This window comes from Delphinus delphis, chromosome 2 (assembly GCF_949987515.2).
Source record: "Delphinus delphis chromosome 2, mDelDel1.2, whole genome shotgun sequence".
In the NCBI taxonomy this organism is placed as follows: Eukaryota; Metazoa; Chordata; class Mammalia; order Artiodactyla; family Delphinidae; genus Delphinus; species Delphinus delphis.
The window spans coordinates 26,367,798-26,436,618 of record NC_082684.1 but is presented as its reverse complement, the minus strand read 5'-3'; the positions used below and the strand labels follow the sequence as shown (position 1 = coordinate 26,436,618).

At 48.5% G+C, this 68,821-nt stretch overlaps 1 protein-coding gene across 1 annotated transcript; it reads left to right on the top strand.

The window, feature by feature from the left end:
- The first annotated feature begins 12,179 nt into the window (after positions 1-12,179).
- Positions 12,180-41,454, top strand: LRRC74A (leucine rich repeat containing 74A). Its single transcript, XM_060001464.1, has 15 exons — positions 12,180-12,216; positions 13,930-14,058; positions 16,829-17,001; positions 19,289-19,396; positions 20,410-20,506; positions 25,040-25,089; positions 25,439-25,520; positions 29,297-29,382; positions 29,749-29,943; positions 33,808-33,903; positions 34,277-34,423; positions 38,728-38,835; positions 39,734-39,816; positions 40,799-40,946; positions 41,353-41,454. Exons 1-15 carry the CDS (start codon positions 12,180-12,182, stop codon positions 41,452-41,454), a joined length of 1,641 nt encoding a protein of 546 aa, XP_059857447.1.
- Positions 41,455-68,821: the final 27,367 nt, after the last annotated feature.

Genomic DNA, 68,821 nt, shown 5'->3' with positions numbered 1-68,821 from the left:
TGGTGGCATCTTTAGGATTCTCTATGTATAGTATCATGTCATCTGCAAACAGTGACAGTTTTACTTCTTCTTTTCCAATTTGTATTCCTTTTATTTCTTTTTCTTCTCTGATTGCTGTGGCTAGGACTTCCAAAACTGTGTTGAATAATAGTGGTGAGAGTGGACATCCTTGTCTTGTTCCTGATATTAGAGGAAATGCTTTCAGTTCTTCACCATTGAGGATGATGTTTGCTGTGGGTTTGTCGTATATGGCCCTTATTATGTTGAGATAGGTTCCTTCTGTGCCCACTTTCTGGAGAGTTTTTATCATAAATGGGTGTTGAATTTTGGCAAAAGTTTTTTCTGCATCTATTGAGATGATCATATGGTTTTTATTCTTCAATTTGTTAATATGGTGTATCATATTGATTTGTGTATATTGAAGAATACTTGCATCCCTGGCATAAATCCCACTTGATCATGGTGTGTGATCCTTTTAATGTGTTGTTGGATTCTGTCTGCTAGTATTTTGTTGAGGATTTTTGCATCTATATTCATTGGTGATACTGGTCTGCAATTTTCTTTTTTTTGTAGTATCTTTGTCTGGTTTGGGTATCAAGGTGATGGTTGCCTCATAGAATGAGTTTGGGAGCATTCCTTCATCTGCAATTTTTTGGAAGAGTTTGAGGAGGATGGGTGTTAGCTCTGCTCTAAATGTTTGATAGAATTTGCCTGTGAAGCCATCTGTCCTGGGTTTTTGTTTGTTGGAAGATTTTTTTTTTTTTTTAAAGAAGATGTTAGGGGTAGGAGTTTATTAATTAATTAATTTATTTTTGCTGTGTTGGGTCTTCGTTTCTGTGTGAGGGCTTTCTCTAGTTGTGGCAAGTGGGGGCCACTCTTCATCGCGGTGCGTGGGCCTCTCACTATCGCGGCCTCTCTTGTTGTGTAGCACAGGCTCCAGACGCGCAGGCTCAGTAGTTGTGGCTCACGGGCCTAGTTGTTCCACGGCATGTGGGATCCTCCTAGACCAGGGCTCAAACCTGTGTCCCCTGCATTAGCAGGCAGATTCTCAACCACTGTGCCACCAGGGAAGCCCTGTTGGAAGATTTTTAATCACAGTTTCAATTTCATTACTTGTGACTGGTCTGTTCATATTTTCTATTTCTTCCTGGTTCAGTCTTGGAAGGTTATACCTTTCTAAGAATTTGTCCATTTCTTCCATGTTGTCCATTTTATTGGCATAGAGTTGCTTGTAGTAGTCTCTTAGGATGTTATGCATTTCTGTGGTGTCTGTTGTAACTTTTCATTTCTAATTTTATTGATTTGAATCCTCTCCCTCTTTTTCTTGATGAGTCTGGCTAATGGTTTATCAATTTTGTTTATCTTCTCAAAGAACCAGCTTTTAGTTTTATTGATCTTTGCTATTGTTTTCTTTGTTTCTATTTCATTTATTTCTGCTCTGATCTTTATGATTTCTTTCCTTCTGCTAACTTTGGGTTTTGTTTGTTCTTCTTTGTCTAGTTTCTTTAGGTGTAAGTTTAGATTGTTTATTTGAGATTTTTCTTGTTTCTTGAGGTAGGCTTGTATAGCTATAAACTTCCCTCTTAGACCTGCTTTTGCTGCATCCCATAGGTTTTGGATCATCGTGTTTTCATTGTCATTTGTCTCTAGGTATGTTTTGATTTCCTCTTTGATTTATTCAGTGATCTCTTGGTTATTTAGTATCATATTGTTTAGCCACCATGTGTTTGTGTTTTTTCCTTTTTTTCCCCCTGTAATTGATTTCTAATCTCATAGTGTTGTGGTCAGAAAAGATGCTTGATATGATTTCAATTTTCTTAAATTTACTGAGGCTTGATTTATGACCCAAGATGTGATCTATCCTGGAGAATGTTCCATGCACACTTGAGAAGCAAGTGTAATCTGCTGGTTTTGGATGGAATGTCCTATAAGTATCAATTAAATCTATCTGGTCTATTGTGTCATTTAAAGCTTGTGCTTCCTTATTAATTTTCTGTTTGGATGATCTGTCCATTGGTGTAAATGTGGTGTTAAATTCCCCCACTATTATTGTGTTACTGTCGATTTCCTCTTTTATAGCTGTTAGCAGTTGCCTTATGTATTGAGGTGGTCCTGTGTTGGGTGCATATATATTTATAATTGTTATATCTTCTTCTTGGATTGATCCCTTGATCATTATGTAGTGTCCTTCTTTGTCTCTTGTAATAGTCTTTGTTTTAAAGTTTATTTTGTCTGATATGAGAATTGCTACTCCAGCTTTCTTTTGATTTCCATTTGCATGGAACATCTTTTTCCATCCCCTCACTTTCAGTCTGTATGCGTCCCTAGGTCTGAAGTGGGTCTCTTGTAGACAGCATATATATGGGTCTTGTTTTTGTATCCATTCAGCCAATCTATGTCTTTTGGTTGGAGCATTTAATCCATTGACATTTAAGGTAATTATCGATATGTATGTTCCTATTACCATTTTGTTAATTGTTCTGGGTTTGTTTTTGTAGGTCCTTTTCTTCTCTTGTGTTTCCCACTTAGAGAAGTTCCTTTAGCATTTGTTGTAGAGCTGGTTTGGTGGTGCTGAATTCTCTTAGCTTTTGCTTGTCTGTAAAGTTTTTGATTTCTCTATCGAATCTGAATGAGATCCTTGCCGGGTACAGTAATCTTGGTTGTATGTTCTTCCCTTTCATCACTTTAAGTATATCATGCCACTCTCTTCTGGCTTGTAGAGTTTCTGCTGAGAAATCAGCTGTTAACCTTATGGGAGTTTCCTTGTATGTTATTTGTCGTTTTTCCCTTGCTGCTTTCAATAATTTTTCTTTGTCTTTAATTTTTGCCAATTTGATTACTATGTGTCTCAGCGTGTTTCTCCTTGGGTTTATCCTGTATGGGACTCTCTGCGCTTCCTGGACTTGGGTGGCTATTTCCTTTCCCATGTTAGGGAAGTTTTCGACTATAATCTCTTCAAATATTTTCTTGGGTCCTTTCTCTCTCTCTTCTCCTTCTGGCACCCCTATAATGCAAATGTTATTGCATTTAATGTTGTCCCAGAGGTCTCTTAGGCTGTCTTCATTTCTTTTCATTCTTTTTTCTTTATTCTGTTCTGCAGCAGTGAATTCCACCATTCTGTCTTCCAGGTCACTTATATGTTCTTCTGCCTCAGTTATTCTGCTATTGATTCCTCCTAGTGTATTTTTCATTTCAGTTATTGTATTGTTCATCTCTGTTTGTTTGTTCTTTAATTATTCTAGGTCTTTGTTAAACATTTCTTGCATCTTCTCAATCTTTGCCTCCATTCTTTTTCTGAGGTCCTGGATCACCTTCACTATCATTATTCTGAATTCTTTTTCTGGAAGTTTGCCTATCTCCACTTCATTTAGTTGTTTTTCTGTTTTGTTTTTGTTTGTTTGTTTGTTTGGCTATATTAGGTCTTCGTTGCTGCGTGTGGGCTTTCTCTAGTTGTGGCGAGCAGGGGCTACTCTTCATTACAGTGTACGGGCTTCTCACTGTGGGGGCTTCTCTTGTTGCGGAGCATGGGCTCTAGGAGCATGGGTTTCAGTAGTTGTAGCATGCAGGTTCAGGAGTTGTGGCTCGTGAGCTCTAGAGCGCAGGCTCAGTAGTTGGGGCACATGGGCTTAGTTGCTCCGCGGCATGTGGGATCTTCCCGGACCAGGGCCCAGACCCATGTCCCCTGCATTGGCAGGTGGATTCTTAACCACTGTGCCACCAGGGAAGCCCATTTTTCTGGGGTTTTATCTTGTTCCTTCATCTGGTTCATAGCCCTCTGCCTTTTCATCTTGTCTATCTTTCTGTGAATGTGGTTTTTGTTCCACAGGCTGCAGGACTGTAGTTCTTCTTGCTTCTGCTGTCTGCCCTCTGCTGCCAATGTTTTTAAAATACAACTTCCTAGGCATTGTCCCAGGGTTCTGATTTAACAGGTCAGGGATGGGGCCCTTAAACACTCACCAAGTTATCCTGATATACAGTCCTCTACTAAAGGACCTACCCTCAGCTGGGCTGTTCAATGAACATGTGGGCAAAATGTGTCAGGCCAACTGATGCCATGTTCTTTCAGAGCCTTTTCCTGAGGCCAATTAAGCAAGGCTGGCTTCTTTTTGTTTCCTGATCCATTATCAGCTATGCTGGAAAGGATCACAAGCTTTGGAGTTAGACCACCTGGGTTCAGGTCCTGACGCTGCCACGTCCTAGCTTAGGAATTACCTAACCTCTTGGAGCTTCCTCACCTTGCCCAACACAGGGTAAGCTCTCAGTGTTTACTATGACATTTTTTTAATTTAGGCCCAAAACAACACTGGCTACTGCTAATGTAGGGTCATCTTCCACAATTCTGGGCAGAAATAAGGGCCTTCCAAACTGTAATGTGGCACTGCTAAGCAAGCCATAACAGCAGATCCAAGGAAACTTGTTCAGGAGAAGTGCAGCCTCATGAATCCCCAGTCAAAGGAAAATTACGAGTATAATCTGCACCATCTGCAGCCTCATCATGTCAGAAATATTCCGAGAAGAGGGACCACACGAGCCCCTCAATTCATCCCAACTGTGACCACAGCGCAGGCAATGATAAACATCTGCCTCCACCACTGAGCGTTTTCAAGGAGCCAGAACCTACCTAATGGGGCAGGTGGGAGGTTTTTCAATACTTTCAGGGGTTTAAAATGATCTTTTAGAGGGAAATTTCCTGTATATAGGATAAGCCCTCAACTATTCATATTTTGCTTATGCTAACAGGTATGTATGGAAGTTCAACATGGTGGCTGCTTTTATTAATTTATTGGTTGAACTGTGCAATATACAGGATGGCATAACGCTTCCTTCAGGATTGCAGAGGCTACTGACCAAAGCCTAGAGCAGTGCTGCCCAAGACAATTATCATGTCACCCACATATGTGCTTTAACATTTTCCAATAGCCTCATATAAAAGGTTGGAAAAAAAGCAGGTGAAATTAATTTTAATAACGTTTTATTTAATCACACTTAAAACAGTTAGCATTTTCACGTCATCAATATTTTAAAATGAGATATTTTGTGGGTTTTTTCCTTTTTTTTCTACTAAGTCGTTGAAGTCCAGTGTGTGTTTCATGTGGACAGCCCATCTCAATTCATACTAGACACATTTCAAGGGCTCAGTAGCTATAAGATGGTAGTGGCTACTGTACTGAATCCATGCAGGTGTAAAGGCCTCAAACAGCCTGTCAGATAGGATAGGCTGAAAAGAATTGCCTATGCTCAACTATTAGGATAATCTGAGACCCATTCACTCCTAGTAATTGGTTACTAGTAACCATACACTCCTAGTAACATTCTTCTGGGAAGAATGTGACAGATTGGTATGAGTTGATGCATTCATTCTTTCACTCTCTCCGATTCATGCATTCATGTATTCATTAGAGATTTATCAACCACTCATCAGTATTTACCCCAGCTTCACCCTGGTCTTATCCTGACCTCAGGTCCGCTCCTCCCCTTTCACTGAAGACTCTAGCCCTGGACTCCCAGTCTTCCCTACCTCAAGTCCTCGCATCATTATTGCGGATAAGCCATCCCAAATCCTAGAAGCTCATTGTCACCACCTCCTCATAACCTAATTCCCACTGTACTTCAGACACCCTTGATGTGTCATTACAGGGTACTGCTCCACCTCTAGAATCATAAAGTCACACCCCCACTCTAATGGATCCCCTCATGGCTTTCTGCCTCTCTCACTTTCACTCCTGCATCATCTGTTCTTTAACTCCATTGAACCCATGAGCCATTTTTTAAATCACTCTCTTCCTAATATCGACTCTCTTGCCCACTGTTCTTTGACGACACCTGCCTAGGTTAGTAAAAGCCATTCTCCTCCTTGGCTCTTACATCTGGGCTGCTGAGCACCAGTGAAACAATTACTAACCGCACAGATTGGAGCTATTAGTGTGCTGGTCTGCAACCCCACTTTAGCCCTCAACCTTCCCCAGCCATACTGTCTTCTTAGCTCTCTCTCCTATTTCCACAATGGCCATTCTTTTCAAACTTGCTGCTCTGTTGCCTCCCTTCCTGCTCTGAAGATCAACTTTAGAGAAAAAATAGAACCACCCAGTGCAAACTCTCTGCTCCCCGTTGCCACACCAACACGATGGCCAGCATCAGTAACCACCTTTTCCTCTTTTCCTCCCAACACAGTGGCTGACTGCTCCGCCAGGCTTGGGATCTCCCACTCTTTCCTCCTCAGGGACTGTGCCCCTTCTTCTCACCCCTCTCCTTTTCTTCCCTGACTTCTTCCCATCAACATTTAATCATGCTCAAATCACTCCTATACTATGAGAGTCAGGCGACGTCTCCCTCCAGCCATTCCTCCGTCTCCCCACATCTTCAGAGCCAAGCTTCCTGAAAGACTTGTCTGCTCCTCTGTCTCCTTCCTCACCCCTCATTCATCTTCATTCCACTGAGGTACAGCTTCCACCCTCATCACTCCACTGACTCCCCACCAAAGTTCCCAATGCCTTCCTTGTGGATAAATTCAATAGACACTCTCCAAGGTTTATTATTTCTTGAATATTCTGTAAATTTGCATAACTCTCCCTTCTTAGAAGATTCTCTTCCCTCAAGTTCTGTGACATTCTCGTTTTCCTTCCAACTCTGTGGACATTTTGTCCTAGTACCTTTTATTTCTGTTCCATCCTTTCAATGATGGTATTTCTAGGATTTCATCCTTGGCCTCTCTCCTCTTCTTTAAAGTGCCTCTTTGTGAAACTTTCACCACTCCAATGGCTTCAAATAGCACCCATATACAGATAACTCACACATCTACATTTTTAACCCTTTTCTTGGGCCATAGACTCATAAATCCTTCTGCCTATAGATTTCTCCAGCAGATGTCTCAGAAGCACATCAAAGACCCAACACACAAAGTTGCACTCATTTCCTTCCCCCACTATCCACTAAAAATCCACTATCCCAGCTTCTCAGTCCTCTTCTTTGTGAGTGGCACAATCATCTATCAAGTTATCCTGGCTTCCTGCTTTTTCCCCATCTTTTACTTTCATATCTGATCTATCCCCAAGCCCAGGTGGTTTGGCCTTCTTTATATTTAGTCAGTCCACTTCCTCCCCGCAGCCACTTCTAACTGGTGTTGATCGTCCTCCTACCGTCCATCCACTTTCCACACCGCGGCCGGAACAATCTTTCTACCATGCAAATCACGTCGGGTCATACTGCTGGTTAAAAACCTCTTTGCAAACCCTCACTATCTTCAAAATTCAGTCAAACTCCATAGCATAGCATTGAAGGCCCTTCATTATTGCCCTCTGCTCACCTCCCATCTCATCTGTTAGCTCTTCCTTCCTATCACAACTCTCCCTGGAGGCGAGAATCACACTGGAGGCGAGAATCACACTGCTAAACTGCCTGAGACTCCAACATGCTGTCGGGACTTTTATATGCTTTCTTCTCAGCCTCAAATACCTCTCCTTCCCCACCAGGTCTACCCCATCCCTCTGCCTTCACCCAATTACTGTCTAACAGGCTTTCAAGTCTCAGCCTAGACATTCCTTCCTCAAGGAAGCTTTCCCAGATCTCCTACACCCACCCACCCACAGACACACCACTGCCCACACCCCCGGTCTGGGCCAGAAGCCTCCTCCTATTTGCTTCTGAAACATCCTCGCTTACTTTGGGCTCAACACTGTCACTGTCTGTTTACTCATCAGTATCTCAGGAAGTTGTATACTTCATGAGGTTCACCACTCTAATGCCGTCACCCAGCCCAGTGCCCGGGCATTCAACACATTCATTCATTCATTAGTAATTAATTAATGAAAAATCCTTCTTTCTGAAGAGCTTTGGTTTCATAAGGAAACCAAGCATAATAACATCCAGACTTGCAAAGGCGGACACACAATGGGAACTTCTCTGTATTTTCCAAAGATTTTTTTGCTTTACAGAATAATTCTGAAAGTGCTTTTCTTTCAAAGTCCCCCGCATATTTGAAATCTGCCTTGATTTACAGTTATCATTTAAAGAAAAACAGCCCTTGCATAAAACTGGATATTATTACACCTAATAATGAGGCATCTGTTTCCTTCTGTGGCTGTGCTCCCTCACCCTGCCTCCTCACATGGCTCCTGCCAGCCTTCTTTCTTTGATTCTTTTCTCTCCATTCCTTCCCTTGGAGTACTAGGGCCTTGCGTAATTATCCCATGCTAATGGCTGTCAAATACAACAGCAAATTTTCTCCCAAAGGACCAGATAGAAAATGTTTTTGGCTTTGCAGGCCATGGGTCTCTGGAGCGACTGCTTGACTTTGCCATTGTAGCACGAAAGCAGCCACAGAAATACCTAAATGAGTGATCCTGGCTGTGTTTCAACAAAACTTTATTACAGAAACAAGCAATGGACCCGACTTGGTCCTCAGGCTGTAGTTTGCCAACTGCCGAAATACATAACCTGAGCACAGACCCTTTTGAACCATGAACAACAGTTGCCCTGAGTGGGGAGCAACCTTGTCATGTTCAAGGAATAGCAAGGGGGTCAATGTAGAAAAGCTGCAGACAGACCGACTTCACTTATATCGCAGATCTACCACTTTCTCACTGTTTGACCTTGGGCCAGTAACTTAACCTCTCTGTGCTCAGTTTTCTCCTCTATAAAATGGGAATAAAAATAGCGTCTCATAATAGTTGTTAGACAATTTAAATGTGTTAATACATGTAATGACCATCGAACAACGCCTGCACTTATAAGCGCTCTATAAAAGGTTATAGGATAGTAAAGGGTCCCTCTGCCATGATCCCCACTAAAAGATAGATTGTAACAAGAATATTGGCAATAAAGAAGAACACGGTCATTCTCATAGTATTTGGGACACCTTGCTCTGGGTGACATTCTCTTGGACTCATTTCCAGTCAAAATCACAGCTCCCTCCTCCCCTGAGACTGTCTCTTTTGCCCTGCTCTGTGGATAGCCTGTAGTCAGTCCACCTCCCACCTCTAAATGCCTTAGGCCCACCTCCCAGCACCACGGGGGCTTATCTCACAAACTAGTGGTTTAAAGTACGTTTTGATTAGGTGGTCCATCGCATGCTGGTTATGTGGTTTTGGAAATACTAGTCCTGCAAAAAGATGCCTATTTTTGACAGTGGTGAAAAGATAATACATGGAGAAAGGACAGTCTTTTCAACAAATGGTGCTGGGTCGTGTGAACATCCACGTGCATACATAGGTATATTGTATACTTCACACCTTATCCAAAAATTAACTCCAAATGGATCATAGAAAAAGTTCTGGAAATGGATAGTGGTGATGGTTGTGCAACATTGTGAATATAATTAATGCCATTGGATTGCACACTTAAAAGGGTTAAAATGATAAATTTTATGTTAGCATATTTTATTATGACAAAAAAGATAATGCATCATAGACCTAAATATAAAAGCTAAAATGGTAAAACTTCTAGCATAAAACAGGAGAAAAGCTACATGACCTTGGGTTAGGCAGAGAGTTTAGATATGACACAAAAACATGATCCAGAAAAGAAAAAAATTGATAAAATTTGACTTCATCAAAATTAAAAGTTGTACTCTGTGAAAGACATTGTTAAGAGTAAGAAGCTAAGCCATAGACTGAGAGAACATATTTGCAAATCACATTTCTAACAAAGGACTTATATCCAGAACACGTTAAGAACTCTCAAAACTCAGCAGGAAAATAAACAATCCAATTTTTAAATGGGCAGAAGATCTGAACAAACAACAAAGAAGATATAGGAATGGCCAATAAACATATGAAAGGATGCTCAACATCATTAGTCATTAGGGAAATTCAAATTAAAACCACCACGAAATACCACTACACACTTATTAGACTGGCAAAACCAAAACAAAACTGTCAATATCAAGGATTAGTGAGAATGTGAAGCACTGATGCTCTCATATATTCCTAGTGGGAATTCAGAATGGTACAGCTGCTTTGAATAACAACTTGGCACATTCCCAGAAATGCCTCTTCCCCACACCTTACTTGTCCAGAGCCCACGAATAACAGGGACTCCTAGATGTCTATTTTATTCTTTGGGTTACAGTACGATACCACTGTTTATTTTGCTGTTCAAGTTCCAACCCTGGCTGTGGGAGCTCATTCAGGTTGGCTCCTGGGCCTTTTCAACATGCCCCCTCTTTTTTATTTTTGTTCTTGATCCCTTCCTTCTTTTCTGGCACCACAGGAATTAACCACCTTTCCAAGGAAAATGGAAACCTAGACCTGGGCACTGGCATGCTCATCACCACTGGGTTGTCACTGCTTCTGGTCCCTTTCAGTGGATAAAGCTAGGAAATATATGTATGTATAACAACCCATGCATAGCCCATATATAACCCATAACTCATATATATTTATTTCTATACCCATCTATCTGTGTATATATATTAAGCAAAACCCAAACCCATGCATCTACACGGAAAGCTCTGACTCCAATCCAGCGTCACTCTTTGTGAGCCCATGAATGCTCCCCAGCATGACTCTTATCAATTTCCGGTACTGCCCTTAGACCCAGGCAAGCAGTGTCGCTGCCCAGTGGCTATTTGTGGTGCCTTCCTCCAAATTTTCTAATTTGCCCTTGGTACCTGAGACCACAGAGCACCAGGCAGAGCACCCCAAACTTAGACCAGGATCTACATACTCTCCAGTCACCATTTTTCTCCTTTAAGTACACTTTCTTATCCTCTGCACCAGCATGGGGTTGACCAGATATCCCAAGGGTCTCCAGGACTTGGGCCTACCGAGTCATCCTAGGAGTCGATCACTCTCTCTGGCTTGTTCAGTATTTCTTTCACAGAACCACATGAGATTGGACCACTAGAATGATGCTGTCATGCTGATTTAGGATGACTCAAATTGTTTATTTGAACAGGAGCTCTGCCAAAAGTATTTATTTGCCCAGGACCCTCACAACCTAGGAGTGGCCCTGTCAATTTCTATCTTGTTTTATACATGTGTTGAAAGGTCCAAGTCTTAACCATATCTGCATTCCCCTCCCCACGATGGTGCCTATCTTAGTGCCTTGAAGGTAATAGATGTTCCATAAATATTTTTCAGAATGAATGCCTGCAGGAATGAGTAATATCTCAGATTTACATATTTCTTTTGATCCAAGGTTCTAACTATGTTTTTCCTACACAAATTCCCAGATCTTCATCATTCTTCTGAGTGGCAAAGAGGGATTTTCATGTCCCCAAGCCCTCCAGTCACTGACCTGCCCGTTGATGTGCTGATAGTTTATCAAGAAGGAACAAACACGCCTCCAGGTTCTCTTGACAGTAAACTGCAAGTGAACTTCAACTCCAAGACACATGAAAACAGCCAAGGGTGGGAATGATGGTTGAGTGGCTTCAAGTTAGGCAGCCTGGTAGTTTGAACAATGCTTTGGCTGTAACAAATTGTAGTGATAGGACATATGTTTGTCGTGCTTTGCTTTTGATCTTCTGCTCCAGGGTTGAGGATACTCTCCCAAGGGGTAAAGAAAAAAGCAAGATGAACTGGGAAGAAGAAAACTGACCTCACCCATCACTGAAATATTTCGTACCTGAAGCACCTTGAGAGAAGAACATGGTGGCAGCTCAAAGCAGTCACCTGATTAAGGGGCTTGGGTTTGGTCCTGACTCAGAGGGAAATACAACTCCACCTAGAGGCCCCCGCACAGCACCTGCACACTCACAGCCAAGCCTGGGCTTGGCCCCAGCAGATATAAGAGAAAAGATGACTACCAGAGCCACCAGGAGGCTGGGAGGCTTGCTGTTGCCAGGTCCACCCACATGGATCACAATGACCGCATGAGGTCATGGAATGTTGAAGATGAAATTAAAGTGGGTCCTAAGTCATAAAGTTGCAGGTGGGTGGGCATCCTTTCAACAGGGCTCCCAGGAATAGAGCTGTACCCCTCTCCTTGATGATCCCGGGAAGTAGCTACCTCTCCCAGACAGAGTTGGGGTCAAATCCAGACATGTCCCACCAAAACCCACTCTCCCCAGGGCTTGCTGGGATGGAAGGTTAACTATAGCCTCCAGCCCCCAGGATCTGTCTAGGTGAGGGCAGGGTACGCAAAGTTTGAGACAGAGGTGAACCGACAGGTAGCTTCTTAGGGAAGCAGCAGAAAGGTGGCAAGAAGCTGGCAGCAGCCCCTGAGAGGGCCCCGGCACCATGGACAATGGCGACCCTCTTGAGCCTGAGCCAAAAGGTGACAATGCATCCCATTTCTCACCACTCAGGCCCTTCTGGCTGCCTCAGTGTAATGCCTGGTGACCACATAGACCTGGAAGCGCCCTTCCCTCCTCTCCTGGGACCCTCTAGAATTGGGGTGATGTGTGACATTGACGACTTCGGGGCTTGCCAAACAGGGAGTGAGAGAGTTGGTTGCAACGCTGTGCTGGAACTGGCTCACACCAGCTCTGGCTGACTTTAACTTTCATTCTGTGAGCTGGCCCATGTCATGTTGGTAGTTGGAAATCAGCCATGTTAGGAATATTTACACCACCTGAATTGGCTAACTTTACAAAGCAGGATTTTTTTTTTTTTTTCTGGAGAGCCAGTTAAACAGTTACCAACATTCCACTGGTTGGATGGAATTCTAAAATTGTTTATCTAATGAGGAAATTAAGAAATCATCCCTTTTTGAGGGCTACGTCTGATGGCTAAGCTGCTGTATGTCTTCTAAATGTCAGACCACTGCTACTTCCACCCCTTGTCACACAGACCTTGTCTTATAGGCTGGGAGATAAATGTTGGCGCTTGGGTCTATGGACAAGGGCTGAGAAGGACACAAACCTGCATGGAATCATTAGGAGCTCCACTATCTTAGAAACTGGGTGGTCAAAACTTGCGACCCATGCCGTGAACGCTCAGCCCACCCGAAGAGAGAAGGTCGGTTGAGTTTTGACAGGCCATCCAGGGGTGCAGCCTGGCTTCCTGAAACCACTGCATCCTGCTGACGTGGGAGGACTAGCCCTGGACTTTGTGTGGCTTTCAGGAGCCCAGGGCTGTTTCCAGATCAGTGGCCCAATGGCAGAAAAATCACATCTAGCAAGTGCAGGGGACTAGTGTGAGGGAAGCCCAGGACACTTGTATTTAATCATAGCAATTAGTTTCAATCCCAGGGAGATTTGCAAAGCCCTTCCTTCTGCGTGGTCATAAATTTGGACTGGAAGGAAGAGAAGCTAGGTCAGGTCCTTAGGAATCAAGTTATCCCTCTCACTCTCTGGAACTGCTTCTGTTCCGCTTTATTTTACACTTGACCCAAGTCACCTGCCCTTCCCCTTGCCCTCCCAGCATCCTCTGTGCCTGCCAATGAGGAATTCTAGGCATTAGCACACGTCCTTCCCCTGAAAGAGTAAAGCAGACCCTGAACACCACCCGAGCTAATAAGAAGGAAAAGAAGGAGCAAGCAGGGCTTCCCTGGTGGCGCAGTGGTTGAGAGTCCGCCTGCCGATGCAGGGGACACGGGTTCGTGCCCCGGTCCGGGAAGATCCCACATGCCGCGGAGCGGCTGGGCCCGTGAGCCATGGCCGCCGAGCCTGCGCGTCCGGAGCCTGTGCTCCGCAACGGGAGAGGCTGCAACAGTGAGCGGCCCGCATCCAAGGCTGGCCCAACACAGGGGGTGGGACAGGAGCGAGGCCTCCAGAGAACACGAAGGGCGTTTAGCACAGACGATTCAGCCAGGAGGCAGCTCTGTGTCAGGGAAACAGGGCTCATAGAGGGAGACCCCCTGGCAGGGCTGAAGGAAGGCTGTAGCCCCTTGGCAACTTGAGCCACACGAGGCTGAGGGACAAAGGCTGCAGCCAGGACTCGGGTTGCAGATGAGAGAAACAGAGGCCCAGGGCAGCCAGTGGTGGGCTCCACCTGAAAGGCCAGCGGGTTTCGTTTCCAGAATCAAGGAGATGAGTTTTTCTTCCAGATGAGAGTGACACCGTGTTGGCACGGCAGAGCAGTGACGAAACACTCTACTGTGAGGCAGAAGCCCCCATGGCTGTCGAAAAAGAGAAACCAGCCCGGGAGAGCTCAGAAACAGACCTTGAGATCGAAGGTGAGCGAGCGGGGGCCTTTGGCGGGTGAGGGGTGGCTTGCCTCCTTCCTCAGAAGCTGGAGAAATCGGTTTCCCAGTTGGCCAAGGCTCTGCCCGGTGGGATGTGCTGCAGAGGGAACGGGGCAGAAACACCTGTGCTCAGTTTTATGCCACGACCTCCCCGAGGCTGGCCCGGGGGCAGCAGTCTCTGCTGCCCCATGCTCGTGGCTGGACTCATGAGCAGAGGGGTCCCATCAGCTTGCTGAAAGCTGGAGCAATAAGTGAACAGGGGCTTCTGGTTTTCTGAACGTTTCCACATGGCATCTTACGTCACCTTTGCAATAGTCCCGGGAGGTAGGCATTATTACCTGCCCTTTACAGACGGGGGAAACTGAGGTTTAGAAGGATTGTGTGAGTTGCCCAAGGCCACCGAGAGTTTGCCGATGTCTGCCGACCCCATGTTCCCCCCACCTTGTCGATCTACCTTCCCTATTCCATATTCCAGGGGCCCCTGGAGGATTTACGGCCCATCTTGCATCCTGGCGACGTTCCTCTACTCACATTAGAGCTCTTGTTTCCCCAGCTTGAGAGCCCCGTGTTTTCCTTCCCTGTGTTTGTTCCCTCCAACAAATCCAAGCGAGTCTGGGTATGGGGAGGGGTGCAAGCTGAGTTGGAGCAAAGACTCTGTTATTGCAAACAACACCTCCACCCTCTTCTCCTTTCCAGTTTCCCCAAGGAAGGAAGTGCCAAAAAGGGCACTTGGGAAGCAGGGCCAGAACAGTACTGGCTCCACCGATGGGCCGGCCCCCAACTTCCCGGACTGAGGCCAGCCGGCCCAGTGGCCCTTTCCCTCCTGTGTCCCGGCGCTAGGTGGTAGGCTGTGATCAGTGGCAGCAGAGATGCAGGGCAAGCTGCTCTGCTCGTCTCCATGGTCACCGCCCCCCCCCCAGGGTCCACATACAACTTCATCCTCAACACAGACCTCCTTCCTGCCACCGCCCGGGGAGCCTGTTGTTGCCCTCCTAACTTCTTTTCCGCTTCGAGGCTGCTGGTGATATTGCTTGCGACACTGAATTTTACCTGGTTGGCAGGGTGGCAGATGGAAACACTGGATGTTTTGTCCCAGACTCCAGCTTCTAGCTCATTGCCCCTCCCCACCGCCCCTCCCGGCAAGTGATAACATTGTTGCAAGCTGCCTCTAAAACGTAACCTAGGGAATACAGCTAGAAGGCGTAGGCAGAATCAACCGGAGCAGAGTGAGTGCCAAGGACAAAGCTGGGGGTTACCTACTCTGCTTTAGCAAACAGGAGCCTCTAACGACTGAATCTGGCACCAACTATTCTGTGTCGGACGGACACCCAGGGCTCAGCTCCTCCAGCTTCTGGTGCCTCTATAGCTGGTGCTGAGATGCTGGGAATGGGGCAGGAAGGGCTTCCTGGGATGAACTGAGACATGAGCCAGGCAGGAATAGCAAGCTGGTGGTGAGGCTACGGAAGAGGGGAAGTTGCTCGGCCACCACGTGCTGCTCTTCCTATACAACAGGCGATTTTGCACCCCAGGGGACACTTGGCAAACTGGGGGTGGGGTGAGGGGTGGGGGGATGCTACTAGAATCCCATGGGCAGAGGCTAAGAATCCTGCCAAATATCTTACACTGCACGGAACAGCCCCTCACAGCAGAGAATCATCCAACTCAAAATGTCCTTAGTGCCGAGGCTGAAAAATCCTGGTCTGCAACCACCGGGAAAAGAAGCCCAGTTTGTAGCTGCGCCTGCAAAATCAACTTCCTTGCAAAGACCTTGTCCTTTCACCAACAAAGCTTCCATTGTCCGTCTTAGAAATGTCTGGGGTGGGTTGGCCAAAGACTCTGAGATCTGAAGGAAAAAAACAGATGCCGGCTTAGATCCCCGCTGACCATGGAAAGCCCTGTGTCAACAGAGCTTGCTTCATGGGGACAGGGCTGTGGGGCATCCAGAACCCAGGGAGGCCCTCTGCCCACCGACCACGAGTCAGGATGGTCTAAAGCCCAAGGAACAAAAGCCCCCAAGAGGTTAGAATGGAGAAGAGCAGCCCCCATTCTGTTCGCTGGTTCAAGTACTTATCAGCTGTGTGTGATTTGGGGCTAGCTCTGTTCATCGGTAAAGTAGGAATGACAGTCCTTTTTGCGAGGAAAAATGACATGCAAGTCTTTGAAAGAAGCAAACCCACTCAAATGCAAGTTTGTTTCTGACGGATTTGGGGGTCTCTCCATCTTGCACTGCTCTGCCACCTTCAGAAGCCCACTGTGTCCTACTTGGGCTTTTTCTAGTGGGTACTTCTCTTCATCTTTAGTAAAACTGTTTGTGGCTCACATTTTTACAGTGGTAGTGAAACTAAAACTGCAATGGAGACTCCCTCAGCCATCACCAGTCACCAGCTTTTTGTCTGGTTGGCCTTTCAAAGCTGTCCTGAGGTGGGCAAGGATGCGCTCACACACCCTTGTGCTCAGTCACTAGATGCAGTCAACCTGGGAAGGTGGGGACGGAGCATATTGTTTCTCCTAGGTAGCGTGGAGCCTAAAACCAGGGGCCTTCTCTCTTACCCAAAGGGAGATGTCCACGTGGGGCTTTCTGGATTTAGGGTCTCCCACCACTGGCTGACTTTCCAGTTGGAGCTGGAACATACACCCATAGGGACAGAGCCTCAGACAAGAGGGGACACCAGTCAGAATCGAATGTGGTCTGGGTTAACAGGGAGATAAGGCAAAGGTAGAAGAGAAACTCTGCTTCATCCACTTGCATCTTTTTCTGCAGATACGGAGAAATTTTTCACCACCAGACAAAAGGAGCTGTACCTGGAGGCCTGCAGACTTGTGGGCGTAGTGCCCGTCTCCTACTTCATCCGGAACATGGAGGAGTCCTATGTGAACCTCAACCACCGTGGTCTGGGCCCCAGGGGTACCAAGGCTATTGCTATAGCCCTGGTGGTGAGCATACCAGTGCGGGCACATGAAGGCTGGCAGAAGTGGGGACTTGACAGGGTGGTAGGCCCAGGAGTCAGAGAGCCCCACCTTGGGACCCTGCATTGCAACCTCTATGCCCACCTTGCCCTAGACTCTGCATGACTACCAGTTGCTTTCCCCAACAGGCATGGATGCCCATTAGCTCCTGGGAAGGAGGCTGCTAGAGACCTGGGCCTTGGAAGTCTATGCTGTTTCCTATCCAGAAAGCAAAGGCACCAGCCTGTGGGCCCTGGAGAAGCAACTGGTCCGGGCTTGGGCCCAAACGCTAATGTGAGAACACAATGCAAAATGTCAACCAGATCTCAATTCCAAAGCTCACCTTTGCCATAAATGAGTTCACGACTGAGCCATTCCATTTGATGTCTGCCTTTTGCAGTATGTTAGGTAAATCTTCAAGACCACACTGTAGAGTGGATCATGTTTTCCCACAGGAAGAATGTTCTCTCCGGCTTGGCTTGAATGATAAGACTTGTCCTTGAACTCATCATAGCTTTCTATAATTATAATTGATTATATACAAAACTGACTCCATCCCAGGAAAACAGAAAATGTAACAGGTGTATGTCAGCACAACACTGTTCACTTAGGACAGTAAAGAAAAATTTCGATTTTTAAAAAAAGCACCCATTTTTGGAACCATAACTGCATTTGCACTTAGCGCAGGCCCATTAAGAAGTCACATGACGTGAGATTGTGCTGCTCTCTGGGGAGGGGGAGGGAAGGGAGGGAAGGGCAGAGAAAGAACAAAGCCATCTTGAAATTTATGGAGCGTTGAAAGACTGATTAATGAAGTGTTAGGAATTCACCATTACCTCATGAGCTTCATGGAAATAATAATAAAATCCACTCAGAACTTGGGCCACTTGTCTCTCAGTAACAGCAGTTTCTGTTTAAGGGGAGTTTTTCTTCTCTGATTCTTTATATCATCCATTTGACAATCATTGTGGCATTCCAATGGACTGAACTTTTATTTATCTTTGGTACTGTTTAACTTCTCACATGTTGTGTTTCCCTGGCTTAGAGGAAGAGTATTCCGATAGGAGGGATCATTTTCATACTTCTTTGGGTCTGTCCCTCCTCCACCTATCTCCATGCCGTTGGACTTGGTGGGCTATGAGCCCCTCGAGAGGAGGAATGGTTTCTGTTCATCCCTGTTTCCTCGGCAGTTAGCACAGAGGGTGACAGATACTCACTCGTGTGAAATGAATGTGAATGGATTTGGTGATCAGGCCACCTGCTACACCACATACTGTGCTGGTCCCCGGGATGACTCTGAAAGTGGTCCTTCAGCCCCCATTTCTGCTAAATGACACCTAGACTGGGGGGCCCCCTGAGCCATCTCGCTTGCCTTTGAGCACGACTGAATTTTCCCACCCCTGCAAGAGAGCGGAGGCCCGAAGACACTTCATGAAGGCCCGAAGACACTTCATGAAGGTCCTGGGGGGCCATTCTGCCTTGCAGTAATTCACACTATCACACTTTCCCTTTGCCTGAACCGAGAGCTACTTCTCTCACTGCTTTGTGTGCTCTGAAAACCGCTCAAATTCAAAGACATGTCTGTTCTCTGTGCCTTTCTGCACGGGGAACGGTGGGGAAGGGAAGGACAAAAGTTCTGGTTAGAGCTAACCCCAGTCCCTCATGCTGCAATGCCAGTCATTTCCACCTGTCTTGCTCCCTGTGGGAATGCAGACTAACTTGGATGTAGATATTTATTTAAGATTTAAGTTCCAGCTCCTTCTAAACAGCCTTGAGGCAACATCCTGACTATCAGAGAGTACCAGACAACCCTTAAGCCTGAACTAGAAGAAAGGCCTCTGAAGGAATCAGGCACAGTAAAGGCGTTATGCTTAAATACGTTTCTTAAATAGCACATTCTCCTTAAACCTAGAGTAGGTCACAGGCCTCTCTCCTTAAAGCTAAACAGTTAAAATCTGTTCAGCTCACCCTTGTGCCTCATCTTTTTCAGGACTTTATTTTAATGTCCCTTTTCTAAATCCCCCTTGGTACCCCTTTTGGGGAGGGAGGTGCCCAGAATAAGCATGTCATCCTAGCAAAACTCACTGGGATGGCTTGTCCCCTGCGCTATTCTCCTGTTCCTAGCCACTCCTCCAGAATCGCTAGCCTGCCTCTCTGTACCCTCTGACGTGGCTGGGATATTCGAGAGGGGTGATGGGCTCTGGGCAAGGGCAGGGAACTGACTAGGTCACCAACCACCTCTGTCTCTCTCCCCCTCCCCTTGTGGTGGCTGAAGTCCAACACGTCTGTTCTCACGCTGGAGCTGGCAGACAATAGTATCACGGAGGAGGGCATCTTGAGCCTGGTGGAGATGCTACAGGAGAACTACTACCTGCAGGAGATGGTACTGTGCCCTGTTCTACCAGTTCCTACAACCATGCTTAGAGTCTCAGAACCCACTTCAGAGAAGCCAGCGTCCCCTGCCCGAGGCCAGGCCAGCCTCCAGGCTTTCTGCAGTCAGTCTGGGGCCTCCCCTCCCCTGGAAGCAACTTCTCAGAGGAGGTTCCACACATAAGAGCCTGGCCAGGGGCACTGTGTTCCCTGTGGCCGTAGGAAACCCTGAGAAACCATTTCCATCTGGATCTCATAAGCCCCTAAATGAACAAACTTACTTTAGAGTTGCCTTAATGTAAACTTTCTTAAAGAAAATAAAGCCATGAAATAATTCCATAAAATACAGTGTTGCCTGGAGACAGATGTTGATGATGGCTGCACAGCAATGTGAACGTACTTCAGCCCATTGAATTGTACACTTAAAAATTGTTAGGATGGTAAATGTTGCGTTACGTCTATTTTACCACAATTTTAAAAATTAAAAAAAGAAGGGGAAAGACAATTAAGATGCTGATGGCTGGCTTATGTAAAGTCCCTCCCACTCACCTGAAAGGACCATGTCCGTTTATACCCCTACGACTTCTGAGCACAGTGATTCATGCTCGTGAACCAATGAAGGGAATTACAATGATTGCTTACTCTAAATTCATTTTTCAATTGTTTCATGCCAAACCCTCCAAATAAAGTTGTCTTAGGTTTCAAAAAAAATAATAATACAATGTGCTTATCTGAAATACCAGGGCTAAATTGGGGAGGTGGGGAGTCACTGAGGTCAACGTCAGAGAACTGAGATCAGCCTGAGAGCTTCACGGTGAAGCATCAGAAAAGCCAGGGGTTCCTCTCCTCCTCCTCTTCCCCTTTGCACCACCCTAACCCTTCCCATCCTTTCACCCCAGCCCTGCTCTCCCCACCCCACCCCTACTCCCTCAGGGTAGGCCTCAAGTAAGCCCCCACCCCCATCATTTGTTAATGAGGGCCCTTTGGTGGGATTGTCACATACTTAAGTGTTCTCTTGCCTTTTAGAATATTTCCGACAATGATCTTGGTTTGGAGGGGGCCAGAATCCTCTGTGAGTTCCTCCAGAATAACACCTCTTCGCTCTTTAGTCTTCAGCTTTCAGGTGAGCCTATGAAGGAGGGTGGGAAGGACACTGGGAATGTAACGGAGAGAAGGGTCAGAGCAGAGAGATCCAGGGTCTAACTGAGCCAGACCAGGTCCTGCTGATGTCAGAGACCAGAACACAGTGTCTACACCCTGCTAGATTCTTCCAACCATTCTCGTCCCCTCTCCACAACCACACTGGCTTCACGGCTGTCCTGGACAAGAGACTTCTGATTCACTTTGCAATATTCCCACCTCTGCTGGAAAGTCTCTACCCCAGATACCTGCACAGCTCCCACTCCCCCTTCATTCCTGCCTCCGCTCACAGGTCATCTCCTTAAGGGGACTTCTCTGACCTATCAAAGCAGCACCTCCCCGTCACCATCACTCTCTAACCTGTTTCTCTTCCTGGTTTTCCTAACAGCACTTATTACTACCTGACCCTCTGTAGTATAACTAATTTTTAATTAGTTTATTATCAGTCTCGCTCACAGAAAAAAAAGTCACTTGAGAACTCTATTACCCACAGACCTGCCCTCACTCAGGTTTATGGTTTGCATTTGTACTATCTTCAGGGTGCTGGAATCCCTATGGCAGGAAATGAACATGCAAAGTGGTCCTATGTTGGTAATACCTTGGGGCACCCAACAGAAACAAACATAAACCTCTGACAGGCTCCAGGCTGTTGGGGATTCCCACAGATAAAGCTCCGCTAAAGATGGGCTCACAGTCCAAAACTGCAAAACAAGGAAACACCATGAGCGCTGTCAGACCCACCAAGTAATAGCATGGGACCCTCGAGAACTTCAGGAAATAACGTTATCCTATATAGACTGTAAATTGAGTGACCATAAAATTTATCCATCAAACTGCACAAGAGCACTATCAATTAACTGAAACTTCTAATACATAGATATCTTGCACCCAACTCTAAATCAAGTTTGATATGATTAAGAACATAAAACATACAAGAACAAATCACTATTTTTTAATAGATCCCCCCAAAATAAAACTTCTACAAATGAAAAATATATAATTATTGAAATTAGAGACTCAATGGATAAATTCAACAGCAAATTAGATACAGTGAATAAAATTAGTGACCTGGAAAATAGATAAAAGGATACTTTATCTATCTTTGCAGTATAGAAAGATAAAGATATAGAGAATATAAAAGATAAAAATATAAAGGAATGAATAGACTCAATATAGCTGATAGGCGGTCCAGAAGAAGCGGACAACAATATATGAGCAAATAATAGCTGACGTGTTTCCTGAACTGATGAATTCTCAGATACAGGAATCCTGGTGAGTCCTAAGTACAGTAAAGGAAAAAGAAATCCACACCTGAGTATATCATAGTAAAAGCACCTAAGATAAAAAGATCTTAAAAGTATCCAGAGAGAAAATACAGAAACAGAGGTTATGTATTTTTTAATATGAATTTTACTACATATTATTCTCCAATTTTCCTTTTTTCCCCTCTAAATATATCTTGGATTTCTTTCTATGGCAGAAATGATAGATTTATCTCATTGTTTTGAACTCCTGGGTAGTTTTTCATGGTATGATTATAGCATAATTTATCTAATATCCCCCTTTTTGAAGGGGAGTGCATTTAGGTCATTTCTAGTTTTTCAATCTTCCAGATAATTTTTAAAGTATTTTCTTATCCATGCATCTTTTGAGCACATGTTCTAGTATTTCTACAGACACCCCAGAGCAGAATTATTCAATATAAGGTACACCCGTTTTAGTGAAGTTAAAAATTAATTTCCAAATTTCCCTTAAGAAGACTATACCAGGTTGTAATTCCACCAATGGAATGTCTGTTTCCCCTATATCTCCACCAGAAGGGTTATTACCAAGCTGTTTGTGAACCAGACAGTTAAGTGTGTTGAAGTCACAGTACTTGGGTTCAGATCCCAGCTTTGACACTAGGCAATTTATTTAACCCTTCTGTGACTCACTTTTCTCATTTATAAACTAGGGACAATTATATTACCTATCTCAGGCGGTGATTGTGAGGATGACGTTAATTAAAATCTGAATCACCTAGAACAGTACATAGGATGCAAGTATTCAATAACTGTTCACCACTATTATTATCTTTATTACAGTCCCACATTACTATTGAAATAGAACATCTTTTCAGATGCTTATTTTCATTTTAATTTCTTCTTCTAAGAAATGGCCAATTGTTATATGGGGTTGTTTGTATTCTTAAGTGTTAGGCACTCTTTATATACTACAGATACTCATACTTGAATGTTACATATGGCTTTCTTCATGGTGTTTTCTTACATGAAAGTTTGTATACTTACTGTTGTCAAGTTCATCAGTCTTTTCTTTTATGGATTTAATTTCTGTAGTCTTGCTTAAAAAACGGTTTCCTACTTCAGATTTAAAAATATTTTTCTTTACTTTCTTCAAATATTTTTGTAATTTTGTTTTTTTCCATGTAGACCTTCAATATACCTAGAACTTATTTTTGTTCATGGCATTAGGTAGGAGTCAAACATTCTATTTCCAAAACTCACAGCCAGGTGCCCCAGCATCATTAGTTGAATAATCTACCATTAACTAATTTGAATGTCATCATCTATTAAATTCCCATATAAATATAAGTTCCTTTCTAGAGTCTCTATCCCACCTCATTAATCTATTTCTATGCCAACACTGTACTGTTTTAGTATGCTTAGAATGTTAAAATTATAATATGCTATATAATATAATAATTAGTTGTAATTAAAATGATATATCAAGTATGTAATATTCAATATATTAGTTTTATAATTATATGATACACTATAATATATTTTATGTTTGAGTGGACAAAGTCTGACCTTTTTCAAAGTAATCTTGGCTATTCTTGTGTGGTTTCTCCTCCAGTTGAATTTTAGAATCATTTTGTCAAGTTCCATTAAAAAGAAAACTTACTGGGATTTTGGTTGGGGTTATATTTAATATTCTAGGTAAATTCAGGAAAGAATTGACATATTTAAAGTATTGGATATCTTCATTTAAGAACATGCTTTCTTCAGGTCTTTTTTATGTTCTTCAATAAATTTTATAGTTTTACTTCATTATAAGTCATGCATATTTCATATTAGCTTTATGTTTAGGTCTTTTATCATTTTATTCTTATGAGAATAGAATGTTTTTCTATCACGTTTTCTAATTATCAATACTTATTATTGGTATGTTTGAGAGCTATTAATTTTTGTACACTGAGCCTATTACCAGTCACTTGATTGAATTATCTTACTAGTTCTAAGATTTTGTTAATTTTCTTGGATTATTTAGGTAGGTGACCGTGTCTGCAAACGATGGAAGTTTTTGTCTCTTCTTTCCAATATTTATAGCTCCTAGAGAGGTTTCTGATTGTATTGGCTAAGACCTCTAATATAATATTAATACAGAAAGCTCTTTGCAAAACTACAAATTTCCCAGCCCTATCCCAGGCTGCTGAATCAGAACCTTTAGGGAGAGGGATCTAAGAATCTGTGTTTTATCCAGCTTCCCAAATGATTTCTTACAGCCAATGCACTGTTGGTAACCAATGGTATAAACACAACAATGTGAATAATAGATTGCCTAATTTTATACATTGACTAGATTATTATCTCATTTTATTGCACTGGTACCAGAAACAGCCAAAGAAGTACTTGTGTTTCAGTGGGTTCATTCATTTTTTCATTCATTCAGTAAGGATTTACTGAGCACCTGTTATGTGCCAAGCACTTTTTAGGTGCTAGAGGCATAGAGCTTATTAAGGTTTCAAAGGAGAAATTTGGGTGTAAGGGTTTGTGTCATTTATTCTCTGGAAATCACCAATGTTTTAGATCGCTTAGCAATCTAGGGCTGGGGTAAGATAAGGGAGGCACTCACCTCAGCCGCAAAACTTAAGGGGCAACAAAAAAACTCAGTAACCAAGTAAATCATAATGCAACATTTTTGAAAGTGAAGATTAATGCAAAAACAAATCCGTAATGAAAAAAAAATCAGCACTTTAAATAAAAAACAGGATCCAACAGGGACAGATCGGGGTGAGGCGAGTGAGGCCTGGCCATGCAAGCACAGGGTCAGATCCTGCTTTTATTTAAAATTTGGTTCATCATAGATGTTTTTGCATTGATTTGGATTTTAAAATATTAAGATATTACCCATCGTGATTACTGAGATTTTCAAGTGCCTCATTCATCCCTCTAGTCCCAACCCTGCTGCTCAGACTTGGATTAGCGTTTTTATAATGTTACACATTTTAGGCGTTAGGCTAGGGGTGGATGCTGTCAATGCACAGGGTATGGTGTACCAACCCCTGGAACTCCCTGGACAGTCATGGCAGAGAGAGAAGGGGAGGACTGTTAAAGAGATGGTAACTGGTTGCCTTTTTTCCCCTGTGTTCGCCTATGCCCAAACATTTGCTTTAAGTACTTGCCACCTTTTCTACGTCCGATTGTTCCAAAGGCAAGAGACTAGCAGGGCTAGGATACGGAGAGTAAGGGAGCCTTAGTCTGGAGAACATTGCTAATGCCCCCCTTCACTACAGGAAATAACTTCAAGGAAGAAGCCGCAGAGCTGTTTTGCCAAGCCCTATCGGTAAGAAGCAAGAGACGGGTGCAGCCAGCCATGTGAGAGATGCCCCGGGAGATGGGTGGCTCTGAGTACAGGGAGGTGAGGCTACTTGCCTGATTTAGGGAGCTGGAGAGTGTTTAGACTCCGTCAATCCTATCAAAAACCTCAGCAAGTGGTAGGACTGTTTGGATGGTGCTAAATTCTCGCAGCAGTCATCAACAGTTCAGCAGGAAATGAACAAGAAATTGTCCTCAGTCTAAGAACACTAGTCTACTTAATTTTTGGCATATGGGGGCCCACACTGTTCTAAGAGAGGTATTTGCGTCACAAAGAAGACAAAAATTACCTCTCTCTGCACTGTTTCTTTCTCTAGACCAATTACAGAATTAAGTCGCTGGATCTCAGTCACAACCAGTTCTCTGATAAGGCAGGAGAGTACCTGGGGCAGATGCTGGGTGAGTCTTCCGTGGAGGGAGGAACCAGCAAAGGAGAGGGACGTGGGGTATCCGCGGAGGGAGGAACCAGCAAAGGAGAGGGACATGGGGTATGATAGCTTGTCAGAGCTGCAGCTCCGGTTTCTTATTGTTATTGAACGTTCTGATTAGAAAAAGTGATGTAAACCACACCCGAAGTACACTTTGAATGGAGCAGACACCTGAATGTGGGAAGTAAACTTTAAAATGATTAGAAGAACGTAGAGAGAAGTAACTTGCTGACTTCAGGGAGACTACGGATTATTAAACAGAAATGGGCAGAAACTGTAACAGAATAGTGGCAGAAACTGTAACAGAAACGATTCATATATTTGACAACAGTAAGTTTAAAACTTGCTTGTGATAAAAGACATTGTGGGGCAATGATAGAAAACAAGCAATAGTTAAGGAGTAGAAATGTGCAGAATTTGTATCATATAGAAGATTACTCTTCAGAATATTGATAAAAGCTCCTATAGCTCCATTAGGCAGTGATAAAGACTCCCAATGAAACAATGGTCAAAGCATATGGACGGTGACAATAGAAAGCCAAGTGCCCATGTTTAGAAACACGAAAAATAAAACAACAAAAAGATCTCCCTTGTCATCTAGCAGAGCTGTAAAAATTTCCCGTCAGAGAACATCAAGGGCTAATACAAGCAAGAAATAGGAACACTCACAAGTCTACTAGGTAAAGGCGCTTTGGAGAACAATCGGACAGTGTTTACTAACGTCAAAAATGTATATATTTTCTATGACACAGTTTCCCCTCTATACATGTCTCAGAGACGCTCTCACACATACACAGCGAGAGATGTCTGGGGAGGTTTCACTGCAAAAGTGTTATAAAAGAAAGAAACCTAAATGCTCATTCCTGGGGGGAATGAGTAGAAAAGGAAAGGACTCCTAGCAGTAGGGATGGGACGCTAATCTAGATGGAGTGGTGAGGGAAGCCCCACAGGGAGGGTGGCTCTTTGTTGAAACCTGAATATCAAAGAAGAAAGAGCCGTGCTAGGGTCTGGACACACAGGGCTCCAGGCAGAAAGAATGGAGCGCGTCCTGTTTGAGGAACTGGGGGGCCAGTGTGGCTGGAGCAGAGGGGACAGGGGAGGAGGATGGAAGGAGAAGAGGTTGTTGCCTGCAGCCCCTGACGTCGGGCCGCGGGAGCCATGGAACACAAGGAGCCTGGGATCCACGCGGCGCACGACGAGGAGTCGTGGAGGATGTGAGCGTGGGGCGAAACGGTACGGCGTGCAGGGGCAGATGTGCTGTGTGAAGCCCGCAGCTGATGAGGACAGGAATGGAAGAGGGAGGCTGGTCAGGAGGCTGGTGTGGGGGTCCAGGCTAAACAGGACAACAGCGTGAGCTCAGGGAGGAGGTAGTGCCTGGGCAGTGGATGGATTCAGAATATACTTTGCAAGTAAAGCCGAAAGGACTTGCTGATGTGAAGAAGGAGGGAAGGGAGAGATAGCCTCACGACTCTTGTTTCAGTCACTGGTTAGAGGCAGGTGTCATTTACTTAGAGGGAAAACTCAGGGAGTAACAGTATGGGGGCGGGGGGCAGGAGTTAGGAGTCGAGTTTTGGCCTTTTTGGCCTTTTTGGCCGTGGAGGACTTTTTTTTTTTTTTTTTTTTTTTTTTGCGGTACGCGGACCTCTCACTGTTGTGGCCTCTCCTGTTGCAGAGCACAGCCTCCGGACACGGAGGCTCAGCGGCCATGGCTCACAGGCCCAGCCGCTCCACGGCATGTGGGATCTTCCCGGACCGGGGCGCGAACCCATGTCCCCTGCATCGGCAGGCGGACTCTCAACCACTGCGCCACCAGGGAAGCCCTATACGCAGTTTTTAAAAGAATCTTTATTATTATTAAAGCTACCAAATATAAGATGATTACCATGTGACAGGCATCATACTAGGCTTTTTACATCAATCCTCACAAAAAAAAACCTTGTACAGGTTAACATCTCTATTTTATAAATAAGAAAACAGAAGTATGGAAGGATAAGTAACCTGTTTAAGGTCACAAAGCTAGTAAGTGTTGAGAACAGAATTAAAATTTTAATTTTGTAGCCATTTAAGAGAGGCAGGCTTGCAAGGTTTAACTTAAGGGACTTCCCTGATGGTCCCGTGGTTAAGACTTTGCCTTCCAATGCAAGGGGGGCAGGTTCGATCCCTGGTCGGGGAGCTAGGATCCCGCATGCCTCGTGGCCAAAAAAGCAAAACACAAAACAGAAGCAATATTGTAACAAATTCAATAAAGACTTTAAAAATGGTCCACATCAAAAAAAAATCTTTAAAAAAAAAGGTTTAACTTCAGTGAGGGACTTGGCACAGAAGAGGAGAGAAAAATAAGAATAGGATGAGGGAGACAGGCAGGGAGAGAGAATGAAGGCAGGACAAAAGTTTGTTCTCAATATAATAGAAGGTATTATGCACTTTCCTGAAAGTCTGTCCTGGTGGTTGACACGAGAAAGACATGATCAGTACAGAGTGTTCTGTCCATAAAAAATAAAACAGGGGCTTCCCTGGTGGCGCAGTGGTTAAGAATCCGCCTGCCAATGCAGGGGACACAGGTTCGAGCCCTGGTCCAGGAAGATCCCACATGCTGCGGAGTAACTAAGCCCGTGCGCCACAGCTACTGAGCCTGCGCTCTAGAGCCCGCGAGCCACAACTACTGAAGCCCGTGTGCCTAGAGCCCGTGCTCTGCAACAAGAGAAGCCACTGCAATGAGAAGCCCGCACACAGCAACGAAGAGTAGCCCCCGCTCGCTGCAACTAGAGAAAAGCCCGCTTTCAACAACGAAAACCCAATGCAGCCAAAGACTTTTTAAAAAAATAATAAAATAAATAAATAAAACAGAATAACACATTTTTCCTGGGCCTGAAGGCGATTCCTCCCACTCAGTAATCCTTCAAGAGCACTTTAGTCTCTCCTTCCAATGGTGTCCTCGGCACATCCACCCTCCCCAGATAAAAATAACAATGATGAAGTGTTTAAATAGGATGCTTTCCCAGCCCTATGTAGCACGTGAGCAAAAGCATCTTTAAGTTAAAAAAATGTGCAATTTCTGTGCAAACCCAACTTCTAGACAAGCCTGATGCCTCCACACTTCCACCTGGTTGTATCCCTAAAGCCCTCCCGGATGGAAATTCTGAGGCCTCCACTGCTCCCATAGGTCTCCATGAAAAAGACATCGCGCAGTACCACACACCATGCCCACCATAGTGTTCCTATGTAAATACAAGGTTTGCCGTGCTCTCTCCATCTGTTTTAATGGTTGTTTAATCTTCCACCAGATGGATAGTTATGTTATGCTTTACCCTTCCCCTGTGAGTCACAAACCTTACTTTTATAAGTGATGCCAGGGAAAACATCTACAAGCTTGTCGCTTTTCTTAGATCCTGTACTGTCTCCTTAGGAAGAGTCTCAGGGGTGACATTGCTGTGAGATAGAGTAAACAGATTTTAACAGGAAAATGTCTGTGACCAGATAGTTTTTGCCAAATAGAGTATGCCATTTGCTTGCCACCTGCAATGTATGAGTATTTTACTACGTTGTTGCCAGCCTTGGGAATCATCTTAGAATTCTGTGTTTAAATGAATAACTGATGAATTATTACCTACGTGTTTTGCTTTGCATGAGGATTGAGCGATCCTTATCCCCAATGTGATGGACCTCTGCCAACCCTGAGAGCCCGCTTGGTAGGGCTGGGTTCTCTGGGGTGTGGTGGACACTGAGATGACTCCTTCCCTCCCACAGCCCTCAACGTGGGGCTCCAGTCGCTGGACCTGAGCTGGAACCACCTCTACATCCAGGGAGTGGTGGCCTTGTGCAGCGGTCTCCGGGTAAGCCCTCCGGGAGTGGTGTGTTGAGCCCTGGTGAGGACGGCCAAGCCCTTGAGTCAGCCACCTTGAACCCTTCCCCATGGGTAAATTCACCCTGCTGAAACCTAGTTGGCATCTTTGGGGGTACTTCAAGGCGACAGTTTAACTAGGGGGTAGGGAATGACCTCAGCCCAAAGGGAATGAGCCTCAAGAGTACTGGAGACTCTGAGCCCAGCTGGGAGGGATCTGGGAAGATCTGGCTGATCTCCCTCCTGGGGACCACTGAGCACCCTGTCTGGATGAGAGCAGGGGACAAAAATTGGGGCCCGTTGGCTGGATGAGTTGCATGCAGCCTTCATGCCGCTGCCGTTCTCCCTTCCCCTGCAGGCTAACGTGTCCCTGAAGAAACTGGATCTCTCCATGAACAGCTTTGGGAACGAGGGGGCTGCAGCCTTAGGGGAGGTCCTCAGACTCAACAACTCCCTGGCCTACCTAGACCTCAGCAGCAACAACATCAACAATGAAGGGCTGTCCAAAATCAGCAAAGGATTGGAGTTGAATGAAAGCCTCAAAGTTCTGAAGGTAGTCTTCACCCGAGCTGGGAACGGGACATCTTGTGCCTGCATTTGTGTGTGTGTGTGTGTGTGTGTCCGTGCATTCACGTGTGTGTCCATGCTTCCATGTGTGTGCATCTGTGTATGTGTCCGTGTGTCCATGTGTGTGCATGCACGTGTGTGTCTGTGTGTATTGGCGTGGGGGCAGCAGGACGATGGGGCTGGATGTTGCTGGAGAGAAAATCTACCTTGTGCTTCATATATGCGTACGTTCTTGGCTGTCTCTCTGCTGTAAACCCAGTGTCACCCTCTGCTCTCACCTGGCACAGGGTAGGGTCTTCCTTGCTCCCATCTGGGTCTCCTCCAGTTTCTTTGCTTTTCTTTGCTGAGAGACCTGCGGGATCTTAGTTCCCAGACCAGGGATTGAACCCCGGCCCTGGCAGTGAAAGTGCCGAGTCCTAACCACTGGACCACCAGGGAACTCCCTCCTCCAGGTTTTCTCCACACTGCGGCCAGAGTGCGGATTCTGAGCGTAAATCTGACTCCCATCCCCACCCACACCTACTCTCCTCCCACTTAGGCACCCCCCCACCATGGCCTCTGTTGCTCAAAACCCGTTCTCTCACCCTGTGTGCTTCTCCAGCCTCAGTTTACCCCCACACTCTCCCCCGCACTCCAGCCATGGCCTCGGGGTCTTTTTTCATCTCCGTTCCCGCAGGGCCTGCAGTGCTCCCTCCACTGGCCTCAATTGCTGGTCTGCCTCAGAGCACAGCTGGAGCAGCAATTCCCCAGGGACCCTGCAGGAACACTCACATCCTGTTTGCCCCTTCACACAGAACTCACCGGAGTTTTTCCTTATACTCTCATTTGAGTGACTATTTGACTGTCTGTCACCACTAGTTCGAAAGTTTCCTGAAGACAAAGACGTGTTTGGCTTTGCCCATTACTATATCCCCCGTACCTAGCAGAGTCCTGGGCATAGAGCAGATGCCCATTGAATATTTATTAAGTGAAAGAATGAATACATATTTCATTTTAAATCAATTTGCTCATAGACACTAATTTATAACATAGAAGTTCATGGGAAGTTGGGAACTGATGTAAGATGAGGACTTCTATTAATAGGTCCCCTTTCTGGGACTCCTACCACAAGCCAGGTTCCATATCAAGTGATTTGCCTCCTTCTTCATGGCCCAGCCCTACCAGGAGGGCTCCAGTAGCCCCACTTGTCAGATGAGAAGACTGAGGCTGTGTGATTTGTCAGGCCGTGCAGCTAGCAAGAGGCAGAGGGATGTCAGCTCTACCTGGCTTTCCACTGCAGCTCCAACTCCCGCAAGATGTGGAGATGACTCGGGGGGACCAAGGACATGGGAGTGCTGGTAGAAGAAGAATGGGAGTTAGGAATCAGTGAAGGTGAGCCACCATCCGAGAGGACAGCCACCTTAGAGCTGCTGAGGTGACGACAGGGAGTCAGATTCCAACCTGTGGAGGGAGCGTGCTGACTGCAGACCAGACCAGGTGGCCGTCTAGTGACTGGGGGAGCTCAGAGGCCGGCCTGGCTGGAGGGGCACCAAGTGTGACTCAGAGAAGAGAGACTGACCCAGCCTGCAAAGGACTGAGCCTCAGTCGGTGGCCAATGAAGCCAAGGAAAGTTCAGAGAATCTGAATTTTAAGACTAAAATGCTGCCTCAGCAAAATGGCAAAGGATTTTCTCTGGTTAGTGGGATATAAGCAATGCTAACATTTTTTTCTACTGCTTTTTAAATTTTTTCTACGAAGACCAAATATTTTATTTTAATTTTTTAAATTGTTTTATAAGTGAAAGAAAAAAAATCTTAAAATATACCTTTTAGTTTGGTCGTATGTGGAGGCCACATCAGTTTTGCCACAGAAATTACCTGTTGCTCTCCACAGCCAGCCCCAGCCCTCCTTTTCTTAATCTTGGAAAAATAAGGAATTCCCCCCGCACGTGAGTCAAACCAAAGATTCTAGATGCTAAGCCCTATGAGGGCAGGGCTCCAGGCTGTCTTTTCTCACTGGAGTACTGAAAGAGCCTGGGAACCCCCTGACATAGAGTTTTGGTCAGCCTCATCAGGAAACCATCAGCTGAAAGCCTTCAATAATAATAAGTGACATTCATTGGCTGCTTACTATGTACCGTGCACTCTTTTGAATGCTTTACCTGAAGTTATGTATTGACCCCTCTGTGCAGCCCTAGGCGATAGGTACACAGTAGTCAGGGAACTGACACAAGACCAGAAAACTAGTAAGCAGAGCCAATGGGCTCCGTGCTCCCTGCTGTTAACCTCCATACCACGCTGCAGTGGCTCACAGTACCATTGAGATAAAGCCCTGAGTACTTAGCTAAGCCCCCAAGTCCTGTGCAATCTGACCCATCACAGCTCTGTAGCCTCACGCTCTCTGCTCCTGCTCATGAAACGTTTACTTTTCCCCACACACCTCTGCACCTTTGCACTTGCCTTCCCTTGTCTTCTATTTTTTTTTTCTTCTGCGGTACGCAGACCTCTCACTGTTGTGGCTTCTCCTGTTCTGGAGCACAGGCTCCAGATGCGCGGGCTCAGCGGCCATGGCTCATGGGCCCAGCCGCTCCGCGGCATGTGGGATCTTCCAGGACCAGGGCACGAACCCACGTCCCCTGCATCGGCAGGCGGACTCTCAACCACTGCGCCACCAGGGAAGCCCCCCTTGTCTTCTTTGTTGCACCTTATTCCCTCCTCTGGGACTGTCTGCCTTCTTCATCCCTAGCTAATCCCCATTAGTCCTGCAAGGCTTAGCTCAAATGTCCCCTCCACCATACTGGATGTCCCTTCCCTCGTTTTCTACGGTACCAGTGGGTACCTCTGTCATTGCCATCATCGCACTTCAGATGTCATTTGCTTGTTTGCCTGTGTCCCCCTCTAGAGTGTAAGCTACCTGAGGGCAGAGATCTTGTCATGTTTGCCTGTGCATCCCTCGGTGCTCAACCCAGTGACTGGCACGTGGATGATTGTTGGATGGATATTTGGATGGATGGATGGATGGATGGATGGATGGATGGATGATGGATGGATGATGGATGGATGGATGGATGGATGGATGGATGATGGATGGATGATGGATGGATGGATGGATGGATGGATGGATGATGGATGGATGATGGATGGATGGATGGACGGATGGATGATGGATGGATGGATGGATGATGGATGGATGGATGGATGGATGATGGATGGATGGATGATGGATGGATGGATGGATGATGGATGGATGGATGATGGATGGATGGATGGATGGATGATGGATGGATGGATGGATGGATGGATGATGGATGGATGGATGGATGAATGGATGATGGATGGATGGATGGATGGATGGGTGATGGATGGATGATGGATGGATGGATGGATGGATGGATGATGGATGGATGGATGGATGGATGGATGGGTGATGGATGGATGGACGGATGGATGATGGATGGGTGGTGGATGGATGGATGATGGATGGATGGATGGATGGGTGATGGATGGATGGATGGACGGATGGATGGATGGATGGGTGATGGATGGATGGATGGACGGATGGATGATGGATGGATGGATGATGGATGGATGGATGGATGGATGGGTGATGGATGGATGGATGGATGGATGGGTGATGGATGGATGGATGGATGGACGGATGGATGATGGATGGATGGATGGATGGATGGATGGGTGAGCAGTGAGATGGACAAGTGAATGGATGACAAATAGACAGGGAGATGCGTGCTTACAGAGAAGTCTGGGAGGAAGACAGAGATTGAGATTTGATGGGAGGAAATGGAAACCATGCTCTGAGCCAGGCTCTCCTGTCCTCATCTCTGCCTCCTTCTGCCTCGCCCTTCCTCCCACAGCTTTACCTGAACCCTCTAAGTATGGATGGGGCTGTGTTACTTATCCTGTCCATCAAGAGGAACCCCAAATCCAAGATGGAGGACATTGACATTTCCGTAAGTGATCAAATTGTTTGCTTGTACTTGGGAGCAAGCCAGTTACCATGGCCACTATGCCAGCTCTAGTCCTCAGGGCCCTCACAGAACTGCTCCATGAAAAGGCTACTCCTTTTAGAGTACGACTCTGCCCCTTCCAGAGGTCCTTTCCGTAGGAGTAGCCATTCGGTCAAAAACATCATGGTGTGAAATTATTTACCAGATCCTGGGAACCCAGGACCTGCACCCCCAGTGGGCCTGAGGGCAGAGAGGAGGAACACCAGAAGCAAAGACAGGGGGACCCCCAGACTTTGCTTGGGAGAGTCCGCTGGTCTGGGAGATGGCACGATGGCAGTACCCTCCTCTGGATGGGTCCCCTCTCTCCCTGCTTCAGAATGTGCTGGTGTCAGAGCAGTTTGTGAAAATATTGGATGGGGTGTGTGCCATCCACCCCCAGCTGGACGTGATGTACAAAGCAGTGCAAGGCCTCTCTAACAAGAAAAACCTCTTCATGTGGACGAACCCTGTGAAACTGATCCAGGTGAGCCCTGCTTTCCTCCAAGAGCCCCCAGGGACCCCTGGAAAGCGCTGACCTTTGGCTCAGCTTCCTAGAGTTTCTCCTCCCCCAGAGAGTCTGCACAGTCCTCGCTGACAAGGAACATCTCGGCTGTGGAATATTCCTTTTGGCTCCCAGAGGAAGGACTGAGAACTGGCTGAAGTGGGAGGGCCTTGGAATACGATGGTTTCTACCAGCCAGGCTCCTCCATTGCAACGAAAGACGAGTGACTGAAGTGCTCTGTACTTCAGTCTCGTCACCTGTAAAATGGGCATGATAATAGCACCCACCCCACAGGGTGCTGTGAAGATTAAATTCTATACTACACACGACTTAGAGCAATGCTTGGCAGGCAAGAAGCACACAGTTCATGCAGGCTCTTTCCAATAGCTGGTAAGGATGCCACGACGTCCTGACCCTGTGGTCGGGATGGCTATCTGGTGGCTTCAGCTAACAAGGAGCCCTCAAGTGTTTTATACCTCATAGTCACCTTGCCCCTGGCTCAAGTCTTAGATTGTGTCTGGCAGTCACAGGAGGCAGATGAAACAGTGGAAATAAAAACTCAGAGAATGTTAGAGCTGGAAGAGATGTTATAGCTCCTCTGGTCGGACAGCCTCACACAGCAGTGACTGCCCAGGCCTGGTGTTTCTACCACCAGCTCTCACCTGCTGCTGGGTGCAGGACCATTGCCACCTGAGGCAGCAGGAGCTGGGAAGGTGCCGTGTAAACACGGTTCTTCATGGTGTTTGCCACTGGGGCTGCTTCCTGCCCCTGGTTGGTCTGCTCTATGCCTTAGTTTCCAGAACCAAAGAGGAGAGCTCTGGCATGAAAACTATCATTGTATGAAAAGTTCTAGAAGGCAAAGCGGTATGAAGTATTTTTATATCTTTTCAAGTAAGATGATGTCAGGTGGAACTGAGGGGAAACCTGTTTTGCAAGAAGAGTGGGAATGGGGTTATCCGATGCAAAGTGGGAACTTGCTCCTTGTTTTAAAACAGTGTAGAAAAGGGATCCCAGAGGAGAGCCTCAACGATACATACAGTGTAAACCACAGTCCTTCCCCTCGGGGGCCCGACAATCGGGTTGGGAAGATGGGACAGACACAGTCATTTCTAATAGAAAGTGTCATATGATAAATAATAAACAAGTGACAAAGGCAGCAAATACAATCCAAGCTAGAGGTCACTGCAGGCAACCAGAGAAGGATGCTTCCTGGCAGAGGTGGGGCTGGGCAAGGGCCTTGACAAGCGGAAAAGATGCAGGTGAGCAACAGAGAGAGGGAGGGAAGAGAATGCCAACCAGCGAAGGAGCAGAGCGGGAGTGGCTCGCAGTGTGTCTGGGGCGTGGGAACCGGACCGTGTGGCGCTGGTCTCAAGGGAAGCCTGGGAGTCAAGGCTGCAAAGAGAGGCTGGAGCTGGATGCAGCAGTCCTCAGATTTTAGGCTCAGAGTGAGGTTTGAGTCCACAGGGAGCAGGGAGCCAGTGCGAGTTGTTGAGCAGAGGCTGTGATGTAAATCCAACAGGACTGAGGGGTAATTTTTCTGGCAACTGGGAGGGAAATGAACTGAGGGGGTAGATATGAGACTGGGAACACCAATGAGGACACTATTGTAGTATTCCAGACCTAGAACGGTAACTTGGCTGAAAAGGACAGTGAGAGTGGAGGTACAGATGTAGGAGATATCTTTATGGAGCATCTCCAGGACTTGGTGAGTGGCTGTGTGTGTGTGTGTGTGTGTGTGTGTGTGTGTGTGTGTGTGTTGGGAGAAGGGAGGTGTGTGGGGAGAGGAGAGAGCCAAAGATAACCCCCAATTTTTAAGCCCAGTGGACCAAAAGAACGATGGAAACATTGCCAGCAGTAGGGAAGTCCTGTGGGGAAAAGGGACCGCCCCCTGGCCCCGCCTCCCGCTCTGGCCTCATCCCTCCCATCCTCCCCCCCTCCTCTACATTTCAGCCCCACTGGATTTCTCCCCATTCCTTTTTTTTTTTTTAAATTTATTTATTTGTTTATTTATTTTTGGCTGTGTTGGGTCTTCGTTGCTGCGCACGGGCTTTCTCTAGTTGCGGCGAGCAGGGGCTAGTCTCCCTTGCGGTGCGCGGAGCACTGTTGTGGAGTGCTGGAGTTGTTGTGGAGCACTGGCTCTAGGCGCGCGGGCTTCAGTAGTTGCGGCTCGTGGATTCCAGAGTGCAGGCTCAGTAGTTGTGGCTCACGGGCTCTAGAGCGCAGGCTCAGTAGTTGTGGCGCACCAGCTTAGTTGCTCCGCGGCATGTGGGATCTTCCCGGACCAGGGCTCAAACCCGTGTCTTCTGCATCGGCAGGCGGATTCTTAACCACTGCGCCACCAGGGAAGTCCCTCCCCATTCCTTTTTGCATCAGTTCTCTCTTAACATTAACTCCGAGTCCCTCTGCCTAAATACCCTTCCTCTGTGTCTCACTCACTCCTCCTCGCTCTCTAGGTCTGCACCCAGAGTGTCACGTCCTCGGGCAACCCTTCTCAGGTTTCCTGGTCAAGGGTATATGCCCTTGCCACACGCTCCTGCAGCCCTCTCCTTCACCCTTTCACCGCAAGACTCTGAACTCCTCCGGGGCAGGAGCTACGTTGGGTCTTATCAAAAGCACCTACCAAAGTAACAGGCCCTTATGCCCATCAAGGCTCTCAGTTGCTGACCACAGAATCCACTCCGCTAGGTTAAGCAAAGAGGGATCTATTACGAGCGATAGACCCCAGAGACATTAGGAGGGCTGAAGAAAGACTCTATGTTTAGATTCCAGAAATGGCTCCCCAGACACCCCAACTGGCTAGCCAGGACGACTGCTGCTTCTGCCTAGGTCAGGAAGCCGCCCAATCAGGAATCGCCCGCTGAATTGGGAAGCCACCCCCATGGCTGCCAGCAGCCTGCTCTCTCCAGATCACACGGGTCACACATATGCGTCACCCAAGGGCTTGGCGAAACCCATCCCATTCTGACCCGTAGCTTCAAGGGGGCTTGGGGAATTCTGGTTTTTAGTTTTCCAGCCTCTGTTATAGAGAGGCGGGCTGTGAAGGAAGCGGAGGGGGTGTTGAGAGCCCGCCCATGGTATCTGCCGCAGCACGCAGTAACAGATTGCAGAGTTCAGCTGACGGAGGTTTGCTTTAGACGTGTAGGATTGAGGTGTCGGTGGGGTTCAGCATGGACATGCGAGCAGCTGCTGGGGATGCAGAACTGGACGCGTAGGTGGGATTCACCCCGGGGTGGGCTGGTGTAGGCAACGCACACCAGAGAGGGAAGTGTGGGGAGAGGAGAGCAGGGACCAGGGACTGATCCCCAAGGAATTCCTCTGTGAGCAGGGTGTCTGCAGAAATATCTATCGAGAAAGCTGGGCCTTGCCTATGGCCTTTCGAGAGTCAGAAGGGAAAAGAAACAAAAAGATACTAAAAAAGGACCCAAAAGAATATTTTAATAGTATTGGAAAATTCACAATATATTAATACAGTGCACTTTATAAAACAGTATGTTTAATAGATAGATAGGTAGGTAGATAGATAGACAGGTAGATAGATAGACAGGTAGATAGAGAGATAGATAGATAGACAGGTAGATAGATAGATAGACAGGTAGATAGATAGATAGATAGATAGATAGATAGATAGATAGATAGATAGATAGACAGACAGATAGATAGACAGGTAGATGAAAAAATATACATCAAGGTGCTACCTCTGGATGGTGGGACTGGATTTATGGATTATTTTTAATTTTCTTCTTTCTATTAATCTATACTTTCCTTAAAATGTGAGTAGGGAATATCTTTGAATTGAAAACAGTGAAATATTATTTTTAAATACTCTAACACAGTATGTCTCCATATAAGTATTTGTATAAAACGATGAGAATTCTGTGAACACCGGGAGCCTGTCCTGCCTGTCCCACTACCTGGCTGCGGTTCGGTCTTTTGGTTTCTGAGTTAACAACAGCCCACCCACGTACATAGAGCACCATCTTTGCTAGTCTTAGCAGGACAACTTCAAAACTAAATAATACATGTAAACATGATCACCGCCCTATTCCCTCCAAACTGTTCCCACAGTTCGCTCAGCAGGGTCAACTCCAGTCCTTCCACCTGTGGAACGTGGAATGGCAGGAGAGCTCAGTGTATGTGGGGCAGACACAGAAGCATCGTGGCGTGTGGCTCTGCCTGAGCTCAGACCTCGGTCTGGGTGGGCAGGGGTGGGAAGCTGGGGTTGGGGGGGTGTTGGGGGGAGTTGGTATAGATATTACAAGGCTCCTGGTGTCTCCTGCTTCTCTCAGAGCTATGCAGACCAGCACAAAATCTCAGTCCTGGACTTCTTCAGGAGCTTGAACCCTCGTGGAGGGACGACAATGCCTGTGGGCGAGTTCCGGAAAGCTATGATACAGGTGTGTGGATTCCTGTGGACACAGGTACTATGTGTGCACGCGCAGGGGTGTGTGTGAGAGAGAGAGACAGACGGGCCACAGCGTGAGCACCTCAAAGAGCTCCTTGGGATTGGCTGTGAGAAGCCAACTTATCCACTGCTTTATCTAGACCCAGAGGGACACCTAAGGCCTCCTTCAACTGCCTGCTGAAGTCATTCTCTGTACTGCACGTCTGGGTGCCGCTGGTGACCCAAGATGCTGCCTGAAGACACACATTCTTCATCTCCTAGGTCTTTCTCCCATTGCATGTGGCCACTGGGCAGATTTTAAAAGGGAGTGGGAGAAAAGACCACATCCCAAAACCCCAGTATTTCGCCTTTGGCCCTATCATCTTGCCTGAAATCCCACACCTTCACACGTGGGGTATGATGGAGGTGCTGAGGGCCCCCTGAAATGCAAGCATGAAGAGGTCTGTCACCAGGGCAGCCCTAGGAAGGACAGGCCCTGCAAGAATAGGACTTCATGGGAGCCCAGGTGGGGGGATAAGACCCTCGGTGCCAGGCCCGTGGTAAAGAGGGCCGGCCAGACTCGGTAGCAGGGAGGTAAGGATGAACTTCCCATGCTGCAAAGTTGCCGCCTACTCCAGCTGGGTCCCCATCTCCTTCACCCCTATTGCTCCCCAGAGAAAAGAGGGGCTCTGGAGTCTGGGCAGTGGCCCACAGACATGGGCGGGGACGCTTATTCCTGCCCTGCATGGTGTGGGTTCAGTTTCTTCTGAACTGAGGAAACTGTTGCCAGCCATGGTCCCAAGGGCAGTGAGGCATTGTGGAGTGTGTGTGTGGGGGGGGGGGGGAGACAGGAGAGGTCTGGGGGGAGCAGAGAGCTCCATTGACCTTGCATGTTCTATCTGCTTCCTCAGCAGAACAAGGTCCCCATAAACCGGTACCAAGTCAGGGAGCTGATAAAGAAGCTGGGTGAGAAGACAGATATGGTGGACTTCAGGTCAGCCCAGCCCCGCCGTCCGGCCCTGTCTGGGCTACCCTTCTGCCCTGGGCAGGCCCCCGGTTCCCTCTAGGGCACCCTGGCTCCTGGGGCCGCCCTGTAGCAGATAGGAGGTGACACAAACAGCAAATGGTTAGGCCCTGGTGTGGCGAGAGGGGCAGTTGGGGGCGTGTACAGGTATCACAGTGGCCCAAAGAAGAGGTATCACCGGGGGGAAGGGGGTGTCACACAGACAGACAGGAGGACAGAGGACGGGAAGTACCAAGTCCAAACTGTGGGCCAGCACGGTGCACTGAGGAACTGCAGGTCTTTCAACGCTGCTGGAGTTTAGGCAACCAGGCAGGTTATGACTTAGGCTGAACTCCTTGAAGAGCTCGGAAAGGACCATGATAACGGTCATAACAGCAACCAACATCCATGAGCCCTTACCACGTGCCAGGTGCTCCGCCAGTCACCAGACGGGTGCCTGAATTCTCACAGCGCCCAACGGGCACTAGTACACGCCCATGCTGTGAATAATGATCGGAGCTTTAGAGAAGGAAAGCACAGAGCCAAGTGCTTGTGGCCAGAGAGGGGCAGCTGTGGCCTCAGCACCCCGGTCTGCATGGTGCCAGGACCCACTCCTCCTCGCCGAGGCTGCAGAACCCTGCTGGTCTGCAGGCTGGTCCATAAGGCCCTGCGGCTTGTTGTCTCATGGAATCCCTAAGGAGTCTGTCAGAGGAGGCCCCCATCTGGTCCTGCCCCACAGCCTTCTCCCAACACCTCCGTCCTTGCCCCCATCAGCATCTCTCATGCGTGGAGAAGCCACCGCAGACTGACCCAGCTGCAACCCTGCTCTAGCTAGTAAGGGTGCGGCCGTGCGCAGAGCTCTCAGTCTCCAAGTCTTTAGAATGGGGTGATAACCACAGCACCTGAGAGACTCTCATAAGAATCAAGTGGAGACAATGCACAGAAGGGGCTGGCACGTGATGCTGTCATTCAGGAGTGACACCATCATCCGGCAAGCACCCCGACACCCGCAGGGTGGCTCAGGCTTGCACACCACCCCAGGCCCCCCTACTCTGTGCCTGTGTCCTGGACCTCCCCGCCTGCCCTCCCTGAAGTACGGCCTCCTGTTCCTTGGGATGCTGGTGGGAAAGAGCACAGGGCAGAGGTCAGGAGACCGGGTCCAGGTCCAGCAACCCTCCAGCTTTGCAGATGAGGTCACGTGGCCATGGAGAGGCAGAACTGAGGTCTCAGGACCCAAGTGGCGAGCTCTTGTGTGCACCTCAAGTTCCCCTCAGGTCACACACTGCAGCTCTGTTGGTTCCCATTGAAGAGCAGGGGCGTCATTTTTACTGTTGCATGATTTTTTCATTGTCATTTTTTGATACAAATAATATCTGCTTGTAAAAATTCGAAATCCACAGAAATCTACTAGGGAGAAAGTGAAGGGCCTCTTTTACCTGCCCCCACAGCCCCTGCTGCCTCCAGAGGGCGCTAGTGAACAATCCCAGGTGCACGTTGCCATAGCTTTTCCCACGTGCTTGCGATCAGGTGCGTCTGCTACCAAAGCCCTACCGACAGCGGCAGCGTAAACCCATGCCCATCCCTGTGCTGACGCCGAACCTCACCACGTTCAGCACTCTGCCGAGATGACAGATGGGTTTACAAGTGGTCTCGCTTGGACTCGAGCCTGTCCCAACACTCTTGTCCATCAGCCACGGGGCTACGTTGGTGGTCAGCCTTATCTCCTTACCTTTCAACCCAGTTCCTTGAAAATGACGAAGCCATAGCAACACGTCTGGTCTGGAAAGAAGCCTCAGTGACAGAGAACTCCTGGCACGTTGGCTCGTGGCTGGAACGAGGTGGAGAGCTGGCTGAAACCTCGGCGGAAAGACACCAAGGCTGTGAGCGAGGCAATAAAGTCTAGCTTGGGTCTCCGGGCTGCTGGTGGCATGCCCTTCCCCCAGGGAGCACCCTCCTGTTTTAGGGGGCACGTCCTTGGTGGCCTCGTTAAGAGCTAAAAGAACAAATTGGGAGAGCGTGGGGTTGCTAGGTGGTGGAAGAGAGCGGTGGGGAGAAGGTCAGTGCACAAAAGCATTCATCACAGTGCTTGTAAACTGTGTCAAGGGGAGATTGCTGAGATTCAGGAGGCAGTGGCAGAGGGAACAGATGCTCAGGAAATGAGGACAGGGGCCTTTAGAAGCAAATGCCAGGGGGTCACGTGGAGAGAGCTCAGGGAACTGGCATCTAGCCGTGGCCCAGCAGGAGCTGGCCACCTGAACTTGGAGGCTCATGGTTCCACCTGAAAAGTGGGACAGCTGAAAAAAGGTATCCCCATCTGTTCTAGGGATCTGCCATTCTGCATTTCTTTGTAAAATTCCTTGGAAAACTGGGGAGGCATGAGGAGCTTAGCAAAAGATGGGAAGGTTTAACCAAGAACAGCATATACTGAGCAGGTGGGGGAAATGGGTACCTTCAAGGATTTTGATTAACCTCGCCAGTCACCCTTGGGATGGACAAGGGCAGGAAGTGTCTTGTGCGCCTCCTTTGCACCTGCACAGTGCCTGCTCATAGTAAGTGCTCAATAAAAAATACCTGTGAAATGAAAAACCTCATTCACTTGGCAATTGTTTTGGGCAAGTGGTGGAAAGTTTGGGGGGTGCCCAGGAACCCACACTTTGGAACACCAGTGAAGTGCTGAAATGGCATCTGGGAATCAAGGCACCAGCCCTCAGATTTCACTTTGTTTCTTCATCGAGGATGGAGGTGATGCAAAAACTTCTCACTCCTGGCAGAATCATTATTTGAAATAATCTGTGTCCCCTCCCCACAGCATATTTCCCCTCCCTTCCCTTATTCAAAGTCTTAACTTGAAGTTGAGTTTTCATTGGACGGTTGTATGGACTCAGTCAAAATTAGGATGATGAAAAGAAAATAAAGAAACGCAATAAAGAGGTTGTGAGCTGAAACTCACGTCCACCCTACTCATCAGGGTATGTAGATGTCTTTGCTCTGACTCCCGAAATAAATCAAATCCCCTTGAAGCCAGGGAGCCTGTCTTTTAAGTTTATTATAATCTATAAAATTCTCCATCAAGTCCATGCCCGTAACTGAGCATTCATTAATTACTGGTGTCTGGGTGGAACCCTGAAGATTATTAGGCTGTGAAGTATCAAAATTTGTTATGGACTATAGATTAGGGATCAATAAAAACAGCAAGTTTTCTCAAGATGCTTTTCTTCATCTTTACTAGAAAAAGCAGCACATTTTCTCATCAAATGTTATTTTTTGCTTGGGTAGCTTTGGGGGAATGATGGAGATATGGGGAAGCCAACATCCCCGACCCTCCAGGCCACCCCTCGACACTTGCCACCCCCCATCACGTAAGCCCAGCCAGAACCCTGCCTGTCTGCGGGTTGCCCTGGAACCTGCCCTACTGTGGAGTAGTTTCTACTTGTGGCCACTAGGTGTCACGTCAGCTCCAAAATCCACCTGAAGGTTGTGCTCCCATCAGACTGCTTTGCAGTCCTTCCTATGCCCTTTCCCTGATCTCCTAAACTTCTGCCCCCACGGAGCCTGACATGAAATCAGAGCCCCAAAGGGTCTAGCAGCCTGACACCTGGGCAGACCTGTCCAAGGCTTGGTGTCCTCATTATGAATCAAAGTTACTCACAGCTACCTCGCACTCTTGTTGTGAGGAAGACAGTCCGGTGCTTAGCACGAGCTCCATAAACATTCAGTCCCCTCCCTCAGCCAGCCCACCCTGGGGCTGGGCAAGACTACAGAGGAGGTCTGCTCCATCGGGTGAGGGTACGGCACAAGGAGCACGCCCACTGACAATGGGCTGAGTCGTACTTTATCAGCTTGCCATGTCAGGAGGCTGCAGGCAGGACCCCAGCAGGAGCTGAAGACCAAAGCGGAGGGAGAGAGGCCTTGCAGGAGTAGGAGAGGCTGTCAGGTCAAAGACGGCCCAGAGGTGCTGGCCCGTGAGCCCAGCACCAAAGGGGGTCAGCTGCAGTGCAGGGGAATGGTACCCTGGCCATGCCCTCCTTCCATGCCCAGCTCAGTTTGGCTTTGTGCACTAACTCTGTTTTGTTTTAATTTTTACTGGAGTTTAGTTGATTTACAGTGTTGTGTTAGTTTCAGGTGTACAGCAAAGTGACTCTGTTACATATATACGTATACATATTCACATATACATATATCCACTCTTTTTTAGATTCTTTTCCCATACAGGTCATTACAGAGTACTGAGTAGAGTTCCCTGTGCTATACAGTAGGTCCTTATGAGTTACCTATTTTATATATAGTAGTGTGTGTATGTCAATCCCAATCTCCCGATTTATCCCTCTCCCCTCCCTTTCTCCCCTGGTTTTCTACATCTGTGAGTCTATTTCTGTTTTGTAAATAAGTTCATTTGTACCATTTTTTTAAGATTCCACACGCAGGTGATATCATATGTTATTTGTTTTTCTTTGTCTGACTTACTTCACTTAATATGACAATCTCTAGATCCATCCAAGTTGCTGCAGATGGCAATATTTTATTCTTTTTTACGGCTGAGTAATATTCCATTGTGTATATATACCACATCTTCTTTATCCACTCCTCTGTCAATGGACATTTAGGTTGCTTCCATGTCTTGGCTATTGTAAATAGTGCTGCAATGAACACTGGGGTGCATGTATCTTTTCGAATCATGGTTTTCTTCTGATATATGTGCACTAACTCTATGCATCCTCACAGGGACCCTATGCAGTGAGGTCTGTAATCATCCCCATTTTACAGCTGGGGAAATGCAGGCATGGAGAAGTTAAGCATCTCGCCCAAAGTCCTCTGCTAGTAAGCAGCAAGGCTGAGATGCAGACCCAGGCAATATGACCCTGGCTCCCTGAGGTCTTAACCACTGTGCTCCCCTGCCCCTCTGTGGCTTCTGCGCAGCTTTGTATCTACAGGGAGAAGTTTAAATGCACTTTCTCTGTTTACATCATTTCTGTAAGAAACAGAAAAATAACTCAATTGATCAGCAAGCATGAGCTCCAGGCCAGGCTGGACCGGCCAGTGGAGGGGGAAGCAAAGGCAGAGTTGATGATGCTCTATGTGACTGAATTCTCAAGGTCAGGTTGGTGTGCCCTCCCTGCCCACTATGTTGCTCAGAAATTGAGCCAGGGGAGGTGAGATGGGAGATGAGAAGGAAGAGTGTGGAATATCTCTGTGTGCCAGAACCGTAAAGTGGTTAAGCATGCAAATTCTGTCATTCGACAGTTCTCGGTTTGAATTCTGTGTGGCTTCACCAATGATCAGCTCTGTGACCGTGAGCTAGTCACTCAACCTTCCTGAATCTCAATTTCCTTATCTGTATATATTGATGATAATGGTACCCCTGCCCCCGCAGAGTTGCATGTGAAACACTGAGCCCCAGGCCTGGCACACAGTAAGTGCTTAATGTAAGCATGACCTCATGACAGCGGAGTTCCTCTCCTATGAGGGAGAAGTGCGGGGAGATTGAGGTCCAGGAGGGCGTTAGGGGCCAAACTGAGCAGCCATCTTTGAAACACCCAACTACTGGGTCTTTGAAACACCGTGGGAGGCATTCCAACCTTGGGCTTTGGCTTAAAACTTGCATGAAATCGAAAGAATTTGCCCAGAATCTTAAAAATCGGAGGGAGGTGGGAGGGCCAGGGGCCAGCAGCACTGTGTGGGCAATGTCGGGGTGCAGTGGACATCTGGCCTTTTGCTTGGCTCCTGAGGTCTGAATCCCCTTCCTGGGCTGGGAGTGCGCCAGTTTACAGGTCCTGAGAGGGGCAGCTGGGACTCGCAGCTGGGACATAGGCTCATGCCTACACCAGACACGCAGTCTCCGGGCTCGGTTCAGGAGCCAGCCTCCGAAGAGGCAAGGACCACGGAGAACTTCCTCCAGCAGCTGTGGCTTTGCAGCTGGATGGAGTCCCTGAGCAGTGGCAGCGGTGACGCTGGTGGGCGTGGTTCTGGGTGCCAGGCCTGCAGGTCATCAGTGCGCGCTGCAGCCTCTGGTATGTGGCTGCAGTGGCAGCTGCAGTGTCTGTCCTCAGAGGACCAGGCTGCCTTGCCAAGCAGGGGCTTGGGATTGGTTTCGCTTGGTTTGGTTCTAAACAAAAGAAAACGATGATTGGCAAGGCAAGCCTGTGTCCTAAGCACTGGCTGCAACCAGTGGCCTTGAACTAGAGGAAAGGAACGGCTCTCCTCCAGGAAGCAGACATCCTGGAGGGGAAGGGAAACCGAGGGTGGTGTGGGGTGGAGGGGGCTTCTCTGGGGCTCAGCGGGTCCTTTTAAGAAGGGACAGTGGTGTGACCCCTGGGGCGGGGGGCTGCTGTGTTGTTCTGCCACCTCTTAGTGGGTCTGTGGATGAGCTGGGGTGGGGCTGACTTGTTTCTGTGTGCCCAGGCTGAATGAGACTAGCCCTTGTGCATGTGTCCACATGCTACCGTATAATCAAGAGCATAACAGGTCTTTCTCCCAGTTCCTGGCATATGCCTCAAAACCCTCGGGATTTCCTGAGTGACAGGAGTGTCTTCGTGATGCTAACGAGGTGACCCAGGGTGGGCCCCTACCTAGACAGCTTCCTGGAAACACCAACCGTGTAAGCAGTTGTTGGGACTTTCAGCCAATAGAAGGACAGGGAGCTGGAGACTGAGCTCACTCACTAGCCAGCGTTCAATCAGTCATGCCTGCGTAATGAAAAGTAACGAAACCCCGGTGAAAACGCTGGACGCCAGGGTCCAGGGGAGCTTCCTGGGAGGTGACTTGCCTCGACTCCACAGGGAGAGGGCACAGAAGCTCTGCCTCCCTCCCAGATCTTGCCCTGCACGTCTCTTCATGCAGCTGCTCCTGAGTCATAACCTTTATAATAAAGCTGCCAGCATCGGTATAGCACGTTCAGTGAGTTCTGTGAGTCACTGCAGTGAATTACCAAACCTGAGGAGTTTGATGGGAACCCCCTACTGTGTAGCTGGCTAGTCAGAAGTGCAGGTGTCCTGGGGGAACCCCACTTGTAGCTGGCAGCAAAGTGGGAGCAGTCTGTGGGGGACCAAGCCCTTAACCTGTGGAGTCTGATGCTGCCTCCGGGAGGTTAGGGTCAGAATAGCACTGCAGCCGATCCCAGGCGGTGTTACCCCAGGTGCAGTGGGAATGGAACACGTGTACACAAAAGCATGCTCACATTTGAATTACAGGACACAATGTGTGTACTTGAATGTGTCCATGCCCGACAGGAGGGGCTTGCCTGCGTACTAACCCCCAGACCCGCCTGCTTTCTTGCCAGAATCCTAACAGTGGGGTTTCAGTGCAGCCACTCCTGGCGTGTACCGCTCTCCCGGCTGTACCTCAATTTTTCCAGTAGAGGGCGCTCCAATCCCACGAGTCCTCTGACTCCGCACAGCGGCTTCAGCTCTAAGAAAACAGGACTCCAAACTGGCTCAGGGAAATCGAATTCTTTCTAGGTACCTGAAAAAGGCAGCAATGCAGCTGGCTTCAGCGACACCAGCGGAGCCCGGGCCAGAACCCTCAATCTGCCCCCTCAGGGGAAGATGCAGGTTCTTGGAGCCTGAGATTATACAATCTGGGGACCTTCTTTAAATATATATATATATATATATATATACAAATTTACAAATATAATGTTAGGTATAGAAAGTAGATGTATATTTAGAATGCCGAAAAAAATCACAATAAATGACACATTTTAAAAAGCTGACAATGGCATAAACGTCAAATCCACCCCGTGGCCTTGCAAGGGGGCCCCGCTGAGTAGATTCTGCAGGTCGTCCCGCAGAGAACAGACACCTTGCTGACGCAGAGTCCAGTTTGCTTCCTGAGCCCATCTTGCCATGAAAACGGGCTGGAGGACTCAACCCCGAGGATTTGCCCTTGTCGGTCCTCTGCACCTCCCTCCTCACCGCTGTCCTTGGAGCAATCACTTGTAGTCACACCATGAACATGCGTGAGGCGCTGTCGCTTTTCTCTCTGTCACACCCAAGAGGCTGCCACCTCCACACCCTGCCTTTTGGGAGGCAGCAGGCAGCTCTCCCGGCTTCTCCTTCATGAGTCCTGGTTGCACCGTGGGTCCTCCATCCACTCAGTGTTATTTCAAGACTATAAAACTCACAGTCCCCCCACCCCTGACAAATACTTTTCCCAAGAGCACTGTGATGCAGGGGAAAAACCCTTCTTGAATTAGTGGGGAAAAACTTGCAATGTAAGGGGGAGGGAAAACATGTACATTTATTTACATTAAAGTGTAAGTGACTTTAATTAAATTCAATAAACATTTATTAAGGGCTTACTAGGTGTCTGGTGCTGTTGTGGGTATGTTTGGGATACATCTATGAATAAAAATGATAAAACCCATCTTTTACACAGCGTTTCCATTCTAGCAGGAAGAGACTGACCACAAGTAATAAACATAATAACTAAGTGAATCACATACAGTGTTAGAAGATAATAAGTTCTATGGGTGAAAAACTAGAGCGGCGTACGGTGGCTCAGGAAGGTCATTGCTAGGGGTGGGGAAGTTATGATTTTAAACGGGTGAGGGGCGGTATCTGAGCAACCGCTTGAAGGCAGTGAGGGAGAGCCATGTGGATCTGGGGGAAGAGCTCTTCAGGCTGAGCACGGGCCCCAGGACAGGAGCCAGCCTGGGGCCTCTAAGGGTCAGTAAGGCAGCCCAAGGCTGGAGCAGACAGGGAAGGAGAGCATGGCGGGAGGTGAGGTTGGAGCAGGGCCCGATCAAGTGGGGCCTTGAGGCCTGTGGGCAACGTGGGTGTGAGTGAGATGGGCCCTTGCAGGGTTTGGGGCGGAGGAGGGCCAGACTCCGACGTCTTTGAAAAGGGTGTTCTGGCTGCTGTGTTAAGAATAGGCTTTAGGGATTTAAAGGCGGGACCAGGAAAATCCACGGAGAGACTATTGCAATGATGGAGGCAAGAGCTGAAGGAGGAAGCGCTGGGGTGATGGGTGTGGGTGGACCCTGGATGTGTCTAAAGGCGGCACCAACCTTGCTCCCCATCAGGGGGGGCACTGGCTGTGCGAGAAAGAGAGGCATCACGTGGCCCCCAGGCTCAGGCCCCCCGCATCTGGAGGAATGAAGTCTCATCACTGAGCTGGCTGAGGGGAACTCTGCTGGAGTAGATTTGGGTGTCGGGGGTGGAGAGAGAGAAAACTGGGAATTGGTTTAGGGATGTCTATTAGACATTGCAGAGGGGGGTGGAGCAGGTGTTGGAGTCCAAGCCTGGGCTTGGACGAGGGGCCTGGACGGGGGTGTGTTTGCAAGTCCTGGACGTTATATAGATAATATTGAACGTCACAAGACCAGATGAGGTCCCTGAGGGTCTGAGTGCAGAGGGAAGTGAAGGGACAAAGGCCTGAGTCCTGGGGGGCTCCAGAATCCTTAGCAAGGTCTGTGAGAAGAAGAACCAGCAGAGGAGACCAAGGGGGAGAGACCGGGGAGGAAGAGGGGGCCCCAGAATGGGGGTTTCTGGAAGGCAGTTGAGGAAAGTGGCCAAGCCAAAAAGACTCACCCCCAAGCCTTTCCCAAGAACAGTGTGTGGAGGTGGGTGGGACGAGGGGAGCACAGGTGGGCTGAGGGCAAAGGTGACAGAAGAAAGGGATGGGGGCGTGGCCACTAAATATCCAACCTCTCAGCAGGGCTCCACCCTCTGAGGTACGAGCAGCCCAAAGCCTCCTGGGAGGTACCAGCCACCCTCCCAGGGTTCCCTGCGCTCACCATCACTCTGCACGTCCACTGGTGACACATGGCCCTCCCCAGCTGGACTGTCAGCCCCTGGAATCTGGGCTGAGCTGTCCATGCGTGGCTCTCATGCTTAGCACCGTGACTGGGGCAGAGTTGGGGGGAACCTCAGAGATATTGAGTGGATCCAGTCAAAGGATGGGAGAAGAGTGAACAGATCCTTGCTCTCAGCGGCCCAGCCATGGGGTTTCCAGAGAACGGTTCCAGCAGACACACCGCCCAGCAGCCTGGCGGCACCCGCTGCAAACACGTCTAGGGTGAACACCCACAGATGCTCCAGACGGTGGGAGTACTGGCCCCGAGGCTGCAGCTCCAGCCAAACTCTGGAATCAGAAAGAACCCTATGGTGTTCCAAGGTCACTGGGAAAGCTGAGGACTGGATTGCTCACTGGGAGATCATCACAGGTGTTTCTTCCAGAAGAGGCCTCCCTGGTGACACACTCCCTGCCACCCAGCCTCACAGGGCTGGGGAGGCAATAAATACGTCAGGAACCAGCTGGCCCAGTGGGGTGTCCCATGAAGGAGAGCCTCCCCAGAGCCTCAGTAGTAAGGACCCCTGATGGGGCGTGGACAGGGTGACTCCTACTTCCCAGCCTGGGTGGATGCAGGGCCCCATCTGGCCCTACTCTGGCCCAGCAGAAGTATGTCAAGGGAGAGCGGGTTAGATGGAGGCAGTGCAGCCAGGTGGTAGGGGTGTGGGCGGGACGTCAGGCCAACCTGTGTTGCAATCCTGACTCAACCCCCTCCTTCCCTCCTTCCCCTGTTCTTTATGGGGGTCTTACTATGTGCCAGGCCCTGTGTGTGTCATGGGCCACGTGTGAATTCAAAGGGCAGCGCTACTCAGTGATGTGGAGCTTAAGCCCGATCAGGGAGGCGCACGTTGAACAGACAGCCACACAAACATTGCCACCACGATGACTTCCGCAAAGGAAGGGCAGCGCGGGGGAAAACGTGGCAGCCCTGTGGCCTGGAACCCGCTTCTCAGCTAATCTGACTCTCACTTACAATAATAGGACCTACCTCCTATGGCTTTTGTGAGAATGCATGGGACCCTGCACACCGACGGCTTGGGCCCTTCGCCAAGCCCTAAGTGCACCCTAACTGGAGGGTGGTGGGCTTTCTCATCCCTGAGACTGGTGGGAGCCTGGGGACGAAGCTGCAGGCAGGAGTGTCTCGCCCAGGCTGTGGGCTGAGGGGCTGCCAGGACAGAGCCGTGGTCCCTCTGGACCTGGCCTTTCCCCGCCACTGGAGGTGAGGTTTCCTGCCTCTTCTCCCTGACCTCCGCCTACCTGCTGCTAGCAGAGCCCGGCGCAGTTCCCAAGCAGGACACTCCTGGACCCAGGCCCCACTGTCCCCCAAGGCAGTCACCCTGCCAGGTAATGGCTGAGCCAGCCGCTGTGCGGTGGAGACAAAGGACAAGCAACGGGGCTTGGCTGTGCGGATGCCTGGTCTGGAGCCGGCAAAGCAGCCCTGAACGTCCCTGCTCCCGCCCGCCCCTCGGGGGGGATGGCACTGCTGGGAACAGAAGGCCAGGGGGGGATCTTCTCGAGCCCCACCCAGGGCCCTGGGGTTGGCACACCATGGGGGGCTGAGGGGAGCCCCGGACTCAGCCGCCACCACCGTCCCTCCCCAGTCGTCTGGGTTGGGTGGTAGGACACAGGATGGTGAGTCCCCAGGCCTTCCTGCTGTCTCAGTTTCCCTGGGAGGAAGGTCAGGGTGGGGCATCAGACAGTGCCCCTGAGGACAGTGTCAGACGTGAAGAAGCAGAACTGGGGGATGTCTGCTCAGACCTGCCTCCCGGCCAAGTTCTCAAAGACGTGGTCCAGGAGAGAGATGGGGTGGGGCTGAGGAGGGCCAAGGATTTTCTGGGAGCAGGGCTGGTGTTATGGGTGCAGCCTGTGCCGTCACACAGGGCCGGACTTAGAAGGGCCTGGGGCTTGGTTTCATGCTCTGCTGTCACTCTCTTAAAATTCTTAACAAAAACCCCACAGACTATGTGGCCTGTCCTGTCTGAGGGAGAGGACATTGACACACAAAGGGCCTTCCTGTCTGGGGGCAGAACTGGGGAGAGCTGTAGCAGCCAACCCATCACCTCCCCGCAACAGCTCCAGTGGAGATGAGACTAGAGGCCTCCTCTTGACTTTGGCCAGATGGAAGCTGTGATTCTGGAAGAAAGGAGAGATGAAGAACAGCCCTGACCTCAAAAGCTTGCAGGTGAGGGCAGGGGTCAGGGAAGGACACGTCCCTCCCCCTTAGGCCCTGGTTGTCTCCCCAGGAGAGGGGAGGGGGGAGCACTGACCACCCCCTTCGGGTTGGAGTTCTCACGCCACGGTTCAGAGGCAGGCGGGCAGAGACTCCGGCGGTAGGCGGTGAGGCCTCAGAGCCAGGAAGAAGGCTCTTCAGGGGCCTCGGCCAGCTGGGCCGGCCCAGGCCCGCTCTGGCCTCTGGGCTCCAGCCAGTAGGTAATTCAGAAATTCCTCCAGAATGCTGCCCCGCCTGCCTGCCTCGCTGTCCCAGCCTGAGCCAGCCTGTGGGGGCCGCCGACGCCTGGTTTCCACCTCCTAGAGGCTGGCCAGCCGCTCCTGCGCGCGCGCGCGCGCGCGCGCGCGCACACACACACACACACACACACACACACACACACACACACACACAGCGCCCTCGCTCCCAGCTGGTCCAGGGGCAGATGGTGCCGGGAAATGAACTAGCAGAAGAGGAGCTGGTCGTGGGTCCCCAGCCAGGGCCAGGCTCCACGGAAGAGGGTGGAGAGGAGGCCCAGCCCTGTGTGTGTCATGGGGGAAGCGGCGAGGCTTGAGCCTTGGGGATCTGCTGAGGCCCAGCCTGGAGCCTGGCCCAGTTCTCAGAAGCCAGCCCAGCAGAGTCTGCCCTTCCTGGCAGAGTTGGCCAGGCGTGACCCAGGAGCCCCGGGCAGGGCCTGCCCCAGCACCCCCATCTTCTGTCCCCGAGGCTGAGAACTGGGCCACCAGAGACTCCTTCCCCGGCATCTCCCAAGATCCCAGGCCGCTAATCCCCTCTCCATTAAGATGCAAATTTTCTCAGAGGCCGGGAGAGGCTGGGACTCATGGCAGCCTTTCATTTTTCACATCTGTGGGAAGCTGTGGCCAGCTGACCTCAAGTAAAACCCAGAGAAAAGGGCGAGGGAGGGAATTCGGTCAAACTGCTGGCAGCAAGACTTGCTTCTGCAGGGGAGGAAGGAAGGGGGCAAAAAGGGTAGATGAACTCTGCTCACAGGACAGTTTCAAAACCGTGTCCCGGGCGGGCTTTGCTACCGGGGCCTCCAGCTTTGCGAGGCCCATCCCGGACAGGGCGCCAACGGCACGAAGCGGGTCAGGAGTCAGAGCCCAGCTTTGCCACTGACTGGCCGCAGGACCCTGGTCAGAGCGTGACACGTAAACGAGGAGCTGGTCGCCCCCTCCCAGGGTTGCTGCGAACGCGGTCGTCACCAGGGACTCGGAGGGGCTCAGCGCCATGCCCGGCTGCGAGGATGCGCTCCCGACGCCAACCCTGCCCTTTTCCACGGCGGTAACTGCCCACCCCTGGCCCAAGCTGCATTCCCCCACGTTCCCACGGCCCAGCAGCAGTCCCAGGCCTGGTTCTCAGACTCGGGGTGTTAGCAAGCTGGATGTGGACGTGTCCTGGGAAGAGCTCCCCGGGCCCCCAGCACGGTGGAGGCAGCCTTCTTCCCTCGCCTTTCTCGGTACCACGTCTTCACCACATTCCCAGAGGCCAGGTGAACCTTCGCTGAAGGACCCTGATTCCAGGTGCCTAACGTTGTCAAAAGAATCCAGGAATACCCTGACTCACCTTCAGGTTTACCAAGTCTACAAACCTGCGGAACACCAATCTTCAGTCCTCATCTCCTTGAAGAATAAGAGGGTCCCCCAGAAGGGCCTCTACATCCACAGGGCCTTTAAAGTCGGAAAGCCAAGCACAGTCCTCTCTGCCTTCCCTGGAGGGCGACTCTGCCAGCCACTCCTACCTGACCAGACGACACTTTGCCCTCCACTGCCCCCCCCATTGCCTGCTTCTCAGAAACCCCTGACTCAGTTTTTCCTGAGCACAGCTTCCCCGCAACTGTACTCCCCTCCCATCTTGACCTCTGTTCCTGCCTGAGGCCTGACTCTTGGCCCCAGACCTTCAGCCATGAGCTCTGCACCTTTCACCGCTGATCACTCCCACCTGTCACCTGGTCTCCCTGACACCAGCCAGTGCTAGTCTCCTTGTGTGTTAAGCTTAGAAACAGCTGATAAAAATGGGTGTTGCCGGGACTGCCCTAGTGGTCCGGTGGTAAAGAATCCACCTCCCAATGCAGGGGACCCGGGTTCGATCCCTGGTTGGGGAACTAAGATCCCATATGCCGCAGGGCAACTAAGCCTGTGCGTCACAACTACTGAGTTCGCACCTCAACTAGAGAGCCCGCGTGCCGTAACTACAGAGCCCACGTGCTCTGGAACCCACGTACCGCAACTAGAGAGAAGCCCACACGCTTCAACGAAGACCCCGCGTACCGCAACTAAGACCCGATGCAGACGAAAAAATAAAGAAAATAAATAAAGAATATTTAAGATTTAATTTAATATTTAAGCTAAATTCACATTTGGCTGCTGGAGGGTACAGAGTGACCCTGTGCTGGTTCCTCGCTTCCCTGGCTCTGCAGGGTCTCCCGGAGGCTGGGGGGAGGGGGGACCAGCTCAGCCTCCGAGCTCCGGGGTCCCTCCTGGCTCTGTGATTAGCTGAGTGCGGGCACCTCGGAGTGGGGTGAGTCTACGGCCCTAAGGATGAGAGCACAGGGGGACTGACTGGGTGGGGAACCCTGACCCTGAATGAGAGCTGAGGAAAGAGAGGCCAGGGTGTTTGGTGTCAGACCAACGCGGGTAAATCTTAACTCAGCTGGTCCGTGACCTTGACCTCACTGGCATTCGTTTCTTCCTCTGTAAACTGGGAACAATCACACCTCACAGGCTGTGGTAAGGAGTGCCGTGGGTAGTCCTTGAGCGACAGTGGGTTCGAGCATGGTCAGCTGTCAATTACGCTTCATCACTTTTATGTGCACGTGCTCTCTATTCTTCATGCGGAATTGAGCTGACGTGTGCGTGTCTAACAAGGCTCGGAAACATAGCAGATGTTCAATGTGTGTTAGGTTTCCCTGCACTGGGTACCATGAGGACATACATCCCCCATGGGCTTGTCTCTCTCTCCATCCCCCGGAAGGAGCCAGAAAGAACACCCTGCACTTGGCAGGGAAGAACCATGAAGGTGAATCTTAGGTTGTCACCCCGTAAGGTCCCTTTGCTTCAGGAGATCCGTGAAGATCCCAGGGTGGTCATCCCGGGATGGGCAGGAAGGCTGAGCCTCCCGGGATCCTTAGTGCAGAAATTCCAGGGGAAGGCTAGACTCAGTTTTCCAGGAACATAATTCCACATTCCTTATACTCTTACACACAAACATGTAAGTTTTCTTTTTCCTATTACTAAGCTTAATTTTTATCATGTCACATTCACCCCTCTATCATCTCAGATAACATAGAATTTAATTCAATAACTTCCAGATAAACTTCCAGTCACTGCAGTGATTTCTAAATTGTTTCATGCTTAAACTCCATTAAATCAGGAAATCCCTCTGCATCCTCATCCCCTCCAGGGCTGGTTCTAACGCTGGGGGTCCAGGCAGTTTCCCAGGATGGGTGTGTTGGGGTCCATGGCTCAATTTTGATCTACCCCGTGCGGTCCACACTCTGTCCTTTGGCCTGCCTCCCATGTCAGGCCCCGCCAGCCCTTAGCCTCACCTCTGCATCATCCTTGCTCCTGCAGAAAGACCTAGGGGTGCATCCCATGGAGGGGTCTGGGGACTCCCAGTGGGGCTACACAGGACCCCATGGAACCATCACTAGATTTCTGGCACTGTCTGCCTTCCCAGAGCTACAGCCAGAAAGCAGGGTGCTGGTCCCTCCACTCTTAGTTGTTCAAACATAACTGGGGCTCCTAGTGTCTGGCCCCCCATGATTCAGCCCAGCCAATGGGGAGGTGAGAAGATCGACACCAAGTTCCCCACCTCGTGCCCCACCTTCTTCCTCCCTGACCCAGTGACCTCCTGGGGGTGATGGGAAAAGGGGGCACAGGAAGGCGGTCATTAGTCTTGCCTGATCGTATGTCCCATCTTTAACCTTTAAAACAACGTAAAAGCTTCAAGCCTGCGTCGATGTTCATCATCTTGCAGCTCGAATGCTGAGGAGCGTCCTAGGGCTCATTGGTCAGCTAGTGCTTGACTGTATCTCACGGCCCCAGGGAGAGAGTGGAGTGTAAATCCCTCCCCCAGGAGCCAGTGCTGAGGTCAGAACCTTCAGTGTCCTCTGCTGCGAGCTGGGGCCCAGAGCTGAGGATGGGAGAGCCTGAGAGACGCCTCCTTCCTCTTCCAAGGAAACAGAGCAGATGGTGGTTGCTCTCAGCCCCAGCTTCTCCCCATAGACCAGAAAGAGCTGCCCAGCTGCGCAGCAGCCTGGCTTTCTTCACTGTCCCTGGCCCAGCCCCTTTCAGAGAAGCTCACCTGCAGCCTGTGCACTGGCTCTTCCTCATCCCTGCTCACTCCAGGCCTCCACGCCCTGGTCCAGAGGGGAGCTTAGAGTCGGGTAGAACTGGCTTTACCTGCCTCTACCGCGGACCACCTGTGTGACTTCAGCAGGCCACGTAAAACTTTGGGCCTCAGCTTGCTTGTCTGTACAATGGGAATAAGACACTTCCTTCCAAGGGTTATGAGAATTAGATAAGAGGATGGGTGTCGAGTGCTGAGCTCAGTGCCTGGTTCAGAGTCAAGAGAGGGTAGTTGTTTTTATTCTTACTGTCATTGTCCCCATCCATAGCAGGGAAACAAGTTAATAAATTGTTCCCTAACAGAGCCAGTTAAGGGAGGCCTGCTGGGCAGCTGTCCAGGTACTAACCCAGGAGGAGGCTCAAATGCTGGGTGTTATAACATCACTGGTCCTATAACTGGACTGGATAGCTGTGCTCTCCAGCACTTCCCAGTAAGAGGACCCACTTTGACAAGCTGCTTGGGGGCTGGAGAGAGACCCTCGCCAAGGAATATGCTCAATACAAGAGCTGTTTACTAAAGCACCTTCCAAAGAGGACGGGCTGGTGACTGGCAGCATGTTTGTTGGTGGAGAGGGGTCAGCAACTCGGGGCAGGGCTAAGTTTCCCCGGAGAGTAAAGGAGAAACAGGCTGCCGCCAGCTTCCCCTCCTCTACCCTGCACCCACCACGCAGGGCTCTGCCTCTCCTTCAGACTAATGTCAAAAAATATTTAAATAACACAGTGTGAAGGCACTCTGAATTATTAACAGGCCGGGATGCCACACAGCCCTGCCTGGGCCTCCTGTCTCCCCAGGGGCTGCTCTGAGCAGAAGTGTAGTCAGATAAAATGTTGGAGGAGAAGCCCGGAAGTGGGAGGGGCAGGATGGGGGCTGGGAAGCCACGTCTTCAAGGTCCCACGCTGGCCATCTTCTCTGAAGGTTTCCCCCTCTTGCCCTGTGAGACCCTCTCTGGAGCAGGGCTGCTCAAAGTGCCATTGGGGGCCCTTCTGCAAACCGCTTGCTCAGATCCAGGGACAAGTACAGAAAGTGTCTGCAAGCATTTAGATGCTTACCTAGGAATCTGACTGTCAATTTATGTCAGTTGAATCCAATAAAAAAAAATTGTATTTCTTGTTCATTTCATTTTTTTCCAGCAATTCTTTCGTGTTATATTTTACAAAAGAAGACAGCCGTCATTTTTTAAAAATTTTATTGAAGTATAGTTGATTTACAATGTTGTGTTAATTTCTGCTGTTATGACACAGTTATACACGTATATATTCTTTTTCATATTTTTTCCATTATGGTTTATCACAGGATACTGAACATAATTCTCTGAGCTATACAGTAGGACCTTGTTGTTTATCCATCCTATATATACTAGTTTGCGTCTGCTAATCCCACACTCCCAGTCCTTCCCTCCCCCACCCCCTCCCCCTTGGCAACCACTAGTCTGTTCTCTATATCAGTAAGTCTGTTTTTGTTTCGTAGATATGTTCATTTGTGTCATATTTTAGATTCCACATATAAGTGATATCACATGATATTTGTCCTTCTCTTTCTTACTTCACTTAGCATGATAATCTCCAGGTCCATCCAGGTTTCTGCAAATGGCGTAATTTCATTCTTTTATGGCTAAGTAGTATTCCATTGTGTATATATACCACATCTTTATGCATTCATCTGTCGATGAACATTTAGGTTGTTTCCATGTCTTGGCTATTATAAATAGTGCTGCTATGGACATAGGGGTGCCTGTATCTTTTTGAATTATAGTTTTGTCTGGGTATATGCACAGGAGTACAATTGCTGGATCATATGGGAACTCTAGTTTTTTGAGGAACCTCCATACAGTTTTCCACAGTGGCTGCACCAATTTACATTCCCACCAGCAGTGTAGGAGGGTTCCCTTTTCTCCACACCTTCTCCAGCATTTATTATATGTAGACTTTTAAATGATGGCCATTCTGATAGGGGCCCGTTGTTGATTAGAAATTACAAAGAAAACAATTTGCTCTTGACCACAAAAAGCTGGAGAAGCTCTGCTCCAGATGTCTCTTCATCTTGGTCTTAGCAACCATCACATCAACATATCACATTAAAATGTGCCACTTAGAAAGACCGTGCACAGGAGGCACCAAACGCCCCCTTCCCTGGTCGGCTCCCCGACCTTAGCTGTCCAGCTTGGAACCTCCCTCCTCCATCAAGCCCTCCCTGCCATCCAGTTCACAGCTCTCTCTCCTCTCCTGGAATCCATAGGACTTTCTATCTCCACCACTCATTTGGCACTTTAGCTAAAAAAATAATAATAATTGAGTGCAAGGCTTTGTGCTGTCACATTAAACGTGCACCTCCATTGTGTTGTCTCTTGGGGCTACTTTTCAGCCTCTGCTGCAGACACTTGACCGCTGTGTGTGGAATCTTCCACTCCTAGCTTTGAGGATCCCGGGCAGCAAGCCCACCCTCCTGGGACCACCCCCCCGCCCCCCGCGCTCGGCACAGTGCACCGAAGGCAACAGACAAATAGACACACAAATAGACCCAGTGGCAGAACTGCTGCCGGGGGGCTGGCAGTGAGTGGGGGAAGGGAGGAGCAAAGGAACGCCTTTCTCTTTCTTCAACATTTATTTCCAAGCACCAGGGTTTTTTTCTTTTTGTTTTAAAACATACTGATTCTTTTTTTTTTTTTTTTTTTTTTGCGGTACACGGGCCTCTCACTGTTGTGGCCTCTCCCGTTGCGGAGCACAGGCTCCGGACGCGCAGGCTCAGCGGCCACGGCTCACGGGGCCCAGCCGCTCTGCGGCATGTGGGATCTTCCTGGACCAGGGCACCTACCCGTGTCCCCTCCATCGGCAGGCAGACTCTCAACCACTGCGCCACCAGGGAAGCCCTGATTCTTTTTTAAGTCATACGTTCACAAGGTTAAACAAATGTGAAACCTGCAGACAATAGACATCAGATAGGGTGTGTGCCGCCCACCAGACCCCTAGGACCCCCCCGCCCCCGCCCCCCGCTTTGGAGACAACCACTCCTCCCCTCCCTTCGAAGATGTCTGTGCATCTGCGGGTATTTTGTGTCCGTCTCTGCCATCGTTTTCACGTCTGTGAGAACACACCACAAACCCCTTCGGCATTTAGCCTCTTCTGTTTCAACAGCAGATCTGCAGGCAGCTACCCACCCTCATGGACTTCTCTCAGAATCTTCTTTCGCATAGATCCAGAGCTGGAAGGTTCCGCAGAAACCTGCTCTTCCAGGGATGCCCAAATGGGGACGCAGGTGCGGGCACCTGCCTGCTGGGTCAGAGTTACCTGACACGTGATCACACCTTGGCAGGGGTCAGTGGGAGGGCACCTGGGAATCCGTATTTCTTTAAATAAATTGAATAAATTCAGCTTGGTAATCTCAGGTGAGCCTTGTGCAGGTTGTTGACTCCTCTCTAGTTACAAGTGAGGAAACTGAGGCTCAGGGAGGGAAAACAATTGCCAAGGTCACACAAGAAGTGAGTGTCAGGGAAACTCCTAGCCTGGGGTTGGCAGGGTGGTGCATTCCCCGCTGCACCAGACCTTAGTTAGTTTCCAAGGACTACCCTAACTAATTACCACAAACTGGGTGGCTTAGGACAACAGAAATTTATTCTCCCCAAGTGCAGGAAGCCAGAAGTCTGTAATCAAGGTGCCCACAGGGCCCCACTCCTTCCGAAGCCTCCAGGGGAGAATCTTCCCTCGCCTCTTCCAGCTGCTGCAGGTTCCTGGTGTTCCTTGCCTTGTAGACACATCCCTCCTATCTCTGCCTCTGTCAACACGTGGCCTTCTGCCCTGTGTGTCTCTGTGTCCTCTCCTCTTCTTATAAGGACACTAGTCATTGGATTTAGGGCCCACCCTAAATCTAGGATAATTATACCTTGAGATCCTCAACTTACTGCATCTGCAAAGACCTTATTTCCAAATAAGGTCACATTCTCAGGTTCCAGATGGACATGAGTGGGGCAGGTGGTTATTCAACCCACTACAAACCTTCCCTAATAAACAGCTCCGTAGGCAGACTGGAGGCCTGCTTTGGCCTCCCAAGCCCCAGCCTCAGAGGTTTCAGGCAGCCTTAAACCTTGGGGCCAGTGGACCCAGAGGGGCAGCTTCAGGCCAGGAGCTGCACATCCAAGTTGCTGGGCACAGTGCCCCGGCTTCCCTGTGCCAGGTACCCACCCCCAGCTGCTGTTAGTGTGAGTTGCTCTCAGCTGACTCCTTCTTCTGAGAATTGCCCCAGCCTACTGGAGATGCCTGGCTGGAAATGCTGGTTGTTTCCAGACAGAAGCAACAATCAAATGATACTGGGGTACAATAAGCCAATCTCCATGTTTCAGGAAGGGGCAAACTTTGCAGTACCATTCATATTCCAGAGCTCCTCATGGGACCAGCTGAAGCGAGACCTCTGCTGAACCCACCTGTTTGCCAAGCATCCTCCCTGCCCCCTCCTGCTTCTCTCATTCCCTTACAATTTCACCTGACAGCCCTCCTTCAAAACCTCACTTGCATAGGAATCCCTGCCTCAGGCTCTGCTTCTAGGTAATCTGACCTAAAACAGTGAGGGAGCAAGGTTGTGTGTAACAGGTGGGGGAATAGACACAAGGGCTCTCCTGCCTGAGCCAGCAAACCACCCAGCCCTCCCGCTCACTCAGCCCTCCCTGGCATTCATTGGGTGAGCATACCATGGGCACCAGGCACCCTCAGGGAGGAGGGGGTGGAGTGGGCATGCGGAGGAGGAAAAGATAAAATAAATAGGTATCTCCATGGAGCTTGTATTATGGAAATAAGATGCACAGTCATGAGCTGACTTGAGAGCAACTGCAGAGGGATGTGTCAGCATGCCAAAACCAGCCAGCAGCTCTTGGTTATCTGGGGAACAAGTCATAAACGGTTTCTGAGCAGGAATTCATTTCTAGGTACCCTCCACCCCCGACTTGGCCATATTCTCTTGGCTAAAATACCGGGAGGTGAAGGTCAACAGGGCCAACTAGAGTCCACCGGCCACAGGCCCCAAGGGCAGGCAGGACTCAGGATCCACAAGTACCTAAGCCATTCTTGCTAGTTAATTGGTTGGTTGGTTAGTTAGTTAGCTAGATAAAGAAAGAGAAAAATTGGGGGCAACCCAGGCAGAGAGAACAGCATGGACTAGGGCTAAAGAGAGCGTGGCCTGGTTAAGTACTATATGAGGAGGAGTGCTATATGCAGGAGGGTGAGGAAGATTGTTGGCAATGAAGCCCACGAGCTGGGCAGGGAGACCACAGTGATGTGGAGGGCCTTGAGCGCTAAGCACAGGGGTTAGGGCTTCACCTTGAAAGTTGTGGGTAGCCACAGAAGGATTTCAAAAGGAAAATTATTTGATCAGATTTTCATTTTTGAAAGATTACTTTGACAGTGGTTTAGAGGGTAATTTGGGAAGTGGTGTATTAGTTATTTACTGCCACATAATATGTTACTGTAAAACTTAGCAGCTTAAAACAAAGAACATTTATTATCTGACATGGTTTCTGAGGGTCAGGAATCTGGGAGCAGGCTAAGTGGTGGTTCTTGGATCAGGGTCTCTCCTGAGGTTATAGTCAAGCTGTCTGAAGGCTTGACTGGGGCTGGAAGATTTGCTTCAAGATGGCTCACTCACATGCTTTTGGCGGAAGGCCTCAGTTCCTCCCCACGTGGGCCTCTCCTTGGGGCTACTCACAACGTGGCAGCCAGCATCAGAGCCAGACACCCAAGAGAGGATGAAAAGGAAGCCACAGGGACTTAATCACATGAGTCACTTCCGCCATATTCTATTTGTTGGAAGTGAGTCAGTAGGGCCAGCCTACACTCAAGGGGTGGGGTTGGGGGTGGGGCAATTAGCCTCCACCTTTTGGAAGGAGGAATGTCAAAGATGGGTGGACATGTTTTAAAACTGCCATACGTGGTTGGTTAGCCTGTAGGGAGAGAGACACGTTAGAAGACTACAGGAGTGTTCCAGGAGAGAGACGCCAAGGTCTGAACCGAGGCAGGAGCAGCGGGCATGGAGAGGAGGGGGCAACTTACAGGGATAGCCTGTGTAGTGCGGGGAACCGTGATGGGTCAGGAGCCAGCCTGTGGAGCACACCCCCTTGAACACCAGAGCCCTGGCACACAGGGACAGCTTAAATAGCCTCCACCTGCAAATAGGAAGAGTGGTGGGAACTAACAACCTCCAAGAGTGTTTGGATGGTAGTAGTTTTCTGTAGCAGCTTGAGGGACGGAATCAGCACTAACCAGGCTGATAGCTTCCTGGAGCCCAGTGGTGAGAGTCTTTTGAATCTATTCCTCCAGAATAAGATTAGGACGAGAGCACCCTCACCCCTTATAGAAGATAGAAACCATAGGTGGACAATGATAATGGCAGAGCAACATGCTCTGAGTCAGTATGTCAAGTACTACAACTTTACCAACCATCCTGGATGTGACAAGCATGTGTTCATTCAACAAAGTTTGCTGTATGTCACCATGTCCCAGGCATTCTGCTAGGCCCTGCAGAGAAAAAGGAGGAACTTAAATGGCATCAGACTTCTCAACAGTGACACAGTGTCTTCTGGAAGCTAGAAGACAAAGAAACAATGCTTTCAAAGTTCTGAAAGAAAATTATGTCCAACCTGAATTCTATATCCAGCCAAACTATCAATCGGTATGCAGAGAGAATGCATATGTTTCAGACAAGCAAGCCCTCAAAAATCTTTATTTCTAATGCACACTTTCTCATGAAGATTTGGAAGGTTTGTGCCACCAAAAAGAGAGAGAGAAAGAAAGAAAGAATTCCCAGGATAGTGGAGGGAAGGAAGACTCCAAGATGACACTGGAGACACAAATTCAGTTTGAAGCAGAAGCAGGACAGGGCTCCAGGAGAGACGCAAGAAAGGAAAGGAAAGAAGAAAGAGAGAAAGAGGGAAAGAGGGAAAGAGAGAAAGAGAGAGAGAGAGAAAGAAAGAAAGAAAGAAAGAAAGAAAGACTACCACTGGCATTTTTCACAGAACTAGAACAAAAAATTTCACAATTTGTATGGAAACACAAAAGACCCCAAATAGCCAAAGCAATCTTGAGAAAGAAAAACAGAGCTGGAGGAATCAGGCTCCCTGACTTCGGACTATACTACAAAGCTACAGTAATCAAGACAGTATGGTACTGGCACAAAAACAGAAATATAGATCAATGGAACAGGATAGAAAGCCCAGAGATAAACCCACGCACATATGGTCACCTTATCTTTGATAAAGGAGGCAAGAATATACAGTGGAGAAAAGACAGCCTCTTCAATATGTGGTGCTGGGGGGCTTCCCTGGTGGCGCAGTGGTTGAGAGTCCGCCTGCCGATGCAGCGGACGTGGGTTCGTGCCCCGGTCCGGGAAGATCCCACATGCCGCGGAGCAGATAGGCCCGTGAGCTATGGCAGCTGAGCCTGCGTGTCCGGAGCCTGTGCTCCGCAGCGGGAGAGGCCACAACAGTGAGAGGCCCGCGTACCGAAAAAAAAAAAAAAAAATATGTGGTGCTGGGAAAACTGGGCAGCTACATGTAAAAGAATGAAATTAGAACACTTCCTAACACCATACACAAAAATAAACTCAAAATGGATTAAGGAACTGAATGTTAGGCCAGACACCATCAAACTCTTAGAGGAAACATAGGCAGAACACTCTATGACATAAATCACAGCAAGATCCTTTTTGACCTGCCTCCTAGAGAAATGGAAATAAAAACAAAAATAAACAAATGGGACCTAATGAAAGTTAAAAGCTTTTGCACAGCAAAGGAAGCCATAAACAAGACCAAAAGACAACCCTCAGAATGGAAGAAAATATTTGCAAATGAAACAACTGACAAAGGATTAATCTCTAAAACATACAAGCAACTCATGCAGCTCAATATCAAAAAAAACAAACAACCCAATCCAAAAATGGGCAGAAGACCTAAATAGACATTTCTCCAAAGAAGATATACAGACTGCCAACAAACACATGAAAGAATGCTCAACATCATTAATCATTAGAGAAATGCAAATCAAAACCACAAAGAGGTATCACCTCACACTGGTCAGAATGGCCAACATCAAAAAATCTACAAACAATAAATGCTGGAGAGGGTGTGGAGAAAAGGGAACCCTCTTGCACAGTTGGTGGGAATGTGGATTGATACAGCCACTATGGTGAACAGTATGGAGGTTCCTTAGAAAATTAAAAATAGAACTACCATATGACCCAGAAATACCACTACTGGGCATATACCCTGAGAAAACCATAATTCAAAAAGAGTCATGTACCAAAATTGTTCATTGCAGCTCAATTTACAATAGCCAGGACATGGAAGCAACCTAAGTGTCCATCAACAAATGAGTGGATAAAGAAGATGTGGCACATATATACAATGGAACATTACTCAGCCACAAAAAGGAATGAAACTGAATTATTTGTAGTGAGGTGGATGGACCTAGAGACTGTCATGCAGAGTGAAGTAAGTCAGAAAGAGAAAAACAACTACCGTGTGCTAACAAATATATATGGAATCTAAAAAAAAAAAAAAGAAAGAAAGAAAATGGTCAGAAGAACCTAGGGGCAAGACAGGAATAAAGATGCAGACCTACTAGAGAATGGACTTGAGGATATGGGGAGGGGGGAGGGTAAGCTGGGACAAAGTGAGAGAGTGGCATGGACATATATACACTACCAAACGTAAAATAGATAGCTAGTGGGAAGCAGCCACATAGCACAGGGAGATCAGCTCGGTGCTTTGTGGCCACCTAGAGGGGTGGGATAGGGAGGGTGGGAGGGAAGGAGATGCAAGAGGGAAGCGATATGGGAACATATGTATATGTATAGCTGATTCACTTTGTTATAAAGCAGAAACTGATGCACCATTGTAAAGCAATTATACTCTAATAAAGATGTTAAAAAAAAAAGGAAAGAAAGAGAGAGAGAGAAGGAAACAAAGAAAGAAAGAAAGAAAGGGAGGAAGGAAAGAAAGAGAGAGAGGGAGAAAGAAGGAGGGAGGGAGGAAAGGAAGAGGGAGGGAGAGAGGGAAAATTAATAACTCCAAGTAGTATAAGAGAGGAAATGTAACCATAGTACACTATAGGGCTCATCTATGAACAAGTTTTACATACACATAATAATCTAAACACTAAATAGTGGTTTAACCAAAAATGGACAGGTGTATAGGAAATGTGTTTGGATGAGGAATAGGCGATGTGGTTAGAGAGCTAAATCCTAAGATTCCACTAGTAGGAAACCACTTGATAATATCTAAAATTATATACATATGATAAAATTTCTAATACTTAGAAATCTGGAGGTAATTAGCTTAAAAAGTTAAATGCAGTTGCCTCTGGGGAGAAGAAATTGGGGTAGGGAAGTTACATTATAAGCCTTCTAGTACATTTGATTTTTTAAAACACATACACTGTGCTTCCCTGGTGGCGCAGTGGTTGAGAGTCCACCTGCCGATGCAGGGGATGCAGGTTCGTGCCCTGGTCCAGGAGGATCCCACATGCCGTGGAGTGGCTGGGCCCGTGAACCATGGCCGCTGAGCCTGCGTGTCCGGAGCCTGTGCTCCGCAACGGGAGAGGCCACAACAGTAAGAGGCCCGCGTACCGCAAAAAAAAAAACCAACACATACACCTATTACTTTGATTAAAACAATAAAAGTAAGTAAATAAAAACAGAATGGCTAGTTGGTGAGGGAAGTCGAGCTAGCATATATAGACAACTCTGTCCTTCTCCATGAAGGGAATAGAGAGGTAGTGGTCTCGAGAACCTGGTGAGTGGGCTTGAAGTGGATGGCAGTGTCAGAAGCCTTCTTGGCTGGGTCACAACAAATCCAGATGGCAGAAGTTCTAGCCCCTTTATTTTGGATCAGTGCCCTCTAGGTAGCAGCAGGTGAAGAATAAGAGCAAAGGAAGCCGGGTAAGGATCTTGCAAAGCAGTAGCCAATCCCAGTTGAATTGAATACTGAAGTCAGAAGCTTTTAGTCGGTAAGCCAAACTGAGTTTATGCTTCCTAAAGAGTCCTAAAAAGGTCCCCCTTTTCTCCCTTAGACATAGAACAGTCTTGGAAAGACTTAGATGGTTTTGACCACTGTAAATGGGCACTCTCTTCAGCCAGAGAGTGAAACGGGGAGCAGCACCCCTAAAGTAGAGAGTGTCTGTTGTTTTAGCCAGTCCAGCATCTAATTCTTCTTCCTGGTGGAGCTGCACCCCCTCTCTCAGTTCATGAAAGACTGAGTGGTCAGCCAGGCTCCATGGGGGAGCACATGACTCAGGGCTAACCAATGAGGGCACTGAGTGTCCTTGACCACCATGATTGGTCAGAAGTGGGCATGTGACCTAAGCTGGGCCAATGACAGGCCTCCTCAGCATTTTTGCTGACTGGGGAAATAGTACGATCTCACTGCATGGGTTGCTATGATATGTCTGATGTTGCTGATAACTGTCTGGCCACCACCAGGCAGAAACTGCTTGAGAATGAAGCCTGCTCAGGGATAAGCAGCAGGGAGAGAAGGAAGGAACAGGCTCCTGATATCATCATCTGTGCACCTGATCCAGTCACACCTGAAAACAGCAACCCCGAAGACTTTTAGTTAATTGAGTCAAGAAATTCCCTTTTGGGGACTTTATGCCACTTACAGCTGAGAAACTTCTGAGTGATACACCTCTCCGGAGACAACATGGTATGAAGTGGGAGACCTGGAGGGAAAGGTGAAACACAACGTCAGCATAACCAGATTATCTAATCCAGCCATCTAATCACAGCCAACCTCTGTAATTCTCCTTCCAAGGTTAACCCAGTGCTGGGAGTTGTTCTATCAAGGGAGGCTTATTCCCTTACCTGTGCATGTGCAAAGACTCATAATTAGGAGGGTCATGTGATGGTACAGCTGAGCCCCTCACATGCTCAGATATGGAGACCTCGTCTAGTTCAGCCCTTATCTGATCCAAACATTGTTCCTTCAGTCGGCCCAGCTTAGGGCCATCCAGTTTCTTTGGAAACTCCCAAGGGTGAGGACTGCCCCGACTCCCTGCCGACTTTTCCACTGAGGCCAAGAACAAACAGCATAGCTCGAAGATTCTTTCTCCATCTTACTGAGCCAGTTTCTGTTTCTCTGAACCTTCCACAGTCCCTAGCAACACAGGAAAAGTCCAAACCCACTTCCAAAGACAGTCCTTCAGGCATGTAAGGAGAGCTGCAGTGTCCGTTTTACTAACAGGGATTGAGTTCAACTGCATGAAACAGAAACCAGACTACAGCGGCTTAACTGAATGCAGAGATAGATATTTCTTCACATTACAATAGGGCTGGGCAGCCCAGAGCTGGTGTAACAACTCTGTGAGGTTCCCAGTGTCTCCATTCTATCCCTCTACTCCACCACCCTTAATAAGTAGCTTTCATCCTCGCGGTTGCCTCAGAGTTGCAAGATGCCTGCTCTATCTCCAGACCCCAATCCACATTCCAAGCAGGAAGGAAAAAAAAGGAAAGCAACAGGAAAACAAAACTTTCCCAGAAATACCCAGCAGACTGCTGCTTTCGTCACATCGGCCAAAATTGTGTTGCATGGACTACACTATGTTGTGAAGAAGTATAGGATATCTTTTGTTTATCTGTTGAAATCTGCTGCTGCCTCCGGTAAAATGATGGTGCTATTGGTAAAAAAAAGAAAAAGAAAAAAAAGCGAGAATGGGCATTGGGTAGGCAACTAGCTGTTGTTTCAAAAGCTTTCTCCAGACAAAATTCTTTTATAGAGAAGCAACATTGGAGCAAGGCTGACCCCTTGACTTGAGGGAGGGGGAGTCAGATAGACCCCCAGCTCCAAGTCCAACCCCACCCCTTCCTTTCCTGTGTGACTCTGGGGATATTCTTAAGTAATCTAAGTTCCTGTTTGCTTGTTTCTTAAAGGGGATAAATGTGTTTTCTCAAGGGTTTCTGGAGTGATTAGAGCATCTCCATGCAAAATATCTTAACAATGAGACACTCAACAAATGGTAATTCTCCTACTTCCTATAATTGCTCATCACGTGACATGTTTCTAATCCTTTCCTTCTGGACATGCTCCCAGGATCTGCTCTAATGTCTTTTTCGAAATGCAGCCCCAATATGGAACGCAAAACCCCACTGTGTCTCCACATTGTGGAGGACGATGGGGACGTTTACCCTCCTTGCTCTGGGCATCGTACTTCTTTCTCACACCACCCAGCGTCTTTGGGGTTCTCATGAGCACATGATAACAGCAGGCCTGGGGAGCTCTACATTCACTTCTCCTCCCCTTGGGCTCTTGGCCCATCAAGAACAGACTGGAAGGAGCTAAGCAGGGACCTGCACTCAGCATTATTAAAGCACAGCTGGATGCAGAATCGGCAGGACCTCCAACTCCCCTCCTCAAATCTAGACCCTACACAACCCTGATGAAACCTCCAGTCACAACCAGAGAAACTGGAACCCAGGGAGCAAGGGCCTGGCTGGGCCCGGCCACGGAAGAAGGCCTGCTCAGTCTGCTTAATCCAGCGCAGCCCAGACTGGAGCTGCTCCCGCACCGCAGCTGACCTCTGCCCATCCCAGCAGTGTCATGCCCTCCCCAGACCACCCAATCACATTGGAGGAGAGTGAGAAGGGTGGGGAAGGAAGCTG

What these genes read in the sequence shown, in the direction of transcription:
- LRRC74A (XM_060001464.1), top strand. Translation starts at nt 12,180, where the DNA reads ATGGACAATGGCGACCCTCTTGAGCCTGAGCCAAAAG. An exon ending in AACAGACCTTGAGATCGAAG is followed by an intron (nt 14,059 to 16,828) that starts GTGAGCGAGCGG and finishes CTTTTTCTGCAG; the next exon opens with ATACGGAGAAATTTTTCACC. An exon ending in TCCGGAAAGCTATGATACAG is followed by an intron (nt 38,836 to 39,733) that starts GTGTGTGGATTC and finishes CTGCTTCCTCAG; the next exon opens with CAGAACAAGGTCCCCATAAA.